This window comes from Eutrigla gurnardus, assembly GCF_963514095.1.
Source record: "Eutrigla gurnardus genome assembly, chromosome: 22".
Classification (NCBI taxonomy): domain Eukaryota; kingdom Metazoa; phylum Chordata; class Actinopteri; order Perciformes; family Triglidae; genus Eutrigla; species Eutrigla gurnardus.
In genome coordinates this window covers 2890375-2942016 of record NC_139933.1, presented here as the reverse complement: position 1 = coordinate 2942016, position 51642 = coordinate 2890375, and the positions used below count along the sequence as shown (strand labels likewise).

At 42.3% G+C, this 51642-nt stretch overlaps 3 protein-coding genes across 4 annotated transcripts; 2 read left to right on the top strand and 1 right to left on the bottom strand.

Moving 5' to 3' along the window:
* The first annotated feature begins 1334 nt into the window (after positions 1-1334).
* reep3b (receptor accessory protein 3b) lies at positions 1335-28171 on the top strand. The gene is made up of 8 exons (XM_084040502.1): positions 1335-1627; positions 12076-12148; positions 15911-15987; positions 16531-16651; positions 16738-16851; positions 20609-20768; positions 25554-25687; positions 25830-28171. Exons 1-8 carry the CDS (start codon positions 1596-1598, stop codon positions 25899-25901), a joined length of 783 nt encoding a protein of 260 aa, XP_083896628.1. The 5' UTR covers positions 1335-1595; the 3' UTR covers positions 25902-28171.
* Positions 28172-28898: 727 nt separating this feature from the next.
* Positions 28899-32517, bottom strand: nrbf2b (nuclear receptor binding factor 2b). 2 transcript variants are annotated; one of them, XM_084040500.1, is made up of 4 exons: positions 32347-32517; positions 30660-30732; positions 30236-30276; positions 28899-29993 (listed from the first exon to the last, which is right to left on the bottom strand). In XM_084040500.1, exons 1-4 carry the CDS (start codon positions 32374-32376, stop codon positions 29280-29282), a joined length of 858 nt encoding a protein of 285 aa, XP_083896626.1. In that variant the 5' UTR covers positions 32377-32517; the 3' UTR covers positions 28899-29279. The 2 variants fall into 2 exon arrangements, with proteins under 2 accessions (XP_083896626.1, XP_083896625.1); XM_084040499.1 differs by having other exon boundaries at positions 30660-30744; positions 32347-32514.
* A 318-nt stretch (positions 32518-32835) lies between these two features.
* On the top strand, positions 32836-36315 carry LOC311032872 (NHL repeat-containing protein 3-like). The gene is made up of 3 exons (XM_084039943.1): positions 32836-33230; positions 34288-34490; positions 34571-36315. Exons 1-3 carry the CDS (start codon positions 32972-32974, stop codon positions 35168-35170), a joined length of 1062 nt encoding a protein of 353 aa, XP_083896069.1. The 5' UTR covers positions 32836-32971; the 3' UTR covers positions 35171-36315.
* Positions 36316-51642: the final 15327 nt, after the last annotated feature.

Below are 51642 nucleotides of genomic sequence, written 5' to 3'. Positions count from 1 at the left end.
AGCGCTGTGTATGGAAAACTGTAATGAATATGATTAGGACCTAAAGAGGTTTACGTAATGAGCGAGACAAAGGCAGACCGCTGCGTTTGTATTTCAGGTATATCCAGTCAGTTTCCAAAGCCTGAAGTGCAAACACAAGACGATATATATATATATATATATATATATATATATAAAATAATGTCTTCCTCAACCATCTCTTGGTAGTATTTTGCTGTCGCTTCAGTACAGTTTCCCTAACATTACAGTCTTGAAATATGATCCATTTTGTCATTAAAATTGTGCGTTGCATACAGGATACAGCAAGATAGATGTCACACAATATGGAGATGAGGCCATAAGGTGTCTGTGTGATAAAATGCAGCATATACAGTCATCAGAAGTTATAATGCTTTGACATGCCATATGTTGCACAAAGCACATTTGTAAAAAAAAATAAATAAATAAGCAAAGAACCCCTGAAACGTTTAACATTTTGTTCTATGCTGTTTTATTGAGTTTATTTGTGAAGGACCCACCTATGTGTACAACAATCTGTGACATGGTCTGTTGTGACTCAAAGGGTTATTATATAACAATAATTGAATTAAGAGGAGAAAGTGTTTTGGTATGCAGAGCAAGTAACACTGACTCTTTGTTGGATCAATTTAATGATATAACAAACAGATGCCAATGGATTCCGTAATGACTTAAACTAATTTACAGTATTACGTCTCCAACGAGGAAAGGAGCGCTTGTTCTAATTCACACTGCGCCCCTTAGGGGCGGTCGCACTTATGTGGCCTGCAGGTTATTAACATGGTATTATTTCATTATATATATATATATATATATATATATATATATATATATATATATATATATATATATATATATATATATATATATATATATATATATATATATATATATATATATATACATTTATATTTAAGGGTGTATATAATATTGTGATAAGCAAGCATAGTTGTCATTAAGACTTAAGCTGCTTATACTGACATAAAGTAATTTGCGTTCGAGTTAAATTAACAACAACAACGCCCGGAAAAATCCACCTCACCGCTTTCTTCAGCGGTTGGTTGGAATTCGCCACGAATCGGAGCTCGACCAATCAGAGGACAGGCCGTGGAGCTCGACATTCCACCGATTCTGTTAAGCGCAAGAGTCACATGGGCCGGCGCGACCAACCAATAGCAAGCTCGTGTTCGTTGTAAACATTCTGAGCTGGCCAATGGGGGAAGGTTTGGGGAGGACGTTCTCTTCCTGGTGACGTCACTGGCTAGCTGGGGGTTTTGGGGAGTAAAGTAGAGGGAAGGAGGAAACTGGAGAGGGATGAGAGGTTTGCTACTAAAACAACAGGAATCATATTGGATACGCTGCTCCATCCGCTTAGCTATGGCTACGAGAACATAGCTGTGATATCGGACGTTTTTTATCCCCTTCCTGACATGTCGGGTAGCCGGTGTACAGCGAGATAAGCTAGCTGGTTTCGCTCGGTGAAGTTTTTGGCTTTGGGGAGTTTAAACGTTAACAGCGGCGCGGCTAGCCTTTAGCCATTTACCTTATCATCTTCCACACAACAAAGACTCGACAACATGGTGTCCTGGATGATTTCGAGGAGCGTTGTGTAAGTACCAAGATCATTTTGAGAGTTTTGAATGTGAGCTAAAATTGTTCTACCTCACGCAAAAAAAAGGGGAAAGCAGAAACTTTGTTAGCTTTCTTGTTGCTAACTTGTTAGCATCCTTGTGACCTTAGTGTTTAATAACCAAGATGAGTGCGGAGACTTTTTTTTTTATCAACATTGAACACCTACCAGACGTCAGAAACTAGGCAGCTGTGTGTTTTTGTTAAGTAAAAAAATAGCTAGCTTGTGGCTAAGACAAAAAAAGCTAAATGCTACCATGTTGTTTATGAATACACACTGCTGGTGAGTCAGCCGGAACATGTAACTTTTTTTTAAGTATCGATGAGGTGGAGTGTCTTTTTTTCAACGTTCATTCGTGAAGGAGTGCCAGGTACAGCTGTCATCTCAGGGTATTATTAGTATTAGCCGGCCGTGCCCGTTGTAGCCTAGCAACCACAGCAGAGTTTAAGCACAAGAAAGAATAGCGAGTTTAACCACATTAAACGCATTTCTGTGGCTTTGCATGGGTTTGTTTGGTTCCTGGATAGTCAATTATCTATGGTGAAGAAGCCACTGGAATCCCATTGAATAAAGCAGAATTGTGATATACTAGAGATGTGTGTACTTTGGTGTAAAAATGTCACATTTAAACCCCCAACCTTCATTTTCGTTCTACCCCTTTGTCTTTCTCTGCCGGTGTACATTCAAGGATACTAGTTACATAAGTTGGAGGAAAGGAATGTGGTGGAACAGACAGACGGGTGTGGAGGAAATAATAAGAAAAACCCTCTCCCCTTTTCCTGCTCGTGCAACCAAACCTGAGTCCTGTGTTGTGGGATAAATAACACATTCTTGTGTAACAGAGACGGTCCTCACAGGTCGACAAGACCCCTGGTCATAGGGAGCACATGAGCGTTTTTAAAGGCTGAGGCTTTCAGGCCCATAGGCTCTTCTTGTCACAACATGTCCACGGGTTTGGCTCTCTTGCTCTAAATGCTGCATCTTGTATAATGAAGCTGAAGAACACAATGTGCCGTAGTCTGCTAACGATGGATTCAGCCCTTTGCTGGTTTCCAATATACATTGCACTATTTGGCCAGTTTTTTTTAATACTAGAACATTCTGTTTTTTAAGTCTGAGGCTAAATAACTAACTGCAGCTTTAATTTGAGGGGATTTCCATTCACATTAGATTAATGGCGCTGGAGCTGTAGTACTGTCTGTCCATTGTTTAGCAGTTTTATGAGAGCAACATTGAGCCAGATTGGGATACACTTAGTCATCCTAACTGGTATCACGTTGTTTGCAGCAAATGACTCACTGACATTACAACCTGCAGATATCTGCAAAGCAAATAATGTAACACACTTAAATTGAGTTAATTCTGTGTTTTTGTTCATTCCATTTATCTCTAATTGGTTTTCAGTAAAATTACTTTGTTCTTTCTTTAGTGTCTCTGCCACGCTGTCATACACATCTGTTCCAACAATCATGCAAGTTGCCGAGGCATGCAACAGTTAAAAAAAAAAGTCAGACCCCGATTTTCAACTCAGCACTCCTTGGCCAACTATTTTTAGACGGCAGCCTGCAAGGAATGGTTCATGTGTATATCTCCACTCCCATATTTGTCCAGCTCTTTCTCTTTGTTCCAGTCTCACGTTTAGTGTTGTCCTTGTCAGCCCAGGAGTAGAAATTATTCTTCATTTATGCAGGGAGACTCGTGACGTGACATTTTCACATCGTCCCATGCCAACAGCAACTGATATTCTTCCCAAGAATGTGGACCTCTATGGTGACAATTATCACATGGATGTGAGAAATGTAGCGGCCAAATCTATTGAGGTATTAAAAAAGCCTTGACCTATTTATTGACGGGCCATGGAGTTGATTGCAGGTGCAGGTGTTTATGATACCTGAGTGATTAATGGTTGAGAAATACCTGTGTGCTCATGGGTGGAAATGTATTGACTTTTAAACTGTGCAGCCTCTTTTGTCTTAAGGTGGAATGTTGTTTATAATCTGGCTGCTGCAGTCTGCTCTTCCCTCTCAGCAGAGTGAAGAACAAGCCTTTCAGGATCTGTAGGATGCATGCTGTGCTTTCATTGGCCGTGGCACACCGAATTAGAAAATGTCTCTAGAAAACGAGGAATAAATATGCATATAAATAATAGTTAATAGTTTATTTAACAGGCCTGTAAATACATTCTCAGTCTGTTGTTTTCTAGGAGTGACGTCACATTTTATTTTATTGAAGTGTTGGTAGGGTTGTGTGGTGTGGGTTGCTCATGTTGGCACACAGGCGCACAGACAGATCATCACAGCGACACAGACAGAACATCTCAGCGGCACAGACAGAACATCACAGCGGCACAGACAGAACATCTCATTCACACAGACAGAACATCACAGCGGCACAGACAGAACATCACAGCGACACAGACAGAACATCACAGCGACACAGACAGAACATCACAGCCGCACAGACAGAACATCACAGACAGAACATCACAGACAGAACATCACAGCCGCACAGACAGAACATCACAGACAGAACATCACAGACAGAACATCACAGCCGCGCAGACAGAACATCACAGCCACGCAGACAGAACATCTCAGCGGCGCAGACAGAACATCACAGACAGAACATCACAGACAGAACATCACAGCCGCACAGACAGAACATCACAGCGGCACAGACAGAACATCACAGCGGCACAGACAGAACATCACAGCGGCACAGACAGAACATCACAGACAGAACATCACAGCCGCACAGACAGAACATCACAGCGGCACAGACAGAACATCACAGCGACACAGACAGAACATCACAGCGGCACAGACAGAACATCACAGCGGCACAGACAGAACATCACAGCCGCACAGACAGAACATCACAGCCGCACAGACAGAACATCACAGCCGCACAGACAGAACATCACAGCCGCACAGACAGAACATCACAGCCGCACAGACAGAACATCACAGCGGCACAGACAGAACATCACAGACAGAACATCACAGCCGCGCAGACAGAACATCACAGCCACGCAGACAGAACATCTCAGCGGCACAGACAGAACATCACAGCCACGCAGACAGAACATCTCAGCGGCACAGACAGAACATCACAGACAGAACATCACAGTTGCGCAGACAGAACATCACAGCTGCGCAGACAGAACATCACAGCGGCACAGACAGAACATCACAGCGGCACAGACAGAACATCACAGCGGCACAGACAGAACATCACAGCGACACAGACAGAACATCACAGCGGCACAGACAGAACATCACAGCCGCACAGACAGAACATCACAGCCGCACAGACAGAACATCACAGCAGCACACAACCAAACTGGGTTCCTCCCGACACACACACACACAAACACAAAAGTGTCTGCATATCAACAGTGCACGCTTTTGGCTGCCGTCCATGTTTGTTTTGGTACAAGATGACATGACAGTTGACAATTTGTGAACTCCACTGCTGAGAGGTTCACTGTGTATATTTACTCAGTGACTTCCATCTGGGGGAGGCGGTCTTTATGTGGTTTGTCTCGTTTTTGCAGGTTGCGTTAGGTTTGCCTCGAGCTTTACTGCTTAAACTCTGCTTCACTGTTGATCTGTTTCGACCTCTGACCGGCTTTTGTGTCTTCTAAACTTGTTGGACTTAGTTCTTATAGCCATGTCGCTGCGTTCTCAGATCTCAGCTAATAGAGTTCAGCGCTAGTGAATCATAATCTCCAGAGTCTCTTATCTGCTGTATGGTGACAACAAGACAGACAGGCGGGACGTTGGGAGGAATTTGAACTGAGGGTTGAAAAGATTAGCTCACCTCCTTCTCTAGCTGTGATTGGTTGATGGATGGATGGATGGATGTCATGATATTATTAGATGCAGTCGGTTTGTACTAGTCGATGCAAGCAGGCGTCATCATTTGGAAGTAAGAAAAATACATTGGATTTTGACATAAAATAACAAATGTATTGTTAAATATGTGAACAATATGACTGTGGATAAGATCTAAAAGGGATAAGACATTTTTCTTCTTCTTGCATATGGCAAGTCACTTGCAAGAAGGTATTCTAGGCTATCTTGTTTTTTTCCTGCTTCCAGAAATATGCCAAACTGAGCTAAAGTTTGCACATGAAAAGTCAGTATGTTAATGTGGGAAGATTCAGAGAGTTGTGAGACCAGTCTAATGATGTATGTCATTTATTTCCCCGTGAGGAAACCCTGAACGGACAGACCTGGACTGTAACCAGTCTGGTTTGCTGTAGCAGCACTTCTCTCAACAATCCTCCCTCTGTGTTTTCAGGGGGGAAAGTCATGTAATCAAATTCTTATTCCTGAAGCTCAAACCAGATGGTGCGAGCTCAAATCTATGAGATCTCCCCCCTCTCTCCTCTGTTTCTCCTTCCTCTTCTCCCTCTCGGTATGTCTTCTGTTTTTATTGCTCTTGTTCTCCCTGTCTCTCCTTTCCTTTGCTCTCGTGCTTATCGTCCCTCCCTCCCATCTGGTTGTTGGTGGTGTACGGTGTCAGGAAACCAGGGAAATTGACCTGGAGCCCAGAGTCAAGGTCCATCTAAAAGCAACGGGGCTATTTTCTCAGCTGCATGCAGAGAGAAAGAGAGAGAGAGGGGGGGGAGGTGTTGAAATGGGAAGACGGGTGAATGAGGAGGGAAAGAGAGAGATGTAGTGTTGGTATGAAGAAGGAGGCCCTGCTTTTCATTAAATTGTTTCAAGAACATTTCAGTGCACGTTCAACTTCTTTTGTGTGAGCTTGCTTTATGGAGATACTTAGTTTAAGTGTCTCTGCGGGTCTGTACTAACTCTCAAAGACATAAATGTGCACGTTAGACCTTTTAACATGTAAAGTAATGTAGATGGATACAGCGATTGGAAGGCAAATTATATATTTTTTGGCACCAGATAAATGGGCGAAGTAATACAAAGTAGGAACAGGAGATTTTCTCACCTAATAAATGCTAGCCGTGCTGCTGTGATGAGGCGGTCCGGGTGCTTGGCGAGGAGAGTACAGCACATGTATAGGTACAGGTATATGCTGCATTTATACTGCATTATACGGCACGCTTCTCAGCTACACTCACTGTTGGTTTCCATTATGGTATTTAAGAGTCGATATTGGAAGATAATGCTGGAGGATGTGGACCAAATACCTCAATATTGATATTTCAACACTATTGAAGGGCTAACCATTTGTATTTTCACAAAATATGGTGAAAGTTTAGCCTTCAAGAAGAGGAAAATATACTTATGCCTTATTACAATACCCAGTCTCCTATCCAGATATTGATATAATTTAAATATATTGCCCAGCCCTACTAGAAGGTGCAGTTAAAAGAGAATCATCACCAGTGTGACATGGACAGCCTGCATCAACCAGTGTTTTTTAAATAGCCATGCTACCATCAATTTTTCTTTCTATTTGGATGATTATGGGGATAATATAGTGAATCACAATCATTTTTGGCACAACAAGTGACATGAAATGTGCATATCGTCCCATGTCTAATCCCTACGGAGATAATTAGCCAGGGTATCTTATCCTAACGACAGTTTTGGTATTGTGACAGCGCTCGTTGATTGGTGAGCTCCTTTGTTACTGTTATTTCCTTCCACACCGCGGGCCCGGCCATGTGAAAGTCAAAGCAAATTACAACCAATTGAGACAAAATACCGGCTATTATCACAGCATTGGTCTTTCATTAGCATGGTTAAGATCTACAAGCCAAACACGAGGCCTTCAAATGTGTTCGGAGCGTAAAGACTCATATGTGGTTGCACAACGAGGGCAGATGAAGCCGTGCAGACTTGGCTGCTGTTCCAGTTTCTCCACTACAAACATCCACATATTAGTGGAAGAGAGAGCAGGGATTCATTCAACTTTCATTTATCTGGGCTGCACAGTTCGGCACTATTGTTCTCTCCGTTTGTGCAAAGACAGCACCGTGCCATGTTGACATGAACAGAGAGCATGCAAGCTTTGGCAGCCTTGCTGTTTCTATAGCAACTGTAGGAAAATAAACTGCTGTGGTTGTTGGCGACTCGCCTGCTGCTGAAGGGACTCTGGTCAGTGTTTCTGCATAGAAGACTATATACAGCGTGTGTGTTGCTGTTTATGTTTAATCATTTAACCCAAGTTGAAGGACTCTATGCTCTTTTAAAGTAGCTCATTCACTCATCAGTCCCGTGCAACCATGTCAGGGTTGAGGCAACAGGGCAATCAAAGAGGTCCAGGGTATCAATGCATCTAACCAGATGCTCGGCATATTAACATCCCTTCAGATTTGTAAAACATTTAGAAGATGAAACGCAAACCAGATGGTGGTCATGCTAAAAAAAACCCCACTCTTATTCCTATGCCGTGAACAGACTTCACGGTATTATTATAACTCTGTGCCGGCAAAAGCCGTGGATATCTCAGGAACACCTTCAGGGGACTTTCCTAAATGTGGCACGAAATTCCAGTTGGATTTAATTATTGAACTGATTACACACAAAACACATGTTTGGCCCCGACTCAAGAATTGATATGCTTATTTATGAGAATTTCACACAGATGTCTAATAGTATAGAATCATTTTAATGATGACATTTTGGACATGAATGTAAACTGACCACTTGACTTAATAGTTGTCTTTGTCTGTAATCAAGAGGCACTGGCACGTCCATACGTTTTGTAGGTGTTAGCTAACAATAAAGCTCAACAATAGTAATTAATAAAAGGACCTGTATGCTACTTTTCTGGTTCCAGAGTTTGCCACCTGGTGTCCAACAACATCACTTCCATCCATTAACAATTAAATGTAACATGAAGTCAATTAGCATTGGCATTAGTGCGTGTGAAGATGGCCGTTTGGAGATACGACAGCGGGATCGACTGAGAGCAGCAGGGATGTATGCATGTGGGAGACGGATCAAGAATAATGGCGAGAGAGATGAGTGCAGTGTTGGAGACAATGAGTGTATCAGGGAAAAGGAGCAGATGGAGATTTGTCAGCACAGTTACATCAACTGCGCAACCACACCGAAAGATTTATGAGCAGCAAAAGTGGCCAACAGTCATTCATTTCCAAGGAGAGTTGGCGACATTTGGCAGCTGTTGCAGTGGCAGCATTTGTGTGATGTCTTTGATCATTTATTATAAAGGGGAAATCCACGGATTTTGAAGTTTGTTTTAGGTGTTGGGGAGTTCATAGAAACGTAGAATGAACCCTTTTGTCTAAGGAGGTTCAAGCAAACCTTCTTGCGACCTCACGTATGGATGTGTGGATCCTGTCTGAGTTTGTGTGGATTCACTGTATCTAGCAAGACAAAATAAACTATTTAGCTGTGATTTAATTGTAATCAATGGATCAAATGGATGCTGAATTAACTGCATAATGATGGTGATTAGTAAAGAAGTCTGATGTCATGCTTTGTTTGGTCTGTCTGCGAGAGGACAAGCAAACAACTTTTAAAGTGCTTGTTTTCTGAATCTGGTTGATGGGTGCTAGGCTATGGTAACATTGTAGCTGCTCCATCAACACTCCAAATAAGGTCATCTAGACATAAATACAGCAGAGACCTTGTTGTTTGGACCACAGACAGTCTCTGGTTCCTCCGCATAGTCTGGCTCCTGGACTAATATGAGCTGCTATGTAGACCTCTGGGGGACCACAGACCTACAGGAGATTTGTTTCCCCCGTCTCTGATTCAGCAGCTTCATATTTGCATCTTTGCATTGACCTTGTATGCAATTGTGCCACGTATAACATTCACATTTTATTTTTTTTGCAAGCTTGGTGTGTCGAAGTCCTTTACAGTAGCAAACCAGCGTTCCTCTCTCCCCCCCCCCTCCTCCCTCTCTCCCACTGATGCCAGTTTAAATACTGGGTCAGTTTAAATTCAGCAGCTCAAGTTGGTCCAGGTTTCCAGCATGACTGCCCTAAGTTAAATCATGCCTCCTTCTATTTCTCCCTCTCTCTCTCTCTCTTTCTTTCCCTCTCCCCCTTTCTTTTTTGTTGATCCCATTCAGAAGGGCTTCGGTATTACCAGTCGAGAGGTGTAATTAGATTTTATGCTCAGTTTTTCAGTCCGTCTCGAGAACAGTTAAGTCATTTACTGGGCGACTGAGGTAGTCCAGGGGCATTTAATTATCTATATCATCATTGTACCCGAGTGCAGCACACCTTTTACCGTGTAATTCTTCACTACGGCTGTCTGAGAGTCTAGCACACTGTTTTCTACCGGGCTATCTTTCCCTTTCTGTCTCTGGGTGGATTACACCCTTGCAGGCGGTGTTGCAAATCAATGAGCAGTTGCTGCTCTGTGGCATCGTTAGATGTTTTTCTATCAATGTGATGAGGTAACTCGGTTTGTATTGGAGGTGTTTCATTTCTTGTACAAACCAAAAACAAATAAATGTACAGCTATGGTGGTATCACTGGTTTTAAATTATTTTTTCATGATTTAGCTCAGTTTGAGCGCTGATGCAGTGGCAGCTGGATCCTTCTATATATAGTCTGCCTATAGATGCCTATAGACACTGGTAATATTTGACCAATTTGTAGTCCGCTCCCCTCCCACTGTCCATATGTTTACAATATGTTTGATTTTGTTTTATTTATATACTTTATTTGTTTATTTGGAGAGGACAATGCATATTGATGAACACTTGGCACGAATACATCACTTTGTGTAAATATGCCGGATTTAGCTAGAAGCTCATTTTTCCATCCGCAGTCCTCAAACATAGAGCGACATTTTAATGCGGACCACGATGACAAACAGGTGATCACGTTTCATTTCCATCATCGGAGTAATATTGTAAATATTGTGGTCTAGGAGAGGGAAGAGAAAATACAACAATACAATTTTGATGATTATCGGGTCGAGTGAAAACTTTGGCCCAATAGAAAAGTGCATGAATCAAACTTATAAATATACACCATCTCAATGGAATAGCAAAGTGTGTGCATTGTTCAACCTGTTTAATAAAAAGCTCCTGTTGCAGTATGCAGCGCTCCAGCATGAATCCCAGGCAGATCTGCAGAGAACACAGTGTGCTGCTGCAGACATGGCTGGATCCGTGTGGGGGGAGCAGAAGAATGTTAGAGAGGGAAGGAGTGTCCTGCTATAAATTCATCTAGTCGGTGTTCTCTCTCTCTCTCACACACACACACACACACACACACACACACACACACACACACATACACAGCTCTGTCAGGGAGGATATATGGTGTGCAGCTTAGAACAGAGCGATTGGACAAACTGCCTTTGTTACTGTGTGTCTCAGCGAGGATGTGGATATTCATTATTTTGTGTGTGTGTGTGTGTCTGTGTGTGTCTGTGTGTGTCTGTGTGTGTCAGGGTAGAAAGAAAGCTCTGTTCTTTTCAGTAGATGGTTGTTCAGCTGCCTATACTCTTAATCTCACTGTCAGCGGTCGGTCCTTTTTCCTTTGTTATTGTGACGTTTATCTCACCGTTGAGATGGATACTAGCATAATAATATCTGAATACTAGTGATGGGGATGATATAGGATTGTATGGCGGATTGTGATAAACGCAATATGTTGATTTAAGGTGAATTTTCATTATCGGGATCATCGTAAATATCAAGTGATTTGATCTCTTAAATGGATGTTCATTAAGAAAAAAATGTGTCTTATCTGTGACGCAATAAAAATATTTGTTTCAAAATGAATAGAAGAGAAAGAATAGTGCAGTATACGTTGAGGTATTGGTGAAAACCTACTTGGGACCAGACATGCAACCAAACCCCACATTACTCCCAAACCGCTGCAGAAGATTACAGGGGAAACATTGAGTCATTGTCTTGTGTTCCAGTGGTTTTCAGGCTCTGGGTCAGAACCCAACACTCGATCATGGCAGGATATAAATAAGTCCCCAGATTATCCTGCAGGAACAGATGATGACTTTTAACGGGGTGGGGGGGAATCACATTTTTGTTTTGTCTCAGTACGCTTTGGATTACGCCGTACTGCCATTTCAGTTCTGAGTGTTGAAACTGTAGGACTGTAGAAAACCAGACGGCGAAGGCGGAGACAGAAACTGTGGCTTAAACCGTAAAACAGAGCAATTTTTATTATCAGTGTTTCTTCCAACATGTGAAAAACCCACCGAGACTAATTCAACCCGCCTGCGTATGGCTGTGGGCATCAGTGCAGCCCAAAGTGATCTTTTACTTTGTTGTGGAGTGGGAAAACAACGACGCATCAAAGTGAGAACGCCTGACCGCATTCAGGCAGGAACGTCCGTGTGGTCAGCATGTTGAGAACATTTCAGCACTGCGTTTGTGTTTCTGGGTTTGCAGGGAATATTAGGAAATGGGTAATTGTTGTTGTTCAACATGATGTGATTCTAACAGAAGTGATGGGCTTCATGCTGTTCTCTCTGTCGTTCCCCCTGCAGGCTGTTTTTCGGGACTTTGTATCCGGCATACTACTCTTACAAAGCTGTCAAGACAAAAAACGTCAAGGAATACGTAAGTACACGAGCATGAATGGACCACCTGCTTGATTTTACATCTCAGTGTTGGAAGATATATATTGCATTATCATGATGAGTTCACATGTAATGTTGTGAAATATAGTATTTGGTTTTCACAGCAATATAAGATGGCTATTAGAGGGGGAATTATGAGCCGTTTAACTTCCTAACACTCGCTCTGAGCAGCTCATAATACATCATTAAAACTAATAATGCCAAGATGTTTTTTATCAATTAAAACACAATTGTGTTTTTATGCAAATCACCACTGTAGATGACAATTACAAAGTAAAAAGGAGAGCACTTAGAGTTTTTAATGCTTTACACCAACTTTGAGATGGTTGGATAATATCTTTTTGGGACGGTAAAAAATAATATTCTCCAGCCTTGATGAGAATTATAGTTCTTACAGAGAATCAGCAAAAATCCCAATTGACTTAAAAACCAGAATTAATGAATACCGCAACCTAGAATGGATCAATTGCTTAAAAATACAGACATAAAGAGAACAAAATGACCAAACAAAACACCACTAAATAAAAATAACCAAATCCAATTTGTCGTGCCATATTTTGTGGTATTTTTAAACCCTCCGGAACGAGAGTTTATTTTTCTATTGAGAGAAGCTACTCCAACTTTTCATCACCACTCCCTTTTGGATTTATATTAGTCTTCGCCCACCTTTTCACCTCGTGTTTGTCTTAAAATGAGATAATATTTAGTCAGTGCCAGTCACAGAGTCCTCGAATTTAGAAGACACCAAGAAGAGTAAACTCACTGATATCTTCAACATGTATGATTTTAGTTTTTTTCCCCCTGACCTTCAGCGAGGTAAGACGTGGATGTCATTGGAGGACGAGCTCGTTGTTGTGCAAATAAGCCTCCCAGCCTTTTCACGACCATCTAAACCAAAACCAATCCATGAGGCAGGAGTTAGTTTTTCACGAAGCACACATGTGTGAATGCTTTCATGTGTACGTGGAGGAAACAGAGCAGCTATTCTACAGCTGAAACACGCCTGTGGCTGCTTTTATGTGACATGAGCCGCAGCACGCCCTGTCAGAGGTTACTCCAGTTGATGACAAAGCCGCCTTCGTTCTTTTTTTTTATTTTTAAATGTTTTTTATGATTTCAATGCATGCATGCTGTCAGCCGAAGTCTCGTTGACCTCTATGACCTCTGGGGTGGGATCTATCTTCTCCCCTCCATCCAGATTCATTCATCCCTCGCTTCAGTCCACCCAAGTAACAGTCGTGAACTGTTAGACGCAGCGCCGCTGTCCCGCTATCCCTCACTACATCTCTGATACCTATCCACCGCTGCCAACACAGGAATGATAAAGTGTTGAGTGAGGGCAGTTAAAGCCTTTGACCCCGAGGCTACACAGTTTGACTCCCATTTATTTCCAGACAAATGGGCCTCTATGCCGAGCCGTCTGGACCCTCGAGTAGACTCGTCTCATACGGCCTGTGTTGTGTCCACATGGCGTCTTTTTCTGGCAGAAAAGGCGTCTGCAGGGCGCTTCATCACAAATACGTTCCAAGCCCTTTTGAAAATGTTTCTATGACAACGATATCTTCAAAATACATCACCACACTGTAAATAAAAAGGCTGTTAAATATGTTTGAATATGAAGGAGTTTTCTCCATCGATTTTTCACAGGTGTTTTACACATATTTTTAATTATGCATCGAATCGATGGAGCAAGAAGTTCTGGCATTTGATTTTCAGATTCTGAGAAATCTCACCTTCAGTGGTAAAAATAAAAAGTGAGGGCTGATCTCAAATAATTGATTTTCAGGAGTTAACATCAGCTCAGTATCGTAGTTGTTCAGCTTTTGTTAACTTGATGATATTACCAGATATGACAGGAATATTTTGCAGACTCATTTTCGGACTGTAAGGCAAGTTTGATAGTGTGATTTATATTTTAGTGTAATTTAGTGTAATGTATTTTTTGATGGAAGTGTCTGAATGGTACAGATATACTGTAAAAATATACAGAATGTTCTCATTCTTCCTCAATCTGTAAAACATTGAGCGTCCACCTGGTCATTCTGCTGCCACTAACGAGTTTTTCAGTGTTTGTTGTGATAGTATCCGTCTGACAGACAGCCCAAACAAGCTTCTCCTCATTATTCAACACTGATGTCTCCACGGTTTTCTGAAAAGTTCTCTTAAAGAGCGCTCAGAAAAAAGACAGCCAGTTGGTGGGATGTTGCACGTGCGCCCCCTATAGGTCGGTCTCTAACTGCTGCCCGGCTCTTGTCTTCATGCTCTGTCTACCAAGTATAACATTACCAGTGGGCCCTTTTGGCAGTAAAGAGCTGATGTCAGGTGTTTTTTTTTCTTCTTCCCTTTCTCTTTTAATGGAAGGCAGTTATTCACAGACGGGGCCAGTAAATGTCTGCTATTGCCTCAGGAAGGCAAAATGGCTGCTGTATATTTCACTGGGGTCACGTCTTAATGTTCCTCCCTACTGATGAGATGAAGGAGCGAGGGAAAGAGGAAAAAACAGGTATAAAAGAGGGAGAGAGAGAGAGAAGGGGGTTGAAGTGGAAGATGAAAGGGAGAGGAAGAAGGGAGACAGAAGCAGTGGAGGCAGAAGTGGATTGAAACGTATAAATTAGATGTCCTCTCCATCTCACTGGCTCTGTTTCAATCTCCCTCCTCTTTACATTTATCATTGTGTGTCTGTGTGTGTGTGAGTGTGTGTGGAGTTCACTATGAGGTCACCAATTAACCAGTCCACCAGTAATGTGAGTCATACTGCAAGAGTGTGTGTGTGTTTCTAAAAATGTATGCTGTATGCTTGTGAGACAGGTGAATGTGTGTTTGTGTTTCTCTCTTGTTCTTCCTCTTTCAAAACAGACTTTACTCCCTCACACATACACACACACACACACACACACACGCACACTGACATTTCATTAGCTAGTGTCAGTGTGTGCTCAGTCATGCGGCAGCGGCCGGGTCTGGCTAATACCACAGCCTGCCATGTGACCGTCTGCCCGCCTGCCACCGTCGACCGCCCGGCTTTGATATGGAAATGCGGCCAGAAGAGCCTGGAAAGCAGTTAGAGAGGGATGGAAGGGAGGACAGCAGGGACGAGCACTAAAGCAAAGAGAGGACGTGTCTTTCACCACTCCTGGCCTGTGAGGGGAAGAGCAGAGTGAAAAGAGAAGGATTACGAGAACTCCTGTTCTGAAAAGTGAAGCCAAATCTGAAGTGCCTTAAACCTGCATTCCTTCTTCGTATCATCCAGAAGTGTTTCGTGTGAACCCAGAATAAACTATTTAGCTGTGATTTAATTGGAACAAACGTATAAAAAGGATGCTGAATTAACTACATAATGATGGTGATTATTAAAAAGTGTGAAGTCATGTTTTAAGTCTGTCTGCAAGATGACAATCAAACTACTTTTAAAATGCTTGTTTTCTGAATGGAGTCTGGTTGATGGGTGCTAGGCTATGGTAACATTGTAGCTGCTCCATCAACACTCCAAATAAGGTCATCTAGACATAAATACAGCAGCAAGCTTTGTACCATAGACGGTCTCTGGTTTCTCCACATGGTCTGGTCTGGTCTCTGGACTAATGTGAGCTACTATCTAGACCTCTGGGGACCACAGACACATACAAGATCTCTATAATTGATAGGCTTTAGCGACGCAGCATCACACGGTCGTACGGTGTTGAGGAGAGCGAGAGACAGGCGGTGTTTTATCGTTTAATGTTCTTTCTGTGTGCCTCTGCAGGTACGATGGATGATGTATTGGATTGTGTTTGCCCTCTACACTGTGGTGGAGACCGTCACCGACCTCACACTGGCATGGTGAGCGTGACACACAAATACACACACACACACGGTGGTATATGTAAGATGAGACTCCCAACACACTCAACTCGGTGGATATGATATTAATTATGTTGATATATGGAATTTCACTGTTAACTTATGTAAGCAAAAAGGCCTTGCACTAATGAGAATAACAGATGGTAGAATGTGTGTAAACACAGATGGGAACCAGGCGGCAGCCTTCCAGTTCTGAAAAGTGAAGCCAAACGCTGAGGCGCCTTAAACTGTCGTTCTCTCTACTGGCCATCAGGGGGCGACTCCTCTGGTTGTTAAACTAAGTCTGATTGCATGGAAGTCTATGAGAAAATGAGCTTGATTTATGTTCTTTTAGTAAATTATGGTCCATTTAGAGACGAATAGACCATAAAGCAGGGGATGCTTTAGGGCGGGGCTTCTTTGTGATTGACAGCTCACTGCCACTACATTGTTCAATCTGGGAATTGTCTTGGTTTTCGGCCCTTATTAATGCCGTTGTTTGTTTGTGTGTGTGTGTGTGTGTGTTTGTGTGTACATGTCCAGGTTTCCTCTGTACTACGAGCTGAAGATAGCCTTCGTGATCTGGCTGCTGTCCCCCTACACCAGAGGAGCCAGCCTCATCTACAGGAAGTGTCTGCACCCTCTGCTGTCCTCCAGGGAGAGGGTAAGCTCACTACTTATTTGTTTGTTGAGAATATTCATTAAAGCTGCCTTACGAGAAACGTTATTGATTATCTCCCCCCTCCGCAGGAAATAGATGAGTACATTGTGCAGGCCAAAGAGAGGAGCTACGAGACCATGGTCAACTTTGGCAAGCAGGGGCTGAGCATCGCCGCCACCGCCGCCGTCACTGCAGCCGTCAAGGCAAGCCTCCCTAGCATCTCCTCTCTATTCTATTTAACGCCGGCTTAAAGGTTCTACTTTCTCTTTTCATTGATTTACGTCAGATGTCTCTCCGAGCCAATTTGCACCCTATATCTCACCCTCTTGTGGTATTTCATCAAATGAAAGCAACGCTACCCGTAAATCCCGTGGCTTCCTGTTCCCCCGGCTGCCTCACATCTTGGCCCCGTGCTTTCTGCAGTAAAGCAATCCGGCAGATTGTTGTTGTCACATTCAACCTGTTGGCAAAGGATTGACTCACTTGGCTTTGGTCAACCGCTCGTCTGAGAACACAGACCGACATAGTGTAATTGGTGTGTAAATGGGCTGCAGCCAATCCCGAGTGAAACTTTTTGCTCATGCAAATGTGCGTCGGTCTCTCCAAAGTAGCTTTTTTTTCTTCATCCTGCAGCTATCACTCGCTGCAGAGTCGGTGCCAACCGAGTGTGTGTGTGTGAACGGGTTTCATCAGCATTGCGTGAATACCTGAGTGTGTCAGATAATCCCCCATTGATCTTCTGTCTAAGGCCTCGCTGTGCTGAGGTAATCCCAGCCAGTGGGGATGTGCTATTAAAGTTCACAGCAGATGCTATCGAGCAGATTCAGCTTTGATACACGACACCGGATTCGTGTTCATACAGAACCTGAATGAAGACAATCAAGATAAATAGAGCAAAATGTTCTCTTTTTGATTTGCATCATGTAGGTCAGCAGAAACAGAGAAGAAGACAAATGAACTGTCTTGCTTCTTGTTGAAAATCTGAATTTTTCAGAAACGTCTGGATCAAATCAAGTTTTAAACAGATTTTTGTGGACCAGAGTACTTTGGAACAGACTGCTCTGCGTTATGTTGTTGCCCGGTAATTCACGTCTATTCACGTCTTTACTTTGCCTTCAACTTAAGACGTTGTCGGCTGTACCTTTAACTGAACTGTCGTGTATGAGTCCTTATTGTGGCACCAGTGTGGGCCTTATAAAACCCTTAACATGCCATTAATCACTGCTTCAAAGCAATGCCTCTCTCATTCTCTAACATTCCAGTCTCTCTCTCTCTGCCTCCTCTTTATTGTTTCCCTCTTATTTCCTCTTCCTCTGCGTTTTTATCATCACCGTTTTAGGTCACGGTGCTATTTTCAAATCCTTTTAAAAGCTTTTTGTGTTTTAAGCTAGAATTTGACGACCCTCGGCTTGCACGACGAACATTAAAATCCATCCTGTCTGAAGCAGACTGATGGAGCGGCTCAGAGAGCACTTCAGCATTTCTGCAGAGACGGGCGGCCGTGGGTTTTTTGGGTTTACAAATGCATCTCGGCTTTAAGACCGTGGGTAGCAAGCCTTTTTCCAGCAAGCTGTTTTATTATGGAGTGAGAAACTCCCCAGACCCACGCATTTCAAGCTGCCGTATACAGTATAGCACCCTTCTATTATGCATGCAGCATACATGCATATTGATGTCCGTGTAGCCTCAGGCGGATCTAAATTGCATCTGTAGAAAACCTCTACAGGTGTGGAGAAGCAGACATGTCTTTTCCTTTCTGCTTCTTCCAATTACATTGCATTACATTTATTTCACTGAGGCTTTTATCTGTAGCGACAGCAATGCATGCATCCAAGCCTGTGTGTGCAAGAATCAAGCATTCAATTGGTGCTGATGTTGCTATGCTGCTCCCTGGTTTGTGAGCGATAATTATTCAGGCCAAAATAATTGCGATTCATGATATTAACCCGATAATCATCAAAATATACATAATTTGATATTTTTCGACTTGAATACGACTAACTCTACGACTAATTATCTTAATGTATGTAGAAGCAAATATAACAAATAGCTTCGTTCACATTTAACCGTTCCAACCTAGTCCCGCCCTACCATGCTGTGATTGGCTAGTACTTCTCTGCTGTGATTGGTGGTTATTTGTTTTTAGCAAATCTGGCAAGATCTGGCTAGCTTGCTTATTCCACCATGCTACACTGCTACAGCATTAATATCTATACACTGATTAGCCAAGCAACGATGTCACTCATATAATCCTGCTTAGCAACCAAGGACACGTTGCACTAGCCAATCACAGCACAGTAGGGGCGGGACTAGGAGGAGCCTCGGTCGATGGAAGACGTTAACATGCTGTAAACTGTTTATAATGGGAGCCTGTGGTGGGGAAGCTATAAGACTTCTCCTCTAACCACCATGTACATTGATTTTTTAGAAATGAGACCTAAAGCCAGGTTGTGTGGTTTCTATTGTTTTAAAGTGGTTATTTGTTCAGGATGTTGTTGTTGTGGATCTGCCCCGGCTTTGCCTACCAGCTAACCTTCTTTCTTCTCTTTCTTTACTGACATCCTTCTTTCTTCAGGGTTTGTGTGCTTCAGCAGGCTACTCTGGGAGGTAAAAACCAGTCAGTGTAAGCAGCATGGACAGAACTTTCCATTTCATACCAGCATCGTCCCCCCCCTCTTTTGATTGTCTGTTCTTTTTTTACCAGACCTGGTAGCTGAAAATTTTGTTTTTAGTGTTGTAATAAAGAATCAACAATCAGCATTTGCAAAATACCTTCAACTTAATATTTACAATCTAATTCCCCCTCATTTATACCTGAGTTTAAACCTTTCATTTCATTATAACACTTTAATGTATTTGTCCTGTTTTCTTTTTCCACCTTATTATTTTCCTCACTTGTTTGCTCATTTTGTGAACTGTTTTCATGACTGTTGTCTTGGGTTTCTCCACATAGTCTGGTCTGGTCTCTGGACTAATGTGAGCTACTATCGTAGACCTCTGGGGGACCACAGACAGTCTCTGGTTTCTCCAAATAGTCTGGTTTGGTCTCTGGACTAATGTGAGCTACTATCGTAGACCTCTGGGGGACCACAGACAGTCTCTGGTTTCTCCACATAGTCTGGTCTGGTCTCTGGACTAATGTGAGCTACTATCGTAGACCTCTGGGGGACCTCAGACAGTCTCTGGTTTCTCCGCATGGTCTGGTCTGGTCTCTGGACTAATGTGAGCTACTATCGTAGACCTCTGGGGGACCACAGACCCAACTGTTTCCTCCATTTCTGATTCAGTGACGACAGGAGGAGAATCTCAATGCTGATGCTCTTTAGAGACAGCGAACTACGTCCGTGCATGAAATGAGGGATGACATGCAGTTATAGGTTCCAGCAGTAATATTGAGGTGAAATGAAAAGCATTTACATACAAGTCCTGCTAAACCGGACCTGTTTTTTTGGGGGGGTTTACAGCACAGCTGGGCTGTGGGTTTCCTCCAGACGGCTGAGCCAAAAACACAAAAAGTTCAAAGCAAAAACATTTAAAAGCTCAGCGGACTTTATGAGTCTTTTGAAACGCAATGAAAAGCAGCTGGAGTCGAGTGTTACACGTAAATGCTCCGCCGCTATCTTTTCTTACGTTTTCAAGCTGCATCCGAACAACAGAGTGTTTGGTTGGTGGTTTAGTGAGGCAACCTACATCTGCTTGTAGCACGTAAGCAGCAGAGGATGTTAAGCAGCTGTGTTGCACTAAAGCATGGTGTTTAGATACTGATATGATTCGTAGTACCGTCATAAATACAGAACCTCAGCTTTCTATGATGCTGTATTGTCGTTCTGCAGATGTTGAGAGGAGGAGTTTCTAGTTGTTTTCAACACTCACTCACCTCATCAGTGTGTTGGATTATGGAAAGTGCCGTTGTGCTTTTATTGACTGCTGTTTGTATGTGTGTGTGTTTGTGTGTCACAGGGTCAGGGTGCCATCACAGAGAAGCTGCGTAGCCTCAGTATGCATGACCTCACACAGATAGCCCAGCAGGATGATGGAGGGAACCAGCTCTACCAGTACAGCTCCCGCGCAGCCAACCCGGCCATCAGGAGATCTCAGAGCAGTGAAGCCGCTGACGAAGGTACACACACACACACACACACACACACACACACACACACACACACACACACACACACACATGTACGTAATAGTAGTGCTGTTTCATGCAACTGATGTATGAAATATTGGACCCATTCTGGAGCTTTCATCCACATCTCACGGATTTCCTCAGCAGATGGCGTTTACTCAAGTCGTCTTCCTCTGAAGGCGACTGAGTAAAAGAATCCATCTGCTGTGAAATGCAGATGAAAGCTTTCCTGGAATAAGCTAGTAAGTAGACCTTGGGTCAAGATTTATTTATTTTTTGTCACATTTTTCAAAGGGGTCACCAGATGCATCACGTAAAAAAAGCCTTTCATACACATAAAAACGTAAATAGAACAATCAAAAGTATATATCCCCCTTATTGAACAATAAGAAAGTTTGTGTGATCTATACAGTCCATTAGATAAGGTATCAAATAAACCAAAACACTGGACTGAAATCACCAATTAAAGTAGACACAAAATATGTGTTAATGGTGCCTCGTGAAAACGGAGACGGTAACCTTTTCACAAAGTAATTTAAGGAAGAACACCAGTGATTAGAGAGGAAGTTCATGCGAGATTAAAGATCGTAAAACGGTCTTGGTGAAAGTTCATCTTAATGTGTCCAGCTGGACTCAGGAAACCTTTCTTTGTTCAAACCAGGCGGCCATGTCTGGTTCTCAAAAGTGAAGCCAATGCTGAGGTGTCTTAAACCTGCATTCTCTCTGCTGGCCATCAGGGGGCGACTCCTCTCTGGTTGTATAGAAGTCTATGAGAAAATGGTCCTACTTCTCTCTTGATGTATTATCTCAGTAAACATTGTAAACATGAGTTTATGGTCTCAATCTCTAGTTTCAAGTCTTCTTCAATCCAGCATGATGTTCATTTAGTACATTATGGTCCATTTAGAGTCCACCAGACCAGAAAGCAGGGGATGCTTTAGGGGGCGGGGCTACCTTGTGATTACATCCACTCCTTATAGACAGTCCATACTCCCATACACATTTTAGGTGAAGTGCTACTGTGAAGTCACCCTGAATACGTTCCCCAGCAGCAGACACGGCGACGGCCCCGCGGTCGTGTCAGATCGCCACATCAGATTTAATATCTCTGCTTCATGTTTATTGCATTGTCTTCATAGGCTTGTTTCCTTCCTTTTTATTTCCTCGCTGCCTTGCCTGATGAGAAGTGCAGGCTGGCTTGCATGTCAATGAAAGCTGTGTGTGTGTGTGTGTGTGTTCGTGTGTGTGTTTGTGTGTGTGTGTGTGTGTGTGTGTGTGTGTGTGTGTGTGATGATTTCCTAGCAGACAGAAGGGGATGAGATGAGGTTGAGTGGGATGCTGGTGGAATGTCAAACACACTCTCTCTCTTCCTCTCTCTCTCTCTCTCTCTCACTCTCTCACTCTCTCTCTCACACACACACACACACACACACACACACACACACACACACACACACACACACACACACACACACACACACACACACACAGAGCCAGGCAGCGAGGCGTGGAGAGCTTGAGAGAGTGGTGGGCGGGGGCGGAGGAGACGACTGAGATGAATGTATAGGAGGAGAGTGAGTGGAGATGTAAGGGATGGATGGCGAAGGAGTGAATTGAAACAAGCGGTGGATGGATGGAGGGAAGCGAGGCTGCTAGACAACATTAGCATACTGAGAGAGAGAGAGAGAGAGAGAGAGAGAGAGAGGAAAGGGCTGTATTATGTATTCAGCTCAGCCAGCCAGCAGAGACATGAAGGGAGGAAGAGATGTTTTAACCCTCCAGCTGCTCTCTTTCATACGGAGCTCGCTGCTGTGGAGGCTGTGGGTTTTTTTTCTCATGACATCACACACCCTCTGGTGGCCACACCGGAGGTCCTTCGGCTCTGAGGCAACAATGGGGTTTTCTGCAGATTGATTGTTTTGTTCAACAAATGACTCCAAGGGTGATATTCTCTGTGTATTTGAGTCACAAACATGAAAGAATGTCTCTCCTAACAAGTATTATGTGTATCAAAGCGTCCTCGTCTGTGCCAGAGAGCACCATTGTTGTCCAAAAATGATTAAAAACACATCAGTGATCCTCCAATGAGGTCCCTCCATTACCATGAACACACACCATTGGGTTATTCAGGCAGCAACCTCCAGTTCTGGAAAGTGAAGCCAACGTGGAAGTGCCTTAAACCTGCATTCTCTCTACTGGCCAGCAGGGGGCGACTCCTTGTACAACAAGAAAGATGCATTATGCCAGGTTGTAGCAAATTGCTATTTTTCACCAGACAGGGCAGGTTGATTAAATAGTAGCCCCTAAATTAGTAAAGAAAGGAAAAGATAAATAAAAGAACAAACAAAGCAAAAGCACAAAAAAACGAAACAATAGATAAAATAGATAAATAGAAACTGGGAAGCAGAGACAACAGGACAGAAGTCTGATTGCAGGTAAAACAATGTAAATATCCAGGACAAGAAAACACTAGATAGACCTTTTCTTTTTCTGGAGGAAACGTAGACGGATTCCCAGAATGATGGTCCTGGACAAGCCGGTCCAGCTCTTTGCTGTTGGCTGACCGAGTTTTGTTTCATAAAGCCCCTAAGCTCTCGACATGACAGGAAATCAGAGAGTTAGACTCAGAAAAATACTCGTGATAACTGGAATGACTGGAATGAATCGTGAATTTGTTCTCCACAGTCCAGACAGAGCATTTAGATTCCACCCTGAACATGTAACATGTAATCCCTGTGTGGTCTGGGGTTTAGATTCTCCAGCAGAGCTCGTATAACTTGTCTGTTTGGTGATGAAGGCTGATTACCGTCCAACCATGCAGGATTCAGATAGCATTGGTGGTGTTGGAATGTGAAATCTCATGTGGAGCTGGCCTCCGTCTCATCCCACCCCGTTTCCTCTGAGAGGGGAAAGGTTGCTTCCAACTCTGGAGAGTGGGAGGTTTTCTCTTATAGACTCCAGATGTGACAACAACTGCAGCAGCAGGAGCTACAAGCAGAACAAATGGAAAACACATCGCTGCTCAAATACTAACTCGTCTTCAGAAAAACACTGATGGACACTAATGCTGCCAGGGCGATGGTTTTAGGATGAACCCGACCAGGTGGTCATGCTTTCGGTAACAAAAGGGCCTCCAGCAGGAAACGATACGGAACAAATTTCCTCCTCTTGTGGTTCATACCCACAATATGTTCTCATTTCCTTGGTATCCGTTGTTTTCTGGGATGTTTTCTATGAGAACGCTTGAATATCTTGTGATCAAGTAATTACAATGATTGGATTATTAAAGAACTACAAATAGTCCATTTGGCCAAGACCTTTGGATGACTTTCCATGTGTTCAGCTTCTGATTGGCTTGAACACTGCTCTTTGATGCTTTTTGATGCGTCTGTAATGACTGAGTAGCAGTACTGACTGAGAGCCAGTCAGGGAGGCAGCGGTGTGTTTTGTGTGTGTCTGCTGACCTCTGCTGGACCAGCTGCTGATTACTCAGTTTAAAACCCCTTCAGCTCTCCACACTGATCGACATCCACATCGACTGTTAACACCAGAGAAGTGAGAATTCAGCAAATATAGTGTCATAATGTCACTATTTCATGTCTCTAAAGCATCCCCTGCTTTCTGGTCTGGTGGACTCTAAATGGACCATAATGTACTAAATGAACATCATGCTGGATTGAAGAAGACTTGAAACTAGAGATTGAGACCATAAACTCATGTTTACAATGTTTACTGAGATAATACATCAAGAGAGAAGTAGGACCATTTTCTCATAGACTTCTATACAACCAGAGAGGAGTCGCCCCCTGGTGGCCAGCAGAGAGAAGTAGGACCATTTTCTCATAGACTTCTAAACAACCAGAGAGGAGTCGCCCCCTGGTGGCCAGCAGAGAGAAGTAGGACCATTTTCTCATAGACTTCTATACAACCAGAGAGGAGTCGCCCCCTGGTGGCCAGCAGAGAGAAGTAGGACCATTTTCTCATAGACTTCTATACAACCAGAGAGGAGTCGCCCCCTGGTGGCCAGCAGAGAGAAGTAGGACCATTTTCTCATAGACTTCTATCCAACCAGAGAGGAGTCGCCCCCTGGTGGCCAGCAGAGAGAAGTAGGACCATTTTCTCATAGACTTCTATACAACCAGAGAGGAGTCGCCCCCTGGTGGCCAGCAGAGAGAAGTAGGACCATTTTCTCATAGACTTCTATCCAACCAGAGAGGAGTCGCCCCCTGGTGGCCAGCAGAGAGAAGTAGGACCATTTTCTCATAGACTTCTATACAACCAGAGAGGAGTCGCCCCCTGGTGGCCAGCAGAGAGAAGTAGGACCATTTTCTCATAGACTTCTATACAACCAGAGAGGAGTCGCCCCCTGGTGGTCAGTAGAGAGAATGCAGGTTTAAGGCATTTCAGCATGGGCTTCACTGTTCTGAACCGGAGGTTGCTGCCTGAAGACTTGTAATCAGACTTATTTTTCCAACCAGAAGAGTCGCTAAGTTTATTTGTTCTTACTGAAATCATGACCACAAATTCATAAATCTTTAAATTCTTCATCATACACCCTTTAACTGTTATTAAATAGATGGTAGCGACTTAAAGGGTCCATTTTTCTGTTTTTGTATAAAGGTAAAGAAAAGGGTTTTCTTTCTCTTCTTTCCATAATGTAGCAAAATTCATGGGAGCTACCGGGTTGCCACAGCAACCAAAAATGGCGTCAGAAAACACTGTCTTTGCCAGGACTGTGTTTCAGTGATTCCTGATGTGTGTGTCTTTGTTTTTCAGACTACTATTATGACCAGGACGAGAGGAGCGACGAGGAGACCGAGCCCACCTTCTCCGAAGACGAGGCCGTTAGTCAGAAAGGGCTGAGACGATCGCAGAGCGTCAAGATCACACGATCCAGAGTCCGCAAAGACGTGAGTCTTCTGGACCGCACAGTCAGAGGCTGTGAATTCAGCTTTTATAGTCTAGAAAAAAGGAAATAACCAGACATGTGAATATCTAAGAAGAAGTACTGACTCATTCCTAACTGGATTGGTTTGATGATGTCATCACCAGGCTCGTTATGGATCCCTGAAGATTAAAGGCAAGAAGAGGCCGGCGCTGAGCTCCGTTAACTACGGCGTGTGAGAGGAATCCTGCAGAAACACAGCATGACTTCACGCCGCTGATCTTTTATTTTATGACTTTGTCTTTCAAACCGGTGACTCTGGCAGAAGCTGCTCTCCGAGGCCTTCGACGTCGGGTCCGTGGGTTGATGATGGCCTACATGTGTGCATGGACTTGTAGTTTTAAGGTGTGATGTCATATATGTGTGTTCTCGTAGAATTTAGGTCCATTTGAGTATTTTGGTTTAATTTCATGCAAATCATGTGGTGCCACTTTCTACTAAGGCATCCTTTATAAAGAGTTAATAAGCTGATTAATGGCTTAACTAATAGTAAATAATGTACTTTAGGTTTTATAGCACGACTATGAGCCATTGATAAGAACAAATTTGGGTTACTGGGGTGGGAACCCCCTTGGCTTGTGTTCATCCTCCTCCAGCACTTGCTTTGCTCGCGCTTTTAATTTGTCAGGAAGCTCCAAAACAGATCCTGATATTTAACAACTTATTAATATTTAACCGTTGATTATTCAGTCCTGTTCCGACCAAAAGGTAAAACAATATTTTTGCCTCTCAATACACCCGTTGTTTGACCACAGGATTCATTTGTTTATTCTAGTCGATCGTGTGCCGGAGAGGAGGCGGGGCTTAACCTCCATGTAGACACCAACAACAAGCTTTCATCCATCATGGCTGGAATACCCACTATTGCTGTTTTGTACGTGTTGTAACGTCCCAGATACACCAGGGAACCAAATGCAGTCACCAAGCTGTATTCCCTGTATCTAGCAAGAAACACATCGGCTGGTTTACTACAGCCAGATGAACCCAAAATCAAGTATTTATCTGTGATTGAATAGCAATAAACAGATTAAAAAAGGATGCTGAAACAACTACAGAATGATGGTGATTAGTTAAAAGTCATGCTTCGTTAGGTCCGTCTGCAATGCTGCAGTCTTTACTCGGTCAAACAGACTCCTGGTGGTTTGGACGACACCAGACCCGACACTTTGGTACCAAGTCCATGCCAAAAACCTGAAAACTGGACGGTACTCGTGTCCGGGGAGATTAGAAAGCGTAGAATAGAAGATAGAAAACTCAAATCTCTGTTGTAATCATCCAGAGAGCTAGTTAGCAAAGCAAATATTGGATTTTATTTTATTTTTTTGGAGGAGGAGGAAGAAGGTACCATTGAAGAGACGCAAAGGGAAGAGAGAAGCAACTGAATCAAGTGATTCTTGCAGTTTTCTCTGTTTTAAATCCAGCCTTTATAACGGCCCACAACTTCCATTCGCTATTAATGAAGATGTTCTCATCTTCCTGCTTTGTACTCGTGTATTTTTGTATGGCTGTGTGTTCGGATAACACACCCCTGGTTGTACATTTCTAGCTGTCTTTCTTAGTACCAGTGAAGTTTAGCTATTTAAATGTTTTTTAAATGTGTGGATCAAAAGGAGTCTTCTGTATCTTAACCACCAGTTTTTGCACATATACCTCCTCCCATAAGTGTGTTTTTTTTAAATCAATGCTTTTGCTTTTCATCTCATTTTTTTAATGTACTTTTTGCTGTGGGAGGATGCAGCACACACTGAGCTTAACCATTCCCCATGATGGATGCTGATACTGACAGTGTCGTGACATTTTAAACGTTGGCTCGTGTTTGTCCTCCGGTTCTGGTGGCTGAGCTTCGGTAGCTGAGCTGCTCTTATGTTCTGGAAAAGGTTAGATTAGAGACGGGACGGTCCGTTCATGCATCCACATAGCTGGATTGGGTATCGTGAGTGGTGGGGGTCAATCTATTTAAATTCATGCTTCCATTATCGGTCACTGGAGACGGTCCCAGCTGATAGGGCGAGGGACCTGCTGTTAGTTATGGGGACCCTTCAATCCATGCTGGCATGGTAGGAATGGTTGTCTAGAGCAGAGGGCAGCAACATAAAGACACCTGCTATTCGTTGAAGGCCTTTGGTTGATAGAAACACACAGTGATGCTACGAGATCTAGTGTAGAGATCTACTGAGATAGAGAGATAAACCATCGTCAAAACATCAGATCTCAAGTCCAGAAGATATAAAAATAGCACGAAAGCTGGTTATTATTGAGGATTCTGATTGTATTTGTGTGACATCATCAACACAGCTTCCTGAACCGGAGGAGCCAACGTTCTCATGTCACGATGTTCAACGCTCATAACTGAATGATGATACCAAAACTTTGTGGCTGGGTTTTTATTTCTCATGTAAAATGTCTGGTGTGTGGATTGTAAACGCAATAAAGGATGTCCAAATAAGGAGACGGGGTCGTTGCATGTCTGCAGCTGTCGGTTCGGACTTTGCAGCCTAGATATTGTGTCTATTAATAATCTTCTTTATTTCACAATGTCTTCATTATTTATGATTGATGACTTCAACCTGTGGTTTTCATATCAATGAAAAAAATACATTATGAAATAACTATATGAATAAATTGTGTAAAAAATGTAATAGAGATTATTAAAACCCATTATTCAATTCATTAATATGAATTTTTTATGGCATACTCTATTATTACTCTGTCATCTGTCATTATTTATGGGTTTTTAGGGACATTTCAAGGCGTGTGAGGCGGCATAAGATGTTGCATTTAATTGGAAACCAAGTGAATCCATCAGTGACCCCTCACACACAGGTGATTTACCCCCCTTCAAGATAAAACTGCACATTTCTGAGTGGCCTTTTATTGTGAGCAGCCTAAGGCACACCTGTGCAGTAACCCTGCTGTCTAATCAGCATCCTGATATGCCACACCTGTCCGGTGGATGGATTAGACGTGCTCTCGAACACATTTAAACACGATTGTGAACCACATTTGAGAAAAAAAAGGCCTTTTGTAAACGTAGAAAAAGTCTGAGATCTTTGATTTCAGCTCATTTGCTCAACACATTATTTCCAGCAGCTTTTAAAGGGACGTTGGCTACTGTGATAGATAAAAAAAAAGCAGCTGTAATTTAGCATCGGAACACTAAAAATGATTCTGCCTAAGTTGTTCAAAGTTATTTAATGGCCATTTACAGACACTATGTAAAATACACTCTGTTTAATTAAAAAAACAAACTCAACATCCATCACAATCTCACCGATGTTCCAACATTGTGGGAGAAATATTCCTTTTATCTTAAGATTGCATTGTATTAGAGGAATAGGTGTCATCTCTTCATCTGCAGATTAGCTTTGTTACATCATTCTTATTAGTGCAGAGAGTTTGTGGGGCTCGTGGCGTTTCCATCGCAGCTCTGTCCGCCGTCGACGAGCCCGATGTCTGATGAGACGGAGCCGGATGAGTTTCACATGTCAAAACAGTTTGGCATCCAAACTCAAAAAAGCCATATTGGTTGAACCCTGTGTGTCTGTGAGAGTCTCGGATCACAGTTTGTCCCGGTCCAGCAGCTCCTGTAGTTCATTCTGGATGTCCTCCGGCAGCTCCAGAGGATGCAGGGAGTCCAGACACAGATCTTCCTGAGCCGGCATCTCCAGCGGCGGCAGTTGAGGGATTGCGATCTCCTTCCCCTTCCCCGTGCTTTTCCTCTCCTGCCCGCCGACGGCCCTCATGGCGCCGCCCGCCTGCGGGAGCACCCAGAGCTCCGAACGCTCCACGAAGTCCGGAGCGTCGGCCGCCTCCGAGCGCAGCCGGGTGTTCTCCGACAGCAGCCGCTGGTTCTCGTCCGCCAGCCGCTGGTTCTCGTCCATCAGGTGGTCGACCAGGCGCCGCAGGTCGTCGATGGTGGTCTGTTGTTCTTCCAGGCGGGTCTTGTCGTCTTTGGTGGTCTTAGATCCGGGGCACGGCGGGGTCGCGGGCTGGCAGCCTCCAGTCTGCCGAGTCTGGAGCTGGTAGAGCAAGGTGTCGTACTCTCTCTCCCTGACTCGTCCACCTTGTGCAGCCGAGAGGCTCGGGGAGCTTTGGGGCCGGATCTGGACCGGGGACTGGGTTTGGATCAGGAGGGCCGGGCTGCTGGACGGATGCACCCCACCGGGACGGGCCTTCGTCGCCTCACGCCGAGCCTCTCTCTTCCAGCGCTCCTGGATCAGCCGCTGCTGTTTGATATGACTGTCCCTCTGCAGCTCCATGGACAGACGGGCCTACAGACACAGGGAACATTAACAGGAACACAGAGATGTCCCACTGATACAACACATAACATATACAAGATATGTTGTCAACGCTGACCTACTACCAAACAGACGGCTAGACCAGACCGGTACAGCTGACAGCTTAGAACAGGATGTTTTACTGGTCTGCCAATTATTAGTTCATGTGTAAATCTACATTTTAGTAATAAAAATTATATAAAACACATTTCTTTTAAACTGGAAAGTCTCACCTGCTCACACTCTGTTGTCTTCATGGCATCCGTCAACAGATCTGGAAAACACAGAGACAGTTGAGAAACATCCAAACTTCCATTATCAATTAAATTAGAGGCTAAAACACTTTCCTTTCTCACAATGAACTTTACATTCTAGGAGACATGCAACACAATCTTCAGCTGCAGCCAGAGTACACATCGTTTGTTGTGTTCTTTACTCGCAGCATCAGAAGCAATGATTTATAAGTGATGTTGATGTTTAACGACCACATCAGATAATGTAGCGTAGAAACTGTGGCGCCTTGTTTACGTCGTTTGCTTGCAGGTCAAACGCAGGTTTAGCTCGACCGAGGTCAAGTGGACTTTAACCCCCACGAGTCACTGATTCACTTCACAACAAACTCGTGTGTCAGAGATATGAAACGGTGTTTAATCTTACCTGCTGCCTTCCCGTGGCAGGAGATGGCCTCTTCATACTTTCCAGCCACGAGCAGACGGTCCGCCTTCCTACACTGTTGATGAGCCTCAAGAGAGGCAGACACAAGAGAGACGTTTCAAACAGAGTTATTGTTTAAAAGGGAAGAGGGTTTGTCATAGATCTTCAATATCACACATCAGGGGAATCTGCTGTTGTTCATGGGGGTAGACAGATACAACCGGAAATATATGTTAAAAATGATAAAGATAGATCCCGTCCCTGGACTTAAGCACCAGTCTTTCCACCCCTCCATTATCTACATGCATTATCCTTTAGCAGGGCCGAGTGGGGTTTGGAGCCTTTACCAGTTATTGCATGCATTTCATTTGAAAGATGGAGGTATATTTATACAGATCACTCTCCTGTTCTAGGAGGTGTAAAGGGGTGGGAGGCCCTCCAATATTGTGCAATTCCCCCTCTATTAATCACATCGGCTTGTTTTCCAAACTTGCCTGAAACTTAACGCCATCGCGACCCAGACAAAAGTTAACACGTCAACACTCAACAGATGTTTCAAAACATCACACCACATATGAACCACAAAGTTCATATAAAATAATAATAATATAATAACATTATTGATTCAAATACATCCAGCAACCATGCAAAATACTTCTGGACAAAAAGATGTGTTTGGGGAGGGATGTCTTGGAATCTGTGTGATTATGAAAAGCCACGTCTCCTTATTTTGTAATATTTTACAAATCTGCCAAGAGGATTTTTTTTAATCATTTCTGGCTACCGTCATTTAAATCTGTTTTATCGTGCAGTGGACATGAATCTATTCGTTTTCATCCAGATTGTTAGGAGTCTGCCGATCCAGGAAATACCTGAAATGTGATTTATTTCTTTTCAGACAAAAGCAGAGGCTCAGTTCTGTGACTTGAATGCTTCTCCACACATTTGGAGAGTCTTATGAGAAGGAGCACTGATGCTGGTGAACTAATGATACACTTTATTACATACTCCTTTCATTAGTTTGTTACTGATGCACCTAAAAACACCCTGGTGTCCTTCTTCATTATAGAATTACTTTAATAATAATTATTATTATTTTGACACAGTGGGTCAGCAAAAAACAAAAACAAAAATAAGCAAAAAACAAGACATATACAGTGCAAAGTATACAATAAATGTCATATTGTTTATTATAATGCTGACTACGATGCTAAATGAAAACAGGTGACGTTGCCTTCAGGGGAATGCCACGTCGTTGCCCTTAATCAATCACATTATTATAATATACAGATAAAATAATGATGATGTAGCATGTTATTTCATAATTCTCCCTGTCTGTGTGGTATATTTTGACGTTATACTTTTCAAAATACTGAAACCGGCAATCAGCAAGTTGTAATCCATTTGTTAGCATTAGCATTCCTAGCTCCCTAAATTGCCCTAAATGTCCAATGTGACAGTCGTTAATGTACAGTAACCGCCGCGGTTCAACGTCGAGGAAACCATCAAGTATCGTGTGTAGCATACACAAGCTACCAGACAACAGGAAGGAGGCGGCTAGCCGCTAACTTGCCCGTGGCTAAGCTAGTTAGCTTAGCTTAGGTTAGCTAGCTGATGTGGCTTGAAACCTCCTTTAGCAACAGTAACGTTAGCCCGATATTGCAACATCCGAGACGGACCGGAGACTTACGAGATTCAGTGGGCTGTCCATGACCTCCATGGGATCGATGGGATCGATACTTCGATGGGCTACGCTACATGAAAGGCGCCTCCGTCCCGCCGCGGACTGTCACTCTCCGTACGACGAAGGAAAAGTCTCCCGAAAAACATGAATTAGAAAAGAAGAGTAAGCAGCTACAGTCAAGGAAACACCGTACACACAGCACAAAGCTGCGTCAACACGTCGTGACGTCACGGCGGCGAACAAAAACTCTGCCTTCAAAATAAAATATTTTAAAATAACAGCGTTATTACAGCAAAAAGCCAGACATCGGATTTGCCCGAAAACATATATTTAAAAATATAAATGTATTCACACGCAGAGTCTGGCCACTAAACTCATAGTATAGAAGGATTTATGTGTTCCTGTTTTTTTTATTATGCTCTTATTGTGACACTTTGACCGGAAATTCCCTGTTGTTATTCGCTGGACTTGCCCTCTGTTTTGTTTCCCCTTTTAGGACTCGAGGTAGTGACAACACTGGGAGTGAAGGGCTTCAAATGAGACATAAATCCCCGGATGTACGCTTTAATAGCCTCTAAATAGATCTCATTGACGGGTTTGCTTGTGATCTAACGGTCGATCGCTTCCCGGGATGCTGATGAAGAAGAGAGGCCATACGTGTTTGGTAGCGTCCAGTATGGCTTCACTCGCCGTGCTCATGATGGTGCTGTACGGCACTATCGGCAGCCAGCAGCCGGGCATCTCCAGCCTCAGACAGGACTACCAGCTGCTGGGCAGACCCCTTTACAAGCTGGACCTGAGCTGGCCCCGGAACCCGGAGCTCTTCACCGGGCAGGTGTTCGGAGTGGCCGTCAACCAGTATGCAGGGGTGGTGTATGTGGCCCAGAGAGGTAAACACACCTGCATGCACTCTAATCCAGCTGTTTGTTGGGTTCATAAAACCAGCCATTATATTTTAAAGATAGATCAAATGAATGGAAAATATTCTACTAGATTAAACTTGTGCTTTCACAAAAAAATAAAGAAATAATCATCATTATTGTGGGACCAGTGACGTTGTTAGGCCTCCCCAAATAATTTGGGTTTTTTATTTTATTTATTTTTGTCTTTATTTTTAAATATAAATTAAAATCATATTTATTTAAAAAGAAAAAATAGATATTTATATAACTGTACACCTAATCTATACAGCATAACGAAAGAAGGGCAATTATCTACGGAAATAATTGCTCTAGCAAATCATATCCCAGATATCACGATTTCAATGTAATATTGATATATTGCCAGGCGGCTGAAGTGCCTTAAACTTGCATTCTCTCTGCTGGCCACCAGGGGGCGACTCCTCTCTGGTTGTATAGAAGTCTATGAGAAAATGGTCCTACTTCTCTTTGCTGGCCACCAGGGGGCGACTCCTCTCTGGTTGTATAGAAGTCTATGAGAAAATGGTCCTACTTCTCTCTGCTGGCCACCAGGGGGCGACTCCTCTCTGGTTGTATAGAAGTCTATGAGAAAATGGTCCTACTTCTCTCTGCTGGCCACCAGGGGGCGACTCCTCTCTGATTGTATAGAAGTCTATGAGAAAATGGTCCTACTTCTCTCTGCTGGCCACCAGGGGGCGACTCCTCTCTGGTTGTATAGAAGTCTATGAGAAAATGGTCCTACTTCTCTCTTGATGTATTATCTCAGTAAACATTGTAAACATGAGTTTATGGTCTCAATCTCTAGTTTCAAGTCTTCTTCAATCCAGCATGATGTTCATTTAGTACATTATGGTCCATTTAAGCAAAAAAAAAAGGCTTCAAAACTGCAGTTTTGTGGCGTCACCATGACTACGGCCACCTCTTACCAATCTATGTAGATTTTGCCCGGCCCCTCTACTCTTGATCAACCTTTACATTCGAGAAGTGGAAATCCAGTCAATCAATGGTGTTTGTTTTGCCCGTTAAGGTGACAACGTGCCCAAGGTGCTGGTGTTCACCACGGATGGAGATTTCCTCATGTCCTGGAACACGACCACCCTGGAGATGCCTCACGGGGTATTCCTAGCAGACGCCGCCTCGTCCAACCCCACCGTGTGGATCACGGACGTGGGGGACGGCCCGTACGGACACTGCATCAAACAGTACTCGCCGTCGGGGAATCTCCTGCAGGTGGCTCCTTTTATCTGATCACCAGAAATCAGTTCGGTGTGATGTCTAGAAATGTCTGATTAATCTCCTGCGTTTGCCAGGTGCTCGGCACACCAGGGAAGGCCGGCTTCGGGGTGAACCCTCTGCAGTTCGACCAGCCGGCGGAGATCTTCGTGCACGACTCCGGAGAGATGTACATCGTGGACGGCGACGGCGGGATGAACAACCGCCTCATCAAGCTGTCCAAGGAGCAGGAGGTGGTGTGGATGCACGGAGAGAAAGGACCAGGCCTGGCTCAGTTCTACATCCCCCACAGCGTGACGGTCGACAACGCCCACCGGGTGTGGGTGGCCGACCGGGGGAACAAGAGGATCCAGGTCTTTAACTCCGTCAGCGGGGACTGGCTCGGCATGTGGGGGAGCTGCTTCTCCGAGGACGCGCCCTATTCCGTCCGCCTGACACCCGACAGGAAGTACTTTGTGGTTGTGCAGCTCAACACCAACCAGATCTCGCTGCTGGACGCCCCGCCAGTGGGTCTCATCGGCCAGTGCACCGTGGCCAGTGTGATCCAGCTGGCTGATGAAGTGAAGCCCCACCTGGTGGACCTGGACCTGAAGACCGGGGCCCTGTTCGTGGCCGAGATCGGAGCTCAGCAGGCCCAGAAGTTCACCCCCTTTAGTCTCGGGGGGAGCTTCGTGTAGATTGCCACACTTTGACATGGCATGATCTATCCAAAACTAACTGTCATGAATATTACCAATTAATTAAAACTGGGACGATTTGCAATAATGTGATCCTGAAATAAATTAATTCTGGTGTCGGTAGAGATGGGACATCCGAGGTTAAGATGTTAAGGTATCCCCCGGCAACCCTGTCTCATAGAAATCACATTTTTACAGTTTTCTACAGCATTGATGCTTTGAAAGGTTTTTAAATCAAGATAGATGTACAAATCCAACACACTGTCCCTTTAAGAGAAACTATAGGAAACAAGACTGATTGGGTATCAGCAGGTTCTTAAAGGATCATTCACTTCAAACAAGGGGCTCATGTTAAAGGTCCAGTATGCAGCATTCAGTTGAAATTTGCAACATCACCACTAGATGTCACTAGATGCTACACAGCTGTGTGTTTGGCGGCAGCGTTCATTGATCCACCTGTGGTATTCTGGTAATATTTAAATGTGTTTTTTGTTGAGACAGGGTTTCCTCTCACTGAGCATGTGCTGCTTTAAGAAGTAAATCATATTGAAATACTATAATAAAATACAAAGTGACTGTTATATATATGCTATATATTTGCTATATATATGCTATATATTTGCTATATATATAGCAAAACCAATTCAGAATTGGACATGGGCCATTTAAATAATTAGTGTAAACATTTTTACTATTACAAATCATATACACTTAAATTGTTTATATATATATATATATATATATATATATATATATATAGGGCTTTCATGTTGTGTATTTGTTTATCATTGTTATTTGCACTTTGTGAGGTTATGTGCCATCTGTATTTTACTTGAATTTGGGGCTTCTTGAAAGGACGAGAGCCGTTTCTTTCCTTCACGACTCTTCAAACTCTTTTTTTTTTTTTTTTTGCCGGTTCAGCCTTTTGCCAGTAGCCGGCTGTTTTTTTTTTTTAAAGACATTTAAAATGTCTGAACTGAATTGTCTCCTCTGCTGTTTGATCTTGACTTCTTGGTAATGCAGTTAATGAATACATTGTATGATTGATAGTATATATTTAATCTTGTCTTGCACTATATTTCCTGTATTACAGAACCATCTGTATTTTGATATTGACACGTTTGTTTACATAAAATGTAACATGATGTCAGAATAAACAGCCTGGGGCATTAATTTGATGTTTCATTCAGGATATTTAGATTTTTTTCCATTCCAATATCAACGTCTGAATATTTTTAAGAATGTATTGATTGCTATATTAATGGGTGTTATTTCATTATAATGCTACAATATCATTACGTTGTGGTAAATGAGGCTCAGAGGGAGGCAGGTAAAAATCAAAAGTGTATTGAAAAGGTGAGGGAGGAGGGTGGGGCATCAGTTTAGCTCCTCCCACTGGCTGGTTTGGTGCTTCTGAACACACGAACAGAGAGAAGTTTTCACCACAGCAACGCTTCGGGATCTCTTGAATCTGTTTGGAGTGAGGCCGACCACACTGAGCAAAGCTTCTCAGGCTTTATAGTCAGACTCCTGATTGGACGTGGTCCTCAGCTGATTGTGGACAATGAGTCCCAGCTGGTCGCCCTTTCTGAGGGCTGCTCACCATGTCAGTGACATCAAATGTTATTAAATCACATAATATTCATTATTTGCAATTATATCCAGGACAGTATATCATTGTGACGGTGTAGTCCGGATATCTCCACAACGAAGTGCAATACTACATCACTGAGATCTCAAGATAGCACGCTTGAAAAGGAACGGCACTTTGAAATAATGCATCTTCATACTGAGTCGTTTAGAATCGGTTCCCCCCAGCTGATACACCGTCTGTAAAACAGTGAGTTTGAATGATGTCTGATGGAAGTAGAATTGACCTTTTTGTATTATTTTCACCATCTTCCATGTGTTAATTGAAATGCTGATGCATGCATTTTCTTGGCATATACAGTACTTTGTGTTATATTATTATTATTGTTATTTTTTTTAAATGCATGTTAAGTTTTTCCAATAATAAAAAAACTGTCCGTACTCGTCACTGTGGGTTTAAATTCTTTGGACACTAAAATATCTCAATATATGCATATTTTTTGATTAAATTAAATGAATATGCAAGATAATATAATATATATCCGATAGGAATACGTGAGAAAAAATGGATTTTGTGAGATATTTGTTAAGTAAAGTTAAAAAAAAGAGAAAAAAGTTTAAAAAAAAATCATATTCATATATCTCTATGCTTTCTAGTTAATGTAATTTATATTGTATATTGTAATATTATATTTTCTGTATGACACTTTCTGTATTCATTTTGACACGTTTGAAATAAAAATCTAAATTCGATGTTGAATGTGGCAGGGGGCGTGGCTTGCTTCTGCTGCTGCAGCTGACGAGGCTCACCTGCCTTCACTCACCTGTCTTCACTCACCTGCCTTCACTCACCTGCCTTCACTCACCTCATCAAGCCCCCCATAAAGGTCTTCACTCCTCCAGGTAACTCCGTCTTGTTCGGTCGTGTGGAGCCTCAGCTCTGAGTATTTGCTGTTGTGATATCTGTAGTCGGTCTTTAGTGTGTTTTTGACCTTTGGCCTCTCACCTGACCTGTGAGAGTCTCTGCTTTGATGTCCGGTTCTAATCAGAGGCCTAACACAATTTTTATTTTTGAAGCCACTTCTTTAAAGTTCAATCTGGCATGAAACCACAATGATACTTTAAATGGAAAATAATATTTAATCAAAGTGTTTAATTTTTTCTATGAGGTTCTCATGTCAGTATCCTGTTCTATAATGATAAAGATAAGCACTATATATCCGACCACTAGGTGGAGCCCAAGTCACAATTCCCTTCCAGATGATTCATTCCAATTAATTTGTTTCCAAATTATGATTTTAATAGTTTCCTTCACAGACATTCAAAAAAAACAGTCAAAAAAATTCCCCAAATAATAATAATGTACGTAATTAGTGAAACTTGATGAGGTGAAGAACGATCAGCATTCATCTAGTTTCCTCACCGCCGTGTTGAGTGTGAATAACTCTGTAGGCGTCCATGCAAACAGACAAATGTGAGTTGAGTCAGCTCATTGAATAAAAAAAAGAAGAATGAAGGGATCGTTAGTGAGGGGAAGGAAGAAGGCTGTGAGTGAGAGGGGCCGGGGTCAGATGAAGTGAATATAACAACACAGTGGTGGTGTTTCACAGAGCTGACTCTCGGCTCAGGGACACCATTAAAGTAAGGGAAGAGACACCTGAGAAAGCAGCTTCATGGTGCAGTTAAACGATATCAATATTCATTTATAAACTCTTAATAATCTAATCTAATAATAATGTTTTGTGCTAGTCATTGGACAGTAGGCTCCGACCACCAGGGGGCGCCACTGGCTCTGAGAAAGTGCTGCATGCTTTATAAAAGGATACTAAGTGGTCATTGTTGGTTTAAGTAAAGTGAAATCATTAAATAAGGCAATTTAAAAAAGCATTAAAACAAAGAATGAGCACTTTGAATAATGACATTATAATTCATTATAACACTGATATAACACATTATAACAAGATTATACGAGATTCTTTACGCTGTGATCTCTGGAAAGGTGTGTGAGTGATAAGAATTTATTATTAAGTCGTGATGAAATGCTTCATAATGTGCATTATAAAAAGTGTTAACTGTGTTTTACTTCACTGTTAGAAAACAAATGTGGAGAAAAATTCCCAGAATAATTTCTATTAAATTCATGAACATTTCCTTCCACCTTAAAATTCTGTAGAGTTGACCTTTATATCATCTGTATATACTCCAAACATTTAGAGTACATGATGAAATAAAATAAATCATAGTTATTAAACTATCTGAAATTTGAGTCTGCAAAAATATTCCTGTTCTATCTCTAACTACAACGATACGGAGTTAACAGAAATCAATTTATATACTTTTTAATTTTTACCACAGAAGTATGAGGATTTTTTTTTTTCAGGTTTCTCAAAATCGGAAAATTGAATTATGTCACAATGCAATGCATGTTAGGATTAAAATCAGGGAATATATTCTTCACATGCAGAAATGCACCACGTTTACATTCACACTGTTTTATAGTCATATTATTATTTTAATTATTGTCATTTCTACTGTAACATGCTGCCTTTTAAATGACTTTGTTTTTATACTATTTATCCATCTTTTCATACTTGGATGTTACATTGTTGGCATTCTGTGGACATCAAAAGAAGAATTTCATTGTACAGGGAAACACGTTTCTTTACTGTGCATGATAACTGTCTGAATCTTGAAGATTGACTAATTAATAAAATGGGGAAAAACACTACGATTAAGAAAATTCCTTCATGTTAAAACGCTGCACTGGCCCATATTTTGACAGACTTTTCTTTATATTATCGTTCATTATCTGTTTATCTCATTATTACAACAGTGGCAGCTGCTCCCATACAGATGAAATAAATACAAATAAAGCCAGTGTGAGTTTGCTCATTTATAAATGATCCAGACCTGCTGAGGCCTCCTCCATCACTTCCTGCTGCAGGTATTCTCACTGTGCAGCTGTCGACCTCCATGTCAGGAGGAATGTGAGTGTAGGAGTCGGTCCATTCTACACCAGGACGATCCCACCGACACACACACACACACACACACACACACACACACACACACACACTCACACACACACACACACACTCCGTCCACCTCACACGCTCCGTATATCTCACTTTTCTTCCCTTTCTTCACACGCTCAGCCTCACTCAGCCTTTTGTCCCGCCGCCGTCTCCTTGTTGTCCTGCTCCTCTAAGCTTTCTGCCTCGCTGGCTGTTTCTGCTGACAGACTCCAGCTGGATGTCATGGCAGGGATGGAGGCGGGATCCTGAGTGTGTAGGCTGGCCTTTAGAGGCCCTCTGTATGGGGAGAGCCCACACAAGCCTCCCACACACCTTCCCCACTCACCCAGGAGGGATCCCAGTCCCCCACAAAGACCACTTCCCCGTTAAAGGCCTTCATTTGTTAGAGGGCGTCGTGTCACGGCCTTTTTATGTCACTTCTGTCAGATAAGACGGGTGATATTCTGAGTTTATTAAACCAAATAATCCTCATCTTCTCTCCATCCCATGAGGCGCTCCATGCTCAAGTCTTCTTCCAAGTTTTTCCTAGAATTTGCTTTTTAAAGGAACATGTTCGAGCAAAGAAGTTAAACAATATAATACAAAATATAACAACAATTCAATTACATTTTATTAATAGTGTCATATCACAACAGAAGTCATCTCAGGACACTTAACACACTGAGCAGGACTAGAATACGCTCAAACAACAACAATAATTATTACAATCAATACAATAATAATCATACAATTTAGGCAGATTTTAAGACTTTGGACCTCATCATTTTCATCATCAGTATTTCTTCAGCAGATTCTGTCCTGTTATAAAACCATCATGTTTAATAACTATATATTCCGGTACATACAGGGACAATATAGACTGTTGTTTTATCAGAGGGAAGTTAGTTGTGTTGTTTTTATGAGCATCGGATTTTACGATTTTCAGAAAAATTAAAAGTCTTCATCCCTTGAGTTCATAACCTCAGACATGACCCTTAATAAATACTCAAACCTTTACAGATGGTTCACAGATATGTTTTAATTTATTAAATAGGCTCAGTCATCTTCAAACATAGAAACAACAACTGTTACACAAACAGGACTTTGGTTGGGGACTATTTTCAGGGGCGGATTTATCCATCATTTGGTGTTCTAGTGAGAATTTAAAGGTGTCAATCATTTTTTTTTTTTTTTCTTTTTTCAAGGATTGATTGGTTTTAATGTCTGGATTAACAGACAAAGAAACATAACATATCCAACATGGTTCCAAGATGATAGAAGACATAGAATCACAAAGAAGACATAAAAACCAAGCAAAACCCATCTTATCTTCTTATCTTTATATTTAAAAATTACAATATCATTCATCCCTGTTATCTTGTTCCATTAAAAAAAGCCCTTACTTGACTTTTGTAAGTTGCTCTCATATTTAAAGACTGAATGTGTATTACACAATATAATAAAAGGTACTTCTGGCTCTATAATTCTAGTCATAATTAGATCTTAGATATTCAGGCTTCATTGGTGGTTTGGCTCTTCATTTGGATTTGCTGACAAAAGAATACAATTTAAAATATCACAAGACTTATTTTTAAAAAATGTATAAATGCAAAGATTTGAATGCAGTTTCAAAAAATGGTATGTTTCTGTTTAATTCACTATTAAGAGAGAATGCATGTCGGTTCAGTGTAAAATGACAAAAAGCAAAGAAATAAATGCTTTCCTCGTGACTTTCAGAGCTCCTCCGGCCGCCGCTCCGTTCCCGCCAGCCGCCGACTGACTTCCTGCTGCAGCACAAAACCGCAGACATTACTGCTGAGGTGTCGTCATCCCTGTCTGGTCCTGTCACCGAGACAAAGGAGGCCGAGATGGACGATACGATGCTGCGTTTGTGGGACGAACACACCGATGGCATCTTTTTGTATTTAGGGATACGGAGTGCCGTCGGACAGAGAACAATAAAAAAAAACATTAATAGGCATGAAAAGTTGGATTCACTGACTGAAAAACCTCGACCAAGTCAGCGAAACTCAAAAGGGACGCAGTAATACAGCTTCACACACACATATTTCACTCAAAACCCAACATGTTGACCTCATGATGAAAAGTCCATATTAATATTAAACTTCTGGGGACCATGAATGTCAGAACCAAATATTGTGGCAGACCATTTCACAGATTATCAGAAGTGCAGTAATCACCCTCTTCTAGCACAAATTTGACCGGATGAAACTAGGACCTCGTTTCTAGGGTTCATCCTCTGGGAATCATGAATCTGTCTGGTAGATGTGATGACATCTTACCCAGCATTCCAGACTATATATAAGGAGGTGGACGTAGTCATCGTGACGTCACCCATCGATTTGTGGACTACTGTTTTCAAACCTCCAGTTTGCCATCTTGGTATCAAGCAACCAGTTAAAGGAAGTGACCATATTTGGACTGTGTGAGGAGTGACGGGTGGATCTGAAGAACACAAGCAGCAGAGCAGCACCCTTACTGGATCTGGATCCATCTGGATACTGGTGTGAAGCACAGTTAGCTTCACAATTCAAGGTCAACTTTACAGCTCAGTGTTAAAGTCATTTTAGTAGCTAACTAGCTGTCAATCAGCAGCTAAGCCCCGCCCCTAAAGCATCCCCTGGTTTCTGGTCTGGTGGACTCTAAATGGACCATAATGTACTAAATGAACACTAGACATTGAGAACATAAACTCATGTTAACTGAGATAATACATCAAGACGACTTTCTTTTTACAACCAGAGGAGTCGCCCCCTGATGGCCAGTAGAGAGAATGCAGGTTTAAGGCACTTCAGCTTTGGCTTCACTTTTCAGAAGCGGAGGTTTGCTGCCTGCTCCGGGGCCAAAGTGTAGTTCGGCAGCAGTACGGATGGACAGTTCTCCTCTCTCAGAGGCAGGGGGAGCAGCGGGGGGGAACAGGGCATGTGGAGCCTCCAGCTGGGAGGAGGCCTGGTGGGGTAGTACTGGCTGTCACCTGGGAGACGGATGGATCCACCAGTTCCACCAGTAACTCCCATATACACCATACTGGACGGTCAGTGTGGCCCTGAAATTGCACTTGTATCAATGTAAGAGTGTATATGTATTATATTTCCACGTAGTATTTATTAATATTATCTGCAGGGCCTTTTATATCATAAAGTATGATGTTGATGTGTCTCAGAAATCAAGCTTTATTTTACAAATTTTATATATATATATATATATATATATATATATATATATATATATATGAAGAAGTCTTCTATGCTGGTTAGGGTCTAACCAACACAAAGTTGGAGAGGGGGAACGGGGGGCATCATTTCCTGTCTGGTTGAACATTAACAGGCTCTCCATCACGCCCCGCCGCCGTGAATGGGAGTGAATGTAGCTCCGGCTCTCTGCTGCATCCTGACGCCCCGCTGGGCCGGACAGGAGGACTCTCATCATCACAGAGTCTTTGTGTCTGTCTGGACGGGACACGACGGGGATGACGACGCGTCAGCCATAATGGCCTCGTCTGTAGTTTTTCTGGCTGCAGCAGGAACTCAGTCGGCAGGTCGGAGGAGAGGAAGGAGGGAGGAGGGAGGAAGGAGGGAGGGAGGCGTCCACTTGACTATGTTGGAGCTTTGAACCATAGGTTAAACAGGTCTGTTTCAGAGAATTAATGCAGCTTTGTTTTATGGCTGCTTTGTTTTATGGCTGTTTATTCTTTCTTTTTTGTCCTTATTCAGTTTTTTTGTTTTTTTGTATTTGAATTAAAGGGAGTAGATGGAGATGTGTGTTACATTGATTTTTTAAACATTCTAGACAAATTCCTGATTTGGGTCTTTATCAATAAAAACAAGACAGGAAACAAACTCTGAGTGTTGTAAACTGAAGTATTTGTGTGTTTAAAAAAGTGGTAGGTGCTTGTTGGAGTCAACATGGCCCTCTACTGCCATATTAAAGGAGTTTTTCCTTTTTTATAATACAACCTTGACTCTATGAGGATGAACACGTGAAGACTTCATCACATTGAACATTTTGTCTCCTTTATGTTCCATATAATAACATATTCTTAAGTCTTCATTCCTACAGCTGATCATAAAAACCTTATTCACAATTAAAGAAGTTTTGTTTCACTTTGCAGTTCCATCCAGCTTTTTAACACGACTAGAAGTGAATGGAAACACGGCTGGCGTTTAATGCTCTCGACTGTTAATCAAAGGCATTTCCACGTCTGTAGAATCCAGAACGGAGTCCTGAGTTTAGTCAAATCTCATTTCAGCTCCAAATCCACCTTTTTTATTTTGAAGCTTTCTGAGCATCACCGTCGTCGTCGTTGCCTGTGATGAGGACAGTTTTTAGAGTCTCTGTCTTCGTCACACACAAACAGAGGTCGTCCATCATTTGGTGTCTTTGTTCTTCGGACGAGAGACAAGACAGTAGCGACAACACGTCAGCCATAATGGCCATGTCTGTAGTTTTCTACTCAACGGAGGGAGGAAGCTGCAGACAAGAGACCAAGGACGGAGGTGGAAGACGCATGAAAAGTCATATGAATTACTGCCGACAAAGAGTTTGCTGAGCGTGCATCGGGCTTTTATAGTGAAAAGGAAGGAAAAATACACCATATTATTGTGGGAACATTCCTCGGAAAACATTTAGGACCCTCCGGGTCTAGAAAGAGAAGTCTGGTTGTATAGAAGTCTATGAGAAAATGGTCCTACTTCTCTCTGCTGGCCACCAGGGGGCGACTCCTCTCTGGTTGTATAGAAGTCTATGAGAAAATGGTCCTACTTCTCTCTTGATGTATTATCTCAGTAAACATTGTAAACATGAGTTTATGGTCTCAATCTCTAGTTTCAAGTCTTCTTCAATCCAGCATGATGTTCATTTAGTACATTATGGTCCATTTAGAGTCCACCAGACCAGAAAGCAGGGGATGCTTTAGGGGGCGGGGCTTACCTGCTGATTGACAGCTAGTTAGCCACTAAGAGGACTTTAACACTTAGCTCTGAAGTTGACCTTGAATTATGAAGCTTCACACCAGAATCCAGATGGATCCAGATCCAGTAAGGGTGCTGCTCAGATCCGCCCGTCGCTCCTCTAAAATCCAAATATGGTCACTTCCTCCACTGGTTGCAATAAAACCAAGATGGTGACGGCTAAAATGCTGAAATGTGATGTAGTCCACAAAGCGACGGGTGACGTCACCATGACGACCACTTCTCATATACAGGCTCGACTGAGCCGATCCTGCAGGGTAGAATAAAGGTTACCAAACGCCCCGAGGTATTGATTGCTGATAAGTTATGACCGGAGTGTATTGATCCAGCAGGACAGATGCACACCTCGGCCCTGACTGTGAATATTTCAGGAAAGAACAAAGAAATGATAAAGAATGAATTTGCTTATTTAAGCGATTCTGATGCTTGTTTTTAATAATAATTAAAACATTCTTAAGTGGATGCAGGTTAATAAGCATAAATAACCCGTCTATCGTGAATGCATGTTTTGTAAGCGATAAGTTGTGGGAAGCGAGTATTGATCCGACGTTCAGGGAACATCACACCATCCATCTGCATGTGATGAAGGTTTAAAGACCTCGGCCAGATGTTGGAGGCAGTCGCTAATGTAACGAGGTACAAATACTTATTTTAAGTACTTAAGTAGAATTTAATTCAGGTATTTCTCTGGTTCTTTTTACTTTTAGGCCCCTACATTTTTGTCCCAACAGGTCTGTTACTTTAAAACAACAACAACAGCCAATTAAGTAACACTAATTTAGTAATTAAGTCATTTAGTTCAAATGCATTTGAGGGGAATTATTGATTTAACAAATATATATTGTACTTTCTACTCCTCACATTTCCAAAACAGGTTTGTTACTTTAGTTCTAATACATTTGAGGGGAATTATTGATTAAAAAATAAATATATATTATTAATATGACATGAGATTCAGTTAAGCCATTACAAAAAAAGTATAATTTCCTTCATAGTGATAGATAATATTCAGATCCTGTACTTTTTCACTTGTACCTGAGGAAAGCAGTTGAATCAGTACTTGTACTTTTACCAGAGTATGTGTACTTCTACTTAAGTCTTCTTGAAGGCTCAGAGTAACAGACATCGTATAAAAGCGATAAAGATTTGATAAAGAAACTTCTCTGCGCCTCATCTCCGAGTTAGAAGTTCCTCTCTTCCCCTCGATGAGATCACGGCCTTAAACGTTTCTTCGGCTGCAGATTAAAGAATATTAGTTGTGAGGAAAACGTGGATGGAGATTGAATGACGACGAAACCAATAAGGGAAATGGTTCGAGGAGGTTTCTGTGCATTCCTTTACTCTGAAGAGAGGGGATGCTAATTTGCTATTTTTGGTTTCCATATCAGATCAGATCGGATCATCTGCAGCGTCCAATATGACTTAGAATCCATCAGCGAGGCCTCGACAGCGGAGACGCGACACACACAGAGCCTGTCAGCCGAGACGGAGGGATCCTCCATGATTTCCTAATAGGGTTTATCCCTCGTGCCTGTCATCAGTCAAACCATGACAACTCCATGATGTTATATGAACTTCACCAGGAGAACTCTCCTCTGGAACCCAGATGAGGCTGAAACCTGAACCCTCACACCCCCTCCCTCTGTTTTTTTGCTTAATTGAAGCATTGAGAGGCAAATTAAACAATAGCTCGGTGTAATTAAATCTCGGATATACCCTGTTGTGCTACTTTCAGCCTGTAATGATGTTTTTGCCGCGCTGCTCTCTCCTGTTCCCCGCCAATTAAAACCCGCTAAAGAGCGTGAAGACAGCTGGATCGAGTTCGGCTTAATGCCGCCGTCGTGTTTCTTCGTGCCGTCCTCCAGTGACGCCGGAATCCAATAAATGGTATAATGGTGGTTTCTTAATGACAAGACGCAGGTGCGGGGTGATTTGTTTTTCTTGATTCGGCGTGCCGGATAAGATTTACAAGAAAAGAAGAAAAAAAGAAGAAGCCGAAGTCGCTTAATTGCCACGGAAACGATGTGATGGTAACGTGACACGACGAGAACAATGGGAGCGTTTAGACTGAATGTGTTCATGTTAGACCTTTAGAAACATAAAACTATATACCAACGTCGTCAACGGAAGTTGGTTGTCAGAGATTATTAAGATTATTATAAAGCAGATAAATGAAAACATCATATTTTTCATTTATTGTATGAAAGATTTGAGGTCAAGTCAGGTTAGTTTACCGAAGTGAGCTCCAGACATTTTTTAATTATAACAAAATTTCATGATATCATGATTATTATCCTGCCAAAATAATTGTGATTCCTGATATTATCCTGATAATCATCAAAATATGATTAAACTCTTAAAATGTCAGCAAAACATTCTGGTATCTCTTTATATTTTATATAATTTAAGACACTTTTAAAATGAAACACTATTAAATAATCTAAAGTAAGATGCTCATTAGTCACAAAGTCTTATTACATAAACACTTAAATATATACAAGTATATATATATATTTCAGGTTGTATATTTTTCTATATTTACACATTTATTTCAGCACAATCAACTTATTTTTAATGTTTTTTTTATCGTCCCGTGCCTCCTTCTGACATCTGACAGACAGGAAGAAGAAACTGTCTCAGAGTTCAGAGGTTACGCTCCGATCTCAGCCAAAAACAACGAGCCTCCATCAAACTTCATCACAATAAAGTTGCATTTTAACCCTTTTAGATCAAGTCCTTGGTCATTTTATCCCCTTATTTCACAATAAATGCAACAAAAATCAAGTTTCTAATGAAATTGTGTGGAAGCGTGAACACATGTGTATCTTCTATTCTCTTCTGTCTGACTGGCTGCTTGTTTAACGAGTGTCTGTACAACTGAGTGGCATTCAATTATGAGCTATTATCAGCCTGGAGGTTCAGGCCGCGTCTAATTCACTCCTACTCTGTTGTCACAACATTAAGACCCCTCCCCCCCTCCACCCCTCCGTTATCTAAACTACATACTATCTGATATTAACGCCTGATTATTACACACACACACACACACACACACACACACACACACACACACACACACACACACACCCCTCCCCAGCTAAATGAAAGCAGGCCGTGGATGAGCTTCTCCTGTGCAGCTTTAACAGCATTAACAGGTACGGTTTCCTATCTGGGAGGAAACACAACACTCACAGCATCATTAGTGAGCAGACGTAATGTAATCACCGTGTGTGTGTGTGTGTGTGTGTGTGTGTGTGTGTGTGTGTGTGTGTGCTCAGCAGGGGGTGGCGATGTCTATATTACATCCAGCAGCAGTTATTAAAAGTGAACTTTTTTTTGTGTGTCTGTGTGAGATTTCCATGTAAAAACATCAACTCACGGTAATTAAAGGTGAACTTGTCTCAAGATTAAATCACCAAGAGGATTAGAGGTCAGAGGTCACACATTCATCACAGTTAGATGTCAGATACACAGAGTGGGTGGGAGAGTGTGTGTGTGTGTGTGTGTGTGTGTGTGTGTGTGTGTGTGTGTGTGTGTGTGTGTGTGTGTGTGTGTGTGTGTGTGTGTGTGATCACTGCAGGATGATATGTGTTATCTTTGTCAAACTGTCACAAAAGGAGTGTGTAGGAGGAGAGGACGGAAGCAGAGTGGAGAGGAGGAGAGGGGAGGAGAGAAGGAGGAGGACAGATGTGAAGAGACAATGGGGAGAGATTCAGAGGAGAGGAGAAATGAAAGGAGGAGAACATGTAGAGGAGAAGTAGGAAAAAAAGGGGAGAGCAAATGGGGAGGAGAGGAGAAGGTGGCAACGAGAAGGAAACAAGAGGAGAGGAGGAAGAGTAAAAGGTCAAATAAGGAGGAGATAAGAAGTGAAGAGGGGATGAGGAGAGCAGGAGGTGACGAGATGAAGGACAGGAGAAGAAGGTGAGGAGATGAGTGAAGAGAAGGGCTTGAAAGGGAGGAGAGGAGGAGAAAGGATGACAAGAAAGGAGAAAAGGGAACTGGGGAGGAGAAGGAAACAAGATGACGGGAGGAAAGGAAAAGGCCAAATATCAAGGAGGAGGTGAGAAGGGAGGAGGAGATGGGAGGAGGACAAGAGATGGAAATAGGGAGGAAAAGGAGGAGATGAAAGGAATGGATGAAAAAAAGGAGGAGGAAAAAGAGAGGAGGTAAAGATTAAAGAAGGGTTAAAGAGGAGGAAAAGGAGGAGAGGAGGAGAAAAGAGGTGAAGAGGAAAAGGAAAATAGGGGAAGTGGAGAGCCTCTTTATATGTGACGCATCGGTCATAATACATAAAACCAATGCACCATTATACTCTTTAATACTCCACATTCAGTGTGTGTGTGTGTGTGTGTGTGTGTGTGTGTTGAAGAGGGCTGTTTGCATGTTCATGCAGTAATTTTCTACTTTGCTTTTTTGTCCTCGTGGTCGTGCGTCACTGAAAACAAGAACTCAAACAGGATTTCAAGTCTTCCACCGCCGCGACGCTAACACACGAACAACCGACTATCCGTCATTAGACCTCGCAAATAATACAAATAATAATAATAATAATACAAACATGAGCCGAGCAGATGTTAAACATCTGATAATCAGTGTACATGAGAAGGCATTAAGTCGTAACACAAGGTCATATAAACTAAAGAGATAGACAAAGGTCTTGTTTGACGGCACAGACGGAGACATTTTAATGTCAAGGCGGGATCAATAAGGCTGAACTGATGGGTCACGAGCAACTCCCGTTGCCTTAAAGGTTGCCCATGTGTCACGGCTGCAGTGATGGAGGATCGATGCGGCTAAAGAGAAACCAACGTCTTTAACGTGCGTTTTATTCTCCCTGTAATCGCCTCATGAACCGGATTAGGTTCATTTTCCTCATTGACTTCCATGCAATGAGACTTCCTTTTTGCAACCAGATGAGTCGCCCCCTGATGGCCAGTAGAGAGAATGCAGGTTTAAGGTGCTTTTTTGGCTTCACTTTTAGGAAACGTATTACTTTTCACAGACTTTTGCCTCTTCTTTGTTATTGTTTTGTGTCTCTTTATATTCCTTTTGCATGTTTTTGTGCCTCTTTGGAGTCATTTGTTTGTGACTTGAAGTTTTGTGACTTTTTGCTGTTGCTTTGTGTCTCTTTGTAGTGATTTTGTCTCTTTTTTTGGATGTTTTGTGTCTTTTTGTTGTTATTTTTTGTCTTTTTACAGATATTGAATGTATTTTTTGTGCGATTTTGTGTCTTTTCTAGCTGTTTTGTGTCTTTTTGTTGTCATTTTATCTCTCTTTCAGATGCGCCTCTAGAGATTTTAGGCCCATATTGCCCCACCATCCAACCTAAACCACCCACCTGGGTGGGAGACATTAAACAACTTTAAAAGTTGTTAAATGTCTTTAGAAGATTTGTATCATGTTGTCTCTCTTAGATATGTTGCCACTCATTTATAGATGTGTTGTGTCTTTTTGAAGATGTTTCTTTGAGGTCATTTGGCATCGTGGTCGGGATGCATCGCTACAATCAGGTGGTACCTGGTCCTGTTCACCAGCTACACACAAGCTGTATTTTGATTAGTGTGCATTTTATGGATCATAATAATAAAACCATTGCAGACAGAGTGAACATTGGACTTGCGTGTCAAATTAAATGGCTAATTAATTAGGTTTTAAGTCAAAGTACAGCTTGTCTTAATTTGGCAGCTGGACCTCATTTCTTGGCAGTGAAGCTACTTTAAGTAGGCTCACTTCACAAAACTACATCTCACTGAATATTCGGCGAGGAGGAAAACCCGACGCTGTCGACGGGTTCGCTGAATGTCAGACACAAACACTCATAGCTGGATTAAAAGGGGATTTCCTGCATAGTTGTTTGTGTGGTTGCAGCGCTGCATGGTTACCATCCACGCATTTCAGTGAGACTTCAAATTGACATTTACTTTGGTGTCGGCCTCCACTACTGTGAGCGAGTGGATTCAATGCAAACTGGAGGCGTAAAATCGTTCTTCATGTTTTCAAATAAACAGATTTGGAGGGAAACGATATTTTCTCCAAGATAATGTTTGTTTTTGATCACAAATGCGTCGGCTTAAGGTGGAGGCCGGGGTTGACACATAGGTCAAACAAACACAGGACTTTCACCCAGGAGATGGTGTCTTTTCAAAGTGAACATCATTAACATAAAAACAATCACATACTGTAAAATAAGTCAATAGTAAAATACTATAAGGTCTCCCTTCATAAATAAAGGATAAATACATATTTTTTGTCCATTCAGGTTCTATTTTTCTCTACGATGAGAAGTAGACACATTTTTAAGTCATTAATAACAATATTGAGAATTATCCTGATAATGGAAATTCACCAAAATCAATTCATTGTGTTTTTTATAGTTTTTTATTGTGAGTTTGACATGTCTGCTGTAGCACATTCTGTGTTAATATGAAGGCCTATTTAAACTCTAAAATACATGCCTCCCCACCATCTGTTTTCATGACAGATTCATGAACGTTGAATATCTTTATATTCATATTTCTATACATTCATCTTCATAGAGTTGAGCCAGAGAATTTTAGAGATATGGATTCAATATTCTCTCTCCGATAGCAACACTGCCCCCCTTTCTCACGTCTGTCCTCTTTGCGTCTTACACAAATATGATTTATACCTCCAGTTAGCATATAATCAGCCTTCATAACATTATCTTTATTTCTGTCATTCATATCATTCAACTGTACACTGAGAATTTGATTTGTCATTTAATCCACTGGGACTGTTGAACCGACCAGAGAAGAAAGTGGAAGTGTTGTGATGCTGATGGTGTTGGGGGTTGGGGGGCTCAGGTTCAAGTTCTTTGGAACTTGAACGGGGGTTTTTCAGTAATTTTGGAAGTATT

Excerpts from the sequence above, each read along its gene's own strand:
- LOC311032872 (XM_084039943.1), top strand. The coding sequence starts at position 32,972 with ATGCTGATGAAGAAGAGAGGCCATACGTGTTTGGTAGCGTCCAGTATG. Across the intron at positions 33,231-34,287 it reads GGTGTATGTGGCCCAGAGAG|GTGACAACGTGCCCAAGGTG; the intron begins GTAAACACACCT and ends TTGCCCGTTAAG. Across the intron at positions 34,491-34,570 it reads CGTCGGGGAATCTCCTGCAG|GTGCTCGGCACACCAGGGAA; the intron begins GTGGCTCCTTTT and ends TGCGTTTGCCAG.
- nrbf2b (XM_084040499.1), bottom strand. The coding sequence starts at position 32,376 with ATGGAGGTCATGGACAGCCCACTGAATCTC. Across the intron at positions 30,745-32,346 it reads TGGACAGCCCACTGAATCTC|GCTCATCAACAGTGTAGGAA; the intron begins GTAAGTCTCCGG and ends GCCTCTCTTGAG. Across the intron at positions 29,994-30,235 it reads AGACAACAGAGTGTGAGCAG|GCCCGTCTGTCCATGGAGCT; the intron begins GTGAGACTTTCC and ends CTGTGTCTGTAG.
- reep3b (XM_084040502.1), top strand. The coding sequence starts at position 1,596 with ATGGTGTCCTGGATGATTTCGAGGAGCGTTGT. Across the intron at positions 1,628-12,075 it reads ATGATTTCGAGGAGCGTTGT|GCTGTTTTTCGGGACTTTGT; the intron begins GTAAGTACCAAG and ends TTCCCCCTGCAG. Across the intron at positions 15,988-16,530 it reads ACCGACCTCACACTGGCATG|GTTTCCTCTGTACTACGAGC; the intron begins GTGAGCGTGACA and ends GTACATGTCCAG.